General features: G+C 41.4%; 2 protein-coding genes and 1 long non-coding RNA gene across 5 annotated transcripts; 2 read left to right on the top strand and 1 right to left on the bottom strand.

Moving 5' to 3' along the window:
* Positions 1-5,184: 5,184 nt before the first annotated feature.
* On the bottom strand, positions 5,185-8,292 carry SAT1 (spermidine/spermine N1-acetyltransferase 1). Its single transcript, XM_019713799.3, has 6 exons — positions 7,983-8,292; positions 7,666-7,717; positions 7,487-7,570; positions 5,968-6,069; positions 5,835-5,875; positions 5,185-5,704 (listed from the first exon to the last, which is right to left on the bottom strand). The coding sequence occupies exons 1-6, from the start codon at positions 8,046-8,048 to the stop codon at positions 5,534-5,536; spliced, it is 516 nt and encodes a 171-aa protein (XP_019569358.1). The 5' UTR covers positions 8,049-8,292; the 3' UTR covers positions 5,185-5,533.
* Positions 6,112-6,463, top strand: LOC141569721 (uncharacterized). Its single transcript, XR_012493479.1, has 2 exons — positions 6,112-6,236; positions 6,271-6,463. It is a non-coding gene; the product is annotated as an uncharacterized LOC141569721 (long non-coding RNA).
* A 4,560-nt stretch (positions 8,293-12,852) lies between the features above and the next one.
* ACOT9 (acyl-CoA thioesterase 9) lies at positions 12,853-66,741 on the top strand. 3 transcript variants are annotated; one of them, XM_088794907.1, is made up of 17 exons: positions 12,853-17,217; positions 19,539-19,794; positions 32,412-33,234; positions 45,720-45,817; positions 47,875-47,920; positions 49,877-50,047; positions 50,307-50,344; positions 53,908-53,991; positions 54,373-54,476; positions 58,800-58,873; positions 61,949-62,016; positions 62,503-62,614; positions 62,776-62,866; positions 63,035-63,120; positions 63,821-63,908; positions 64,061-64,211; positions 64,648-66,741. In XM_088794907.1, the coding sequence occupies exons 6-17, from the start codon at positions 49,893-49,895 to the stop codon at positions 64,734-64,736; spliced, it is 1,140 nt and encodes a 379-aa protein (XP_088651033.1). In that variant the 5' UTR covers positions 12,853-17,217; positions 19,539-19,794; positions 32,412-33,234; positions 45,720-45,817; positions 47,875-47,920; positions 49,877-49,892; the 3' UTR covers positions 64,737-66,741. The 3 variants fall into 3 exon arrangements, with proteins under 3 accessions (XP_088651033.1, XP_088651034.1, XP_019569353.3); XM_088794908.1 differs by lacking the exon at positions 32,412-33,234; XM_019713794.3 differs by lacking the exons at positions 12,853-17,217; positions 19,539-19,794; positions 32,412-33,234 and adding an exon at positions 39,247-39,865.
* The last annotated feature ends 4,540 nt before the right edge of the window (positions 66,742-71,281 follow it).

The raw sequence follows: 71,281 nt of genomic DNA, 5'->3' as shown, positions 1-71,281 counted from the left end.
GGCCTTAGTAGTTTCCTCTTTTATGGTAATTTCAGTTTCTCCTAAAGTATTAGTAAGGGGAAATGCCCTCTCATAGTCCTTGGAGCAGCCCTATGCTTGCTTCTGTTTTTTTTTTTTTTTTTTTTTCCTAAATCTCATTTCAGTTTTCTACAATCCTTCTTAAGGTGACCTGACTTTTTACAATAAAAGCAGACTCCTCTGCAGGAGTTTCCCCTTAAACCTTGTTTAGTAATTCTGTTGCTTTGCTCTCTCTCAGAAACCAGTAGGTGCACTAATTGGAATAGGTCAGAATAGCCAAGATGATATGTTCTAACAGTTAATTCAAATTCCTTTGCTAACTCATTAGGGTCCTAGAGAGGGTCGGGGGAATCTTTAGTTAGATTCCTTAGTTCTGTTTGTATACAATTACTGGTTCCCCTCTGCTGGAGACCGGCTTTTCTCTAAAGGGAGCTGCCAGAATTTCTCGGTTTTTTTCCCCCCTAGTCTATCCTGGTCTGCTTTTCTATGAGTGTCTACTAGGTAAGTAGGGAGCTGCAGTAGAGATGTAAAAGAGAGAGAGAGAAGGAGGAGGAGGAAAGGAGAGTAAGTTCGGACAATAAAGTAAAGGGTACAGTGGGACAGTTGGAGAAGAAGGAAAAGTGGGGTGTTGGCATTGAGCAGCTTCAGAAACCTTCTTTAGTTCAGAGACGGTCTCTAAAATTTTCTCACTAACTTCCTGGAGAGAACATCTCCCTGGGCTCCGTTTCAGAAGCTTCTACTGGGTTTCCCCAAAAATAACCCCTAGCCAGACAATCAGCTCTCATGCGTCTTTTGGAGCAAAAATTAATATAAGACCCCCAAATTAATATATTTTACTATATAATTTTACTATTATATTATATGTTATATTATGTATGTCTTATAGTAAAATAAGACCGGGTCTTATATAATATAATATAAGACCGGGTGATATTTTAATTTTTGCTCCAAAAGATGCATTAGAGCTGATGGTCCGGCTAGGTCTTATTTTCGGGGAAACAGGGTATTTGCCAATTGAGGTAAGCCTCCCATTCATTCAGTCTGATTTTAGAGCTGGCTTTTTTGAACCGGGCACACAAAAAATATAGATGTCAAAAGAGCTCCATTTTGGCCATCTTTTTTTTTTCAAATTGGGGACTATTGGGGAACAGTGCGTTTTTCCAGGGCCCATCAGCTCCAAGTCATTGTCCTTCATTCTAGTTGTGGAGGGCGCAGCTCAGCTCCAAGTCCAGTCGCCGTTTTCATTCTTTCGTTGCAGGGGGCACAGCCCACCATCCCATAGAGGGAATTGAACCGGCAACCTTGTTGTTGAGAGCTCACGCTCTAACCAACTGAGCCATCTGGCTGCCCCCTCCATTTTGGCCATCTTAAGTTGCTACCACTTCTAGTTAAATCTTCCTATTTCTGTAAGTTCCTGCAAGTAAAGGCTCCCTAGGAACTGTACATCTGCAGGAGTATTAATGGGATTGGGGTCTGGGAGCTCGTTGGCTTTGGAGGCACGATTTCCCATGTTAATTTTAGTTTTCTTTTGAGATCTGCAGAGTCTTAATTTTCTAGTGATATTGTGTAGAGGGTTGAAGTGTGCTGTATATAAGAGCTCCAAGGGGCTCCCAAGTTGCTTCAACCTTCTCATGTGCCTCATTTTCTCTCCCCAGCTGTCTAGTACAAGTGTGAGGACTTGGAGCGCTAGGTAACCAGCCTTCATGTGCACGTCCCCAGACGAGTCAATTATTTAATTACAGTTGTATTGGAATTCCCTATGGGGCCACTGCACATTTTGAGATGTACCCTCAAACACCTCCACATAGATTCTTAGTCACTTAAGTACCCGAAATTCAAGCTGGAGGGAGTAAATGCCCCTTATCTTCAGAACTCAACAAGTTCAAACTCTCAACTATCTAGCAAAAGGTTTTGTTCAGAGTCGAACTAAGCAATTCCAATTGAAAAGCCAAAATTAAAAACCAGCCCCCATTTTTGTTTTCTCCTGTCTCTGAGTTATCTCAACTCTTGTTCTTAGCCTGAGTTATCTCAACCCTTAAGCTTTAATGCCACCTCAAGGATTTTTAAAAACAACTCAAATAAAGTCAGTGCCTCCTACCTTAAAACAGGGAGGTCCTGAATTCCAAGAAAAACTCACCCAAGTTCACCGGATGCGAAGCAGGGAGCCTGTGAGGCACAGTGGGCCCCTGCTGGTATTTAGCACTGAATCCGGGTCTATAGGGTGGGCTTCTTTGGAATCCCACCAACTATGCCAAATGAAAATGTCAACGTAAGAAATGTCCAGATCTGTAGAGAACTTTTAATGAGTTTGAGCGACACTGATGACAATTGCTGGGAAGCAAAATCTCAACAGATTATCTTCCAGAGAATGGCAGTTTTGCAGTTAATTTTATACATTAGAATCAAAGGAGGAGACATAAGGAGGGTTACATGAAATCCATCAGTGGTAGATTAAGGGGGAGGGAGAAAGCAAAGCAGGGAAATCTCTGAGATGGATAAAAAGTAAAATGGAGAGACACGTACTTCTTTTACATTGGCATTGGGGGTACAGGATAGTTAATTAATATTTACAGCACAGAGATGGTATTCAAGAAACAAGATAACAATGATGGGTTCTGTGATCTGTGCTCTGGTGCCCTGGGTTGAGCCCTGAGGTGTCTGGAAAAAGGGATTACTCTGACATTCCAAGGGCATCTTATCTTAGATGCAAAGACAATTGGCAGGCTCACTTAAGGTAAAGATTGACCTTTGTCAAGGAAGCTACAGACCTAGGATGTGACTACCAGCCATGACCCGCTTTTAGGAAGTTTTACGTTCACACCCTCTTATGTGGTTAATTTCGATCTCTGTGTTTGTAGGGCCTGCCATGCTGGCCTCCCCTGAGCTTGTCAGGTTTAGTATGTGGCCCCTTTTCCATCCACATTATAACTGACAAGTCCTTAGACCTGAAATACTGTTCTTCCCAAATGAATATGTCAGGCATAACAGTTTAGTAAAATCGTAATTTTAAAGTTATCTTTACAGAGGTGTTGCTTACATGGACTCCCCCCCCCCCTTCCAGGTTTATCGTTTATTATTTCCTTTCATGTAATTTTCCCAGAACATGCTTTCTTACTTTGTTGATGTCAAGCTTTATGGATGTTTTATAGTTGTTTTTAAAGGGCTGTCTTTGTGATTGAGATGAACATTAAGTGAGCTGATGTGTTGTGGTTTCAGCTTCTAAATTTTCAACTTAAGGGATTTCTTTAAAATGGACACAAAAACGTCATAAAAGCTTTCGTGTGACAACACTGGGCCTTTAGGGCTAAGCTCTAAGCAGAATGAGAGAACAAAGAGTTACATTGTAACTCGTTTGGTTAATCTAATTTATTCACATACTTAAGCAGTCAGAATGCAGTTGTTTTCCTCAGAGGCCCTCTTTCTAAAACACAATTTTCAAAATGTCTTCTTTCCCCAAAAGCCTCGTGTTTAGTTAACCCCTCTTGTTTGCCAGGGTCTCTCTTCCATGGTTACTTGCCATCCTAGGAAGATCTTGGTTGAGAATGGACTCTGTAAGCCTGTTTTCTTTGCATGCTGTCTGAGCCACCCATAAATCCTAAAGCTCTCCTTATTAAATACAAGATCACACTTGTTTATATGGCTGCCTTCTAATTTAAGAAGCCGTAACAGACACTGAAACAAGGGGATGCAAGGCAAAATCCCCTTTCAACCGAGGAGCCCAGTATTTATTTCCTGGAAAACAGAAAGAAAGGAGTATTGTTTTTCAGGTATCTGATGACTTCTTTTATAAAACATGAATCTTGGAAATCAGTACAGTAGTTCTTATCATCTACCATTTTCATTATCATGGTAATTAGTAGGTTTAGGAATTTAGAGCAACGTAATGAGCAATAAAAGTTCCCATTATCTAAAGCTATCTCTTCCTCATGCCCCTTCTGAGTTTTTTCAGTCCTGGAAAAAACTTTTTCTTTCCCACTGGAGGTTTTAAGTACTCCTCTTAGAAGCCCACTATGTTAATACCATGTTTCCCCGCAAATAAGACCTATCCAGACAATCAGCTCTAGTGTGTCTTTTGGAGCAAAAATTAATGTAAGACCTGGTATTACATAAGACCCGATCTTATAGTAAAATAAAACCGGGTCTTATATTAATTTTTGCTCCAAAAGATGCATTAGAACCAATTGTCTGGCTAGGTCTTATTTTAGGGGAAACGGTACAGTCCAACAAATGTGTTCTCCAAATGGGATGCTCATTTCCCTTATTGGTACCTGTGTCCAACTCCAACCTGTTTGCCAATTTCCTGTAAAAATATGGGATTTTCGTTCCTGCCTGATAGCAAAGTGATCCACTTTTCCTTCTGAATAGTGTTTTATATAGGGTGAAATTATTGTGGACAAGTTTTTCCCCCAATAATTTCCAATGTTTCAGAATCCCACCTCTGCCTCTTTTACTTGTGTAACAAATGGGCTTATTTATTGTGGGCCTTGGTTTCTAAGCTCTTAAAAATTCTGCAGGTGAAGTGTACAATGTCAATGTCAAGTCATCTTTTACATCTTGTTGCATATAAAACCTTAGAATTCAACTGGCTTCCTTCCATATTTGTTTAAATAATCACTGTTTCCCTGAAAATAAGACCTAGCCGGACAATCAGCTCTAATGGGTCTTTTGGAGCAAAAAATATAAGACCTGGTTTTATTTTACTATAAGATCGGGTCTTATGTAATATAATGTAATACCAGGTCTTTTATTAATTTTTGCTCCAAAAGACGCATTAGAGCTGATTGTCTGGCTAAAAGTTATTTTCAGGGAAACACAGTATAAAGTTTTATGTTGTTTTTGGCCATTTTTATTTTAAACTCAACAGCAAGAAAAATGTCTTAAGAAATAAAGGATTAGTAAAAAATGCTTACACCAGGCCAGCTTTTAGTGTAACAACTTAAATGTGAAATATATTTCCATGCTTTTAAATAATGGTTTTATTTACACTGTGAATTTTTTTTTTACACTGTGAATTTTGATTTTCAGTCAAAACAATGTATTTGCTGACATTGAGTGTCTTCAGTATTGTCCACTGACTCCTAAGAAATGTTTGCAAGGGTTGTACAAGGGTTTCATTGATAGTGATTAAAAATAGGTTTAAAATAAAAAAAAGCTTATACCAAAGGATGAAATCAAAGGGTAGTTTATTAAAAAAAGAATCAAAACAGAAACTCTAAGTACCAGTGTGTACATTGTACACATTTAAATGACTCACAAGAATGAAGTTTTTTTTCATATACATTAAGATCACACCACCCTGTTGTTAATCAAAAGATGTTCAAGGAGAAATCTGACTCCAAACTGCATCGCCATCATAAAGAGACCACATTTCAAACATGCAACAACGCCACTGGTAATAAAGCTTTGGAATGGGTGCTCGTCCTACTATTTCACTACAAACAGGATAGAAAGCAAGATAAGTTGAGAATGTTTTCTAAAACAGAATGCAAGCTGTCATCGTGTACTCCAGCACTCCTTACTCCTCTGCTGCCATTTTTAGCAAGTACTCTTTGTCAATCTTGAAGAGTCTCCATCCCTCCTCACTGGACAGATCAGAAGCACCTCTTCTTTTGTAGAAGTTGATAGATGATTCATTCCATTCTGCTACCAAGAAGTGCATGCTGCTGCAGCGGCATTTCATGGCAACCTGTTACACACAGGGGAGAGGAAAATGCAAACTCAGTGACATTTCATCTGCTTTCCAAGACCCAGTTCTTATCATTATTAAAATAATCCAGTAACCCTTACAGACTCAGAAACCCCAAACCAAAACGTACCTGGCTTAGATTCTTCAGAATTTCTGATCCAATCCCAAAGCCTAAAAGAAAGAGAAATACCATTTAAACAGTCATTTCAAGGACTTCAAGCCCTGCTTTCTCTTTAGAGTCACCCCCCTAAACTCAACCCTACCTCTATAATCACTCATCACGAAGAAATCCTCAAGATACAAGAGTTTGCCAATCCATGGGTCATAGGTAAAATAGTACATGGCGAAACCAACAATGCTGTGTCCTGTAATAAGAATATCATGTGAGCTATGGACAAAAACAATCCATTCAAGTTGTAGCTGCAAAATCAGAAGCCTATCACAGGTTTTAAAAAATATACATGCATGTATTATAGAAATAAAGTAGCCATGAACTGGACTGTCTCCTAACTTTTAGGCCAGTGCAGTCCAGGCCACTGATGGACTATTAGGCCAGTGCAGTCCAGGCCACTGATGGACTATCTCGCTGTTCTCAAAGTATGTATTTGCAAAAAAGCACACATTACAGAGCTGGCTGACACCAGGCTAAAACTGCGGACTGACCACTCTGCAGTCCTCTGCATCTCACACTTAGGAAGCGAGAATGCTTTCATTACTTGCCAGAGCAAAACTGCTATGGTCTTAAACTAAACACACACATTATTCACATCCTATCGATATACTGGTATGTTGACTTGGGAATAAGGTTTACACGGCAGTTCAGAATAGTAAATATTTTTCGTTTAGAAACTCTGCTTCCTTAAGGCCGGGACATTAGGCCAAAAGTACAATGTTTAATTTCAGAACTTGCCTTCCAATTAAAAGACTTTCAATTTGCTCTCCCCAGTTTTTAAGCCAGAAGCAGCAGAGGTATCCCAAACCAGGTATTATGTAACATCCATATACTTCTAAAAAATACCTCATCTCTTATGTTTTCTGCTCGTTTCTTCTAGCTTGGGGAACAGACTTAAGAAAAAAACTTAAGCACCCAGCCAAACAACTTCCCCTTTTAGCTCTGTCTTCTGACCAGTCAACAGGGACCAGCAAAAAAAAAAAAAAAAAAAAAGAAAAACTCCCTTTTATTGGGTGTTTAGAATTCCAAATGGAGGCAAAGGTTTCAAATTAAACTTTTTTGCCATTTTATAGTCCTTGGCAAACACAGGAAGCGAGTATTACAGTTTCTGATCTACCGTGTTTTAAGTGTGCGATAATAGGACCTTACCTCATTTTTATCATGATCATCTACTTTATTGTGTAAAGGATGTTTTAGTTACCTCCCCGCCCATCCATGTACACGGAAGGGCCATGTACATGGCGAAGCTAGAGACTGTAACCTGAAGATTGGGACAAATTAAAGAAAAAAATGTGATTTAACACAATTACAAAAAAGGTTACGTTAGGGTCAAACAAGAACCATTTATGAAACTGAATTACAACAAATTACATTATACCTAACTGTTCCGGTCTCCACCGCACTCCGATACTTACACTTAAACAGCTCTTTTAACCCGCCCTATTATTAAGCGCAGCACATCTATTTTTTTCCTCATTAGTTTGAACACTGGCTATTATTTCTGGCCAACTTCTAAGTAACCTTGCCCTTTGTGGTCAGTGGTTCTACACGGCAGACACTACGTTTACACAACACTAGGTCTCTGGCTTCTGGAACGGGAGGGTGGTTACCTTCTGGAGTGTGGTGCTCTTTGGGTACTTCTGCCACCAGGCAGTGGTAGAAAGGGTGCTCTCCGAAACCATCCTCTAGCAGATCTGCAAAGGGAAACAGGGAGGGGCAGACAGTGTTGGCCTCGGTGAAGGTGACAGGCACCCGCCGCTCGTCCTCCACCCCGCCACTGTTGCGTTACCTTTTTCAGTTAATATTACTTGTTCTTCCATGTATTCATATTTAGCCAGTTCCTGGGGCGATGCACATAGGAGAAAGGGAGAAAAGCATAACTAAGTGAGGCCCCGACCCGGCCAGCCCAGAGGGAACAGAGTGGGTGGGGGTGCGTGGTGATTAGTTCCCGGAGTCCCGCCCTGAGAGGCGCGGCGCAGCGCGGCCGGGGCTGGGGGAGGCGGGCGGAAGAGAAAACCTGCGGCGAGGCGCGAGGCCGGCTCGGCCGGAAACGGAGCCGCCTCCCACCCGCACCTCGCCCCAGGAGAAGCCTGGGCTTCCCGCTACCTTGATCAGCCGCAGGATGTCACTGCAGTCGGCAGCGGTAGCCGGGCGGATTACGAAGTTAGCCATTTTCGTCTTTTGCTTTTCTTCCCTTTGCGGACCAGGCCCCTGTATTTGAACAGCAGGAGAAGGTGGTTCTTCATTCGTCTCCCGGGAGCGTCCTGTCCTCAGTCAGGCTGGCACCATGACCCGGGGAACCTCGGTGAGCAACAGAAAAACTTCCGCGGACTGCAACTGGAACTGCGTGTTTGAGCCGCTGCGGAGCTCCGCTTTTTAGCACGAAGCGCCGCCCCGGGCCGTGAGGCGGTGGCACCTCGTCCAATGGGGCCGCGACCAGTTCCCCCCTCTTCCGGGCGCCGCCCTGTCTTCCAGAGCCTGTGAACCCGGGAGGTACGGGCGGGGTCGGCGAGACAAGCGCCAGTTTTGTAGCGGCGCCCTCTAGCGGCTTCTTGAGGAAGGAGCCTTTCCGGAAGCGTGACCTTGGAGCCTAGGCGTCCCTGGTCACTTTTGCAAAAGGAAGGTGGGTTGCCTTTGTGGCCCCCGACCGGTGACTGTGCTGTTTCCTTCTTGTCCAGTCGGGGAAAGAATCTCGGGAGACCTGGCGTTGGGCAATGGGGTTCTAAAAGTGTGGTCTGGGGGAACCTTTTGGGGTTCCAATATCCTTATAAGGAGTCTGTGTCAAAACTATAGTTTCGTAACGATAGTAAGATGTCATTTGCCTTTTTCAATCTCGTTGGAAGGAATTTTCCAGACGAGACCGGAAGTGTGATGACGTCATTGCTCAGATGACTAAGGGAATGGGTGTATATTTTTGTGTCTTCTAGAGTTTCTTAAGGTAAGCTATTAGATTTCTCAACAATTTTTTTCTCCTATGCAGTACTTGTAATTTTTAGAGTTAACAGAATGTTTTCCTTTATACTTTTTTTCGTTCTTACTCTTAGTTAAATCTCTGACTTCACTTGTGGAAGAAACACTCCTGCCTGAGGTACACTCTTCATAATTTCTTTTAGTGAAGCTCTGCCTTTGTAAAATTTTCTGTTTTGTTTGTCTAAATGTCTTTTTTAAAGTTTTAAAAAATTTGTTTTCAGTTAGTTGACATTAAATATTATTTTATATTAGTTTCAAGTGTACAGCATGTGGTTAGACATTTGTATAATTTTTTCAGTGATTCCCTCAATTAGTCTAATACCCGCCTGGCACTATATATAGTTGTTGCAGTATTATTGACTATATTCGCTGTGCTGTACTTCACATCCCTGTGACTATTTTGTAACTACCAAATTGTATTTCTTAATCCCTTCACCTTTTTTATCCTAAATATAGAGGGTGCCAAAAAATGTATACACATTTTAAAATGGAAAAAACTGTATTAAAATTGTAATACTCAATATATACCAATAACAAAAGATGAATACGTCATGTGTATACACTTTTTTGGCACCCCTGGTATGTCTAATTCATCTCAAAATTCTTTTTTTTTCTGTAGTGATTTGTTTTTTTTAAACTTTTTTAATTAGTTTCAGGTGTACAAAACAATTTAATAGACATTTATTATTTATATCCCTCAAACAGTGATAATCCCCTTTCCCCATCTACTACCCCTCTGACACATCTCAAAATTCTTGATTTGTTTCATTGCTTATTGAATTTGAGGTTGGAAGTTATTTTCTTTCAGCATATTGATGATATCTGACTATCTTCTGACTTCCATTGCTTTTAAAAGTTGTTGTAACCCCTACTTGCTCCATCTTCTGTGCTGTTTTTTTCCCTTTAGAAAATTTTTATTTTGAAGTAATTATAAGTTTACAGGATGCACGATGACATCGTTGCTCTGGTGACTAAAGGAATTTGTGCCTGTGTATTGTTTTCTAGAATTTTCTAAGGTTAAGTTTTTTTGGATTCTTCAGTAATTTTTAAATGTCCCGAGAGCAAAATGTTTGAGAATAGTTGGATTACAGTATAGCTATTCCTGGATTGTATCCACTGGCACAAGTATTCAAGCCTCTTACAGATAGAGGTTTTCTTCTACAACCCACCTTCCCAGACAGACCCTCCTCCGGAGGGGTCTGCTTTGGCTGCCCTGCCTGGGTTTCCCAGATGAGTCAAAGAGAAAGCATAAAAGGGGCCTGCAGTGTTCTCAGTCTGTAGAATGAGAGGTTGAACTATCACCACGTGACCCCCATTCCCAAATATTACAAGTGATTCTCTGCCTTTGCTAGGAACATCCTATATGTAGAAAAGAAAGCAAAAGTAGGTTTTCTGTTACTCTTCTCACCCTCTGGGGATGTCATGCATAGTGAGTCACCGTGGGAGTTTATGGAATGTCTTTCTCAAAGATCTTTAAAAAGAGTGTTGATTCTCAATTGTCTAAACTATTGCAGGTGGTGTCTTTCCTGACACCATGACACATGGATGACCAATCATAGGCCACTGCTTTGGTCTAATGCAGGAGGACTTAGGAGAGCTTGTTACAAATTGACTGACAACCACAAATTAAACTTCCATGACTAAGCTCTAATGATAGCTGCCTAGTTGAAGCAAGAACAAGGCCATTTTCAATTTGGGTTGCTTAGTGTTTTAGAGTAATGATTGTTTCTTTAAAATGCATGATATATTTTTTCTATTTATTCTGTTTTTCCAGTTTAAGTTTTATGCTCTTATGCTTTACTTTGCCCTCATGACAAGAAGAGCCTGTTCTGAAAAACAGATGGCCAAAGAAAAGCTCATTATGATCGTGTTTGTGCACGTGTAAAAGCTCGGAATCCTAAGAAATTTGAATTTTCTTCATGGCAGTGAAGCGCTAGGCTTTTCCATTGTCATAAACAGATACAAGGGATGACCAAAATTATCCTCTCGATACTAGAATATATATATTTAAAACTGCATAAAAAGGGGATTAACTGCCTAGCATTTGGAAAACTTACTTGGTTAATGAGTCAACAAATCAACAATTATTTATTGAATCTTGTGCTTAGGGGTTATAAAGGAAGGCTAAGTTTTGAAACCAGCTCTCAGGGTACACAGTTTACTTTTAGAGATTTATGTGTAGTTTTATACAACAGAATTTCATAAAGAATTCCAATAACTGAGGAGGTCTGAATAGGGGGAGAGTAGGAGGAAGGGAAATGCCAAGGCACTGCCCTGGGTGTTTTACATTCATTGTTTCTTTTCATCCTTAAAACTGTTATGAAATAGGTAATGTTAGCTCCATCTTTAGAACTGAGAAAACCAGAAGCTCAGAGGGGTCACAAAATTACCAAAGCTAGGAAGTGGTAGAGCTGGGGAAGAAGGAAGTCTGTTGATTTCCATGCCAAAGTAAAGATGCCCAACATGCCTATTATGGCAGTTGTCCTATTTATTTTTTGACTTATTAAAGTAATGCATACTGATGAAGAGAATTAGAAAAGTGCAGAAACATAATACAAATATGTGCAGGGCCTCCTTAAGGGTGAAAGAGCTGATGAAGAGAAGTGTCCCGCTGACAGCCAGCACCAACTGCCAGAGGCCGTTTTGGACCATCCAACCTCAGTTGAGCTGTCGGTGACTGCAGCCATCCAAGCGATCCAAGGCAAGACCAGCAGAAGAACCACCTACTAGCGGATCCCAGCCCACATTATCAACCCACAGAATCGTGAGCCCCCAAAACTTATTTTAAGCCACTAAATTTGGGGGTGGTCTCTTACACAGCAAAGGCTAACCGAAACCTGATGCCCATCTTGGTTGTTTACACTTGGCTTCTATTCTGATTGGTTGTAGTGTCCATTCTGTCTGGTCTTCTGCTTTGTTGTACCTGTTTTATTTTATTTTATTTATTTATTTTTATTTTATTAGTTTCAGGTGCACAAGACAAAGCAAAACTTAGACATTTCTCATTTATATCCCTCACACTGTGTGAACCCCTCTCCCCCCATCCACTATCCCTCTGTGTTGTACCTGTTTTTAAATATTTTAAAAATCACCTCTGCTGTGTGTAAGTGTAATAACCAATTGGTATGGTATATCTATAATTTGTATCCTGCAGAATAGTGTATGATTGGGTCAATTTACTTAACCTTGTTAGGTCATCATTTCTTCATCTGTAAAAAGTAATAATAATGTCCTTCATATGGTTAATTGTTGTGAGGATTAAATGAGGTAATACATATAAAGTGCTCAGTACAGCACCTAGAATAATTGTTAGTGTTATTACTATTAACATTACAGTGTATTTTCCCATATCATTAAATATATTTAACTTTAAAAAAATGTAATGGCTCCTTAGAGTTCCGTTGTGTGCAATTTATTTTATCATTCTATTGTTGAAGATTTAGGTTTTTTTCCAATGATAAATAATGCTTTGATGAACATCTTTCCACCCAAGTTTTGGCCCAGGTTTCTGATTGTTTCCTTAGGTAGATTCCCGGAAGTGAAATTACTAGGTGAGTGGAGATGTAATTTTGTTCATCTGCAGCCAGAGAAACACTCCAAATTCAGGTGTAGATTTGAATGACTCTTTGGATGTGCTCACTGTAGCTTGAATTGTCTAAATTTTGATAATATTTGTGTTCCATAGGTTGTAATACTTGGGGTAGTCTAGAAGTTGGATTTTTCTCAGAGGGTGGTTTTACTACATGTGGGTGACAGCCAGTGAGATTGGTCAATAAAACCAACCAGCCCTAAGAAAACACCAGGTTCGATCTTTCTCTCTCTCTCTCTCTCTCTCTCTCTCTCTCTCTCTCTCTCTCTCTCTCTCTCTCTCTTTCCCTTCCTTCCTTCCTTCCTTCCTTCCTTCCTTCCTTCCTTCCTTCCTTCCTTCCTTCTTCCCTCCCTCCCTCCCTCCCTCCCTCCCTTCCTCCCTTCCTTCCTTTTTTATTTTTTTATTTTTTTTATTTTTAGAAATTATACTTTAGGACATGAAAAGCTGTTTCATCTTTAGGGATGGATCATCAAAAGCATAAGGCTTTTTTGTAAATGTAAAGTATTACATTACTTTAGACTGCAATTAAAAGAGGCTGGTCAGTAACATGTAACGTATCAATCAGGCCTCATTTACAAGTGATGGTACGTACCCAACTCTTGCTTAGGCCGAAGGGGAATGACAGGAAGCAGGACTTTGTACAGGTACAATCTGAAGTACGTACTGAGTGAGAGAAAAGATGAGAGCTCATAAAGGACAGCCATTTGTTTCCTAGAAGAGCATTTTCTCCTTTTTTAAAAATCACTTTCCCCCACAGCCAACAGTATTCTCCTTGGTAGGGGGCTGCCAATCAGAGCATGCCCCCCACTTGGTCAGTATTGAGACTCAAGCCAGGCCAATCCGACTCTTTTCTCACTGGCACCAAGGAAGTCCCTTTTTGCTGGCACATCTGAGGCAATGTGCCGGTCTGGGACAATGGCTTTGACCTGGCAGGGAAGACTTAGCACATTTGAGTTTTGGGCTCTGTGTAGGCACCGCTGGCATGGCTTGCGTCCTCCCAGCCATGACTGCTTTGTACTTTTGACCATCTCAATCCCCTTCCCCTGCCCCCAAACACCACCTCTGCACACACTTGTAAGGAAAAAGGGAGACAAATGGTCAGAAAGTCTCATCTCACTCGCCACAGAAAGAAGTGGGGATAAGAAGCTCCGTGGCCAGAGATGGATGTTGGGGGTGGTAAATGCTATTTGGGAGCAGCAGAAATAGGGGTGATCATATTTGAATTCCCATGCATGTGCCCAGTGCTGCTCATTTCCAAAGAGCGAAAAAGTGATACAGATCAATAGACTGGGGCAGAGACATTCCCCTGTTGCGACAGTCATCCCAAGCCACCCCTGTCTATTTATAGGATGAAATCTATTTGCTATGCTAGCCTAAATCTATCCCAGGCTGTTACAATTTCACTCCACTGGGGCTCTTACTGAGGATCATAAAAAATTACGGTGTAGAGACCACAGAGACCCCTTTGGTTGAAGTTTAAGAGATGTGATTGTGTCTCTTTTCTTCCTGTCTAATGCTCTGTGGAAGGAGGTCCGCTCATTGGCAGTTGTACTGAATCTGCAGAGATTGCCCCCTGGAGGCCGTATGTAGAGAGGCTGAGTGGCTTTTAGGCAAAGACGGGGAATATTCCAAGGCTGTGAATGTTTATGACTTAAGATTGGTTTTGTTGGTCTTCACCTTGATCACTTTTTATTTCAAGGTTCCAAAATAGCAAGGCAGTTATTTGACAGCAAGTTGTCTTATACCACCCTCTTGTATTAATTATCTATTGCCACATAAATTACCAAATTTAGTGGCTTAATTTCTACACATCTATGACTACAGTTTCTGTCGGTCGGGAATCCGGGCGTGGCTTAGCTGGGTCCTCTGCTCAAGGCGTCAGCCGGGCTGCGTTTTCACGTGGGAGTGTGACCAAGGAAGAATCCACTTGCAAGCTCAAGTTGTTGGCGTTGGCAAAATTCATTTCTTTGACTGACTTCCTTGAATTCATTTCATTGCCTTGGCTTCTTGCTGTTGGTTAAGGCCACTCATCATTTCTAAGAAGCTGCCTGCAGTTCCTTGTCACCTGGGCTTATGCAATGTGGCTGTTTAGTTCATCAAGCCAGCATGGAGAGTAGTCTGCTAGCAAGACAGTCTTTTATTGTGAAAACCCCACATAACAAAATTTACCATCTTAACTATTTTTAAGTGTACAGTACAGTAGTGTTAACTATATGCATATTATTGTGTAATAGATCCCTAGAACTTTTTCATCTTGCAAAACTGAAACTATATACCGGGGGTGCCACAAAAAATGGTCAGCGTTGCTCAAGCAGTAGTTCGCCGTCATCAGAAGTGTTTGGACACTGGTGGTAACCACTTTGAGCACGTCTTGTAATTGCACAAGTCAAACGTGACTTGTAATCATCTTTTGTTATCGGTATATATTGAGTATTACAATTAATACAGTTTTTACCTTTCTTGAAATGTGTATACATTTTTTGGGCATCCTCTGTATATGCATTGAATAACTCCCCACTCTCCCCTCCCCCAGCCCCTAGTAACCACCATTGTACTTTCTGTCTCTATGTGTTTGACTTTGTACTTTAGATACCTCATATAAGTGGAATCAAGTATCTTTTTGTGACTGGCTTATTTCACTTAGCATAATGTCCTTAATATTTATCCATGTTATAGTCTATGACATGCATTTCCCTCTTCAAAGCTGAATAATATTCCTGTGTGTGTGTGTGTGTGTGTGTGTGTGTGTGTGTGTCTGTGTGTCTGTGTGTATGTATGTATGTACCACATTTCTTTATCCATTCATCCATGGATGGACATTTAGGTTGCTTCTACCTTTCGGCTATTACGAATAATGGTGTAATGAACATAGGAGTGCAAATATCTCTTCAAGATCCTGTTTTCAATTCTTTTGGATAAATACTCAGAAGTGGAATTGCTGACCATATGGTAGTTCTATTTTTCATTTTTTTCTGCCTCCCCACACTCCGGTTCAAGCTGCTGTTTCTCAGTCTAGTTGTGTAGGACACAGCTCCCTGGCCCTTGCTGGTATTATGAGCCTTGCGCCCCCCCCCCCCCCGCCAGTCGCCAGTCATCGGTCGGCCACTCACAGCAGCTCACGGCAGCTCTCGCTGGCTGCCGGCCGCTCATGGCAGCACACAGCGCCCACAGCAGCTCACGCCAACCTCCGGCTGCTCACGGCAGCCCAGCTCCAGGGAGAGCTGTTGTTCACAATCTTAGCTGTAGAGGGCGTAGCTCACTGGCCCATGTGGGAATCAAAATGGTGGCCTTTGGCGTTAGGAGCACGGCGCTCCAACCACCTGAGCCACTGGGCCGGACGTATTTTTAATTTTTTGAGGCACCTCCATACTGTTTTCCATAGTGGCTGCACCAATTTACATTCCTACCAGTAGTGCACGAGGGTTCTCTTTTCTCCACATCTGCACCACAACTTTTTATTTTCTGGTGTGTTTGTTGGTTTTGTTTTTGGATAGTGGTCATCCTAATATGTGTGAGGTGGTATCTCATTGTGGTTTTGATTTGCATTTCTCTGATGATGAGTGATGTGGAGCACTGTGTTGGCCATCTGTATGTCTTTGGAGAAATGTGTATTCAAGTCCTCTGCCCATTTTAAAACCAGGTTATGTTGTTGTTGAGATGTAGGAGTTCTTTCTATATTCTGGATATTAATCTCATCAGATATGTAATTTGCAAATATTTCTCCCATTCCATAGGTTGCCTTTTCACTCTGTTGATTGTTTCCTTTGATATGCAAAAGGTTTTAAATTTGATGTAGTCACATTTGTCTATTTTTTCCTTTTGTTGCCTGGTAAGAGAAAGTTTTGCATCATGTAAGATAATCATGGGAGTGACACTCTGCCACCTTCAGCCTATTCTGTTGGTTAAAAGCAAGTCACACACAGGTCCTGCCCACAATCGAGTGGAGAGGATCACACAAAGGCATAAACATCAGGAGGCAGGATTGTGGGGGCCACCTTGGAGTCTGCCTGCATTTAAAGGGCAGTAAAAACCTGCTGCTTATTCAACCTTTAACAAACCCTTATTAAGGTCTGTTTCCTGCCAAGAATTGTGCTTGGGGAATGCTGACATAAATATGGTGTTGTCCCTGCCCTCCTGGGACTTACTGTTCAACATTACAGGCCCTTGTGGTTCTTGTCATGATCGGAAGGGACCCAGCCTCCTGGAGAAAAAGGACAGGAAGAATCAGAACTGAGAGGTAGATACAGTTTGACCCATTCAATGTGACCTGCCTCCTCCAGGCAGCCCTCCCTCTCTCCCCTTCTGAAGTCATGTGCAAAGGGAAGACTCAGCTCATGGAACAAGGTTTAACTTCTCATAAATATGTAGGAAATCTGCAAAGCGCAATCAGCCATCCTTAGGCCTCTTAAAATATCAGCCCTTTGAATCTGAGTATGGTGGTTCCTCAATAAGAAGATCATAGGAAGTAATTGCCTGTTAGTGCACCAAGTATAGGACACCCCCTTTTTTCCCTGTGGCCTTTGGGTACGACAATATATTTTAAAGTTCAGAATCCAGCTTCTCATTCTTTGTACCATTCATAAATTGGCAATTAAATGTTAACAGTGAATCCAGGAAAATAGAGGATACTTCAAAGAAGGAATTGCAGGGGAGTGAACTCCCTCCAGCAGCCTCCGTGTGACCCGAGGAACAAGGAACAGTTCTGGCCCTGGTGGGAGCGGATGTTGGGTGTATTCTGCTGGAGACAACCTGAGAGCTCATTCTGGAGGTGGAGGATATGGGGTGAGTCATTCCTTTTGGGTCCATGATGGAGGTGGGAGAAGGGTACATGAAGATCACAGGACTGAGAGAACTGTAATAAATTTTAAGGTCTCCTTGAAAGATTACAGGAGAGGAGGAAGGGAGATGTGCAACTAGCATTTCTTAGTGCCTGCTACATGTGGCATGCCTTGCTTTTTTTTATATTTTGGCATTTTACAGATGTGATTTCATTTAGTCTTAATTACTATGTATTATTACTTATTTTTTTACATGTGTGCTGCTGTGTCATCTAGATTCTTTTAAATTGAAAAGATATTTGTTATAATACTACAGAGAGGGTTAATTATACGTTTCCATTCCAGAGCTACAGGGAAAATCGGGAATGAAGTCAGCCATTTAAATAAAACTGGCCTGGATGAATATAACCTGGAAGAATAAGTTTTTTTTTTCTTCAAAGCCCTCCAATCTCTATTGTTGAGGTCTCTGTCTTCTTAGAAGCATAGAATGTTAGTGTTTCTTTACTAGTCCAAATCCCTCATCTAATAGCTAAGAAAACTGAAGCCCAGAGAGGGTAATGTGGTTGTCCAAGGTCACACAGCTAGAGTTAGAAATACAACTGAGGTCTCCTGTCTCTTAGGCAAAAGATCTTTTATTACACCAGTGTGTAATTATCACCCTCATAGATCTTCTGGCAAAACCGGAAAAATTTAAATGTCATTGTATCAAATACTGTCCTAAGGCTGGAGCTTAGGCAAGCAAAATAAAAACTGTAAACATTCAATACATTTGGTCCCTTTCTCACAAATTAAGTTTTTCTAGAACATGCCTTGTTTTAGTTATAACAAAGAATGCTTGCTCTTGGCAGTTCCAGTCTACCCAATTTCTTCCTCTTCCTAAGCATTTCTTTTCTGCCTTGCACACTTGCCCCCATCCCAAGGATGGGACTTGGCAGTATGGATCAAGAATGCCTACAGCCTGAGACAAGTAAACAATCAACTTTCTAGGGGATCCCTGCCACCCTACGAGGCTGCAGGGAGCTTCCCCCATCCAGACTGCTTCACAGGAGAATTCCAGAGGCCATAGGCCTTTCTGCTCATGGAGGATTCTTTTCTGGACACCTAGTCATTGAACCTGGGACATCACGATACCATCCTTCTTTCTGAGATGAGTGCTATCCAAGTACTTTGAAAATGTTCCACAGCTCTTCATTTATGTTCTACCCTCAAGAGATAGCATACACACTCATCATCTGACAGGAAGAATGGGTTTTCCCATCCAAACAAATGACTTAGAGAATGCCAGTGTGTTAGCCTGAAGCCATAGGGTAGTTGACTCAGTAATTACTTTTTGGAAAGTGGAGCTGAGTGCACTTGTGTGGCAGCAAAAGCAGGGATTTTTTGAGGCCAGGCAAATCCCAGCACTGCCAGTTATCAGCTGTGTGATTTTGGCAAAGTTCTTAAATCTCAGTGTGCTTATCTGTAAAATGGAGTTAACAGTTTCCTCCTCTTAGGGTTATGAATATTAAATACTGTTGTAAAGCCCTTTGTAGAGTAGGTACCCTCTAAATGTTTATTCCTTTTTGTCTACCTGATAATATAAGGATTATAACAATTTTTGGATTAAGAAGAATAATTGTGAATAGTCCAATGGGAAGAGAGAAGGATTCCCCCTAAACCTATTTTTATCCTGCCCTACACAGGATCATTCTTTTATTCATTGACCTTTGTCATGAAGCTTTGACCTTTCTCAGGAATAATAAATGTGCAAAGATTGTGTTAATGTTTTCCAACCAATGAAACTTGCTTCAGTGGTCATAGAATCAGGAATCATCACATAGAGTCAGGCTGTGTAATCAGTATTGTGATGTTGCACGGTCTGCAGGCTAGACATCACGTGGACAAGGTCCAATCCAGAACACATGACTAGGACAAATTATTTACAACCCTGACTCACCTTAGAAGTGACCTGATTAACATTCAACTATAAAGCACACCTGGAGATTTTTTTTTTTTTAAAGAAGCAGGTGTAGTAAAAGGAGAAAGTGTTGAAAAGGCCGTTATACAGAACATATCAATTCACACAACTTTTCCCCCTTTTTTTGCAAGTATTTTATAGTTATACCACATAGAAGGGAAATAATACAGTTACAGTGCTTAGAATCTAGGCAGGACAGAAAATAGAGCAATTTCCCAAACTGTTTTTGCAGTACCTAGTCTCTGAAGCCATGGTTAAAAAGCTGTTCAAGAGTTGTGCATACTGGTTAAGAGCTCTTCATTTACCTTCAGCAATAAATAGCTATGAAACACAATTTTCAATTTTGTAATTGTCTTACTCACTTTCAGAATGTACCAAACTCATTGAAAACTATAAACCATAATATCCAAGAATCCCAGTGAACCCCAAGCAGCATAAACACACAGAAGACCACCAAGGCACTGCAGAATCAAATTTCTGAAAAGCAGTGATAAAGAGAAAACCTTATGAGACCAATTACTGGTTTCTCATCAGAAACAATGCAGGGTGAAGGAAAATGATACCAGATGGACACATGAGTTTATGCAAAAGAATGAAGAGTACCAGAAAGTGGTAAATATGTGGGTAAGTATAAAAGACGTTTTTCTTGTTTTTAATGTCTTTACAATATAATTAACTTTAAAGTGAGAATAATACCAGTATATTATGGGATTTATAAATTTGTTGAACTAGAGTGCATGAGCACAACAGCACAAAGAATGGGGGATATGGGATGGAAGTATATTGTTAGAAGATTCTTGCATTACTTGTTAAATGGTATAATGTTTCAAGGTACACTGTGGTAAGTTAAAGGTGCATATTGTAAAGCTTAGAGCAACCACTAAAAAAAGTCAAACAGGTATAGCTACTAATAAGTCAATAGAGGAGATGAAATGGACTCATAAAAAATAATCCAAGGAAAGACAGGAAAAGAGGAAAAAGGAACAAAACAAAGATGGGACAAACAGAATTGTAGGACTACTGTTGTTTCTGATGTATCTATCAGGAAAGGAATCACCAAGGGAAAAACCTAAAACATCTTGTATTTCCCCCCAAAATTGAAATGAGATAAAGAATAAGGAAACATGATATCCAGACTCCCCTCCCGCAAATGGAATTTAATATCTTTAGTTGATGATAATGTCACCTCCATTCTGATTCATTCAGCATTGATACCAGTTGTTTATCAAGAGAAAGGGATTATTTTGGTACAGAAATGCTCACAACCTGGCATGACTTGGAAGAATTGAAAAGAGGTAACAGATCAGGCAAAGGTGTGTTGGGAAAGGAGACCTGAGGAAGTGCTGTCACAATTAGGGTGGTTGCATGATTTGAGTAGTGCGATTAGAAATGAATGACGTTAGGATAGCCTCTGAAAGTGAAACTGAAAATCAAGCAGAGATATTCAAACTGTATACCGGACCAGTTAATATTTGAAAATACACTGACTGGATGCATTAACATATTTAAAGAGAGAAGGTATATCTTATAACAAATGTGATCATTGTATCTGTTAGGAATGCTTTTGACTACAGCTAACAGAATACCCTACTTCCAGTAGCTTAAGCCACAAAAATTACAAAACCTCAGTGGAAGCCTGGAGGTAGCCATTTGCAGGGCAGTTCAGCAATTATGTTATCAAGGACCTGGACTTTTCTTGCTTTTTTTTGTTAAGGACCTGGACTTGTAAAACCCTCCCACCCTGCCAGCCATCCTCCACTCATCTCACAAACATAGCAGGGCTGCGATAGCTCCAAGCATCATGTCTTCTCATCAGCATCCCAAGCAGGGAGGAAAGGTCAGGAGCAAAGTCTTTCTTTCCTAATGAGGCTCTGTCTTTTTATCTGGGAAGCAACGTCTTTCCCAGAATACTCCAGAAGTCTTCCCTTTATGTCTTGAGTCACACTAAAGTTGTCTCCTAGGATCAGTCCCGGAAGTATAGAAAAAGAAGAATCGCAGAGGCCAAAATTGGCACTGCTCAATCCGGCCCTGTACTGGAACAAGAATAGCCTGATACAAGAACTCCAGTAGCTGACTCTTGAAATGGGTCTTTGCATGTTGTGAAGATGGATACAACAGTCCCTCCTTATTTAACATTTATTTAAAATCTCATTTACTGAGTAGATTTTTATTGTTTCAGGTGTTGTAGTCTCTGCAGTAATTATGGCAGTGGAAAACCGGACAAAAATCTTTGTCCTTATGGTGCCCTCTAGTGACCGTATCTTACCTGAATGCAAGTGACTCTATGCTCATCAGTACATTTTCTGACAACAATGCGTTTCTCATGGCCCCCAAGCAGCCCCACATCTCATTCTGAGTTAAGAAGTTGATATTCTTATTTCATTTATCAGTGCCTTGGTTGATGTGAGTCCTGCTAGGGACACAGATTCACTTTTAGTGAAGTGACAGATAAGATTTCTTAGGGCACTGTGGGAGACACAGAGCCACACAGCATTCTCCAGGTAATACCCCAAGAGTGCATGTTTTCCTTCTTTGGAATGTTTAAACTTACTCATTTGTTGAAAGGGACACAAGAAGGAAATACAAAATTGTAAGCATTTAACTATCCGGAAAAAGGAGTACTGACCTTGAAACCCTGTGATTTGTGCAGTTATTATGAGTTAATTGGATTAAAGTTCATCCTCAGAGGATTCAAGGTTAAACAAATTTTCCTAGTATTGATGGACATTCAGATTGCTTCCTTTCCTTTTTCCTGCCATTTCAAATAATGCTGTTATGAACATTCCTGTATATGTCCTTGAGTACAGGAGCAGTAATTTATACGGTATTTGCCTACAACTGGAATGCTGGGTCAAAGGGTATTTGCATGTTCAACTTCATGAAATAGAGCCAAATGGCTCTCCAAAGTGATTATGCCAATTCACAACTCCGACGAGCAGTGAATGACAATTCTCAATGTTACCTGTCCCCAACAACAGTTGGTATTTTCAGACTTTTTGTTTTTTGCTTATCTCGTGGGTATGACATAGTATCTTATTGTGGTTTGAATTTGATTAATATGATGTTGACCTTTTTATATGTTTATTGGTCACGCATTTTTCTTTTTTAAAAAAATTTTTATTGGGAAATATTGGGGAACAGTGTGTTTTTCTAAGACCCATCAGCTCCAAGTCAAGTCGTTCTTTTCTTTTTTCTTTTTTTAATGTTTCTTTTTTTTAAAATTTATTGGGGTGACAATTGTTAGTAAAATTACATAGATTTCAGGTGTACAATTCTGTATTACATCATCTATAAATCCCATTGTGTGATCACCACCCAGAGTCAGTTCTCCTTCCATCACCATATATTTGATCCCCCTTACCCTCATCTCCCACTCCCCACCCCCCTTACCCTCTGGTAACCACTAAACTATTGTCTGTGTCTATGAGTTTTTGTTTCTCATTTGTTTGTCTTGTTCTTTTGTTGTTTTTGGTTTATATACCACATATCAGTGAAATCACATGGTTCTCTGCTTTTTCTGTCTGACTTATTTTACTTATCTTTATACTCTCAAGATCTATCCATGTTGTCACAAATGTTCCTATATCATCTTTTCTTACTGCCGAATAGTATCCCATTGTGTATATATAGCACAACTTCTTTATCCATTCATGTATCGAAGGACATTTTGGTGGTTTCCATGTCTTGGCCACCGTAAACAGAGCTACAATGAACATTGGAGCACACGTGTCTTTATGTATAAATGTTTTCAGATTTTTTTGGATAGATACCCAGGAGAGGGATTGCTGGGTCATATGGTAATTCTATTCGTAATTTTTTGAGGAACCTCCACATTGCTTTCCATAGAGGCTGCACCAGTCTGCATTCCCACCAACAGTGTACGAGAGTTCCTTTTTCTCCACAGCCTCTCCAACACTTGTTACTATTTGTCTTGTTGATGATAGCCGTTCTGACTGGGGTGAGGTGATATCTCATTGTGGTTTTTATTTGCATTTCTCTGATGATTAGTGATGTTGAGCATTTTTTCATATGTCTATTTGCCATTCGTATGTCCTCTTTGGAGAAATGTCTCTTCAAGTCCTCTGCCCATTTTTCAATTGGGTTGTTTGTTTTTTTGTTGTTGAGTTGCACGAGTTCCTTGTATATTCTGGATATTAGGCCCTTATCGGAGGCACTGTTTGCAAAAATCTTCTCCCATTCTGTTGGTTGCCTCTTTATTTTGTCGATGGTTTCTTTTGCTGTGCAGAAGCTTTTAAGTTTCATATAGTCCCATTCATTTATTTTAGCTTTTACTTCTATTGCCTATGGAGTCAAATCCATAAAATGCTCTTTGAACCCAAGGTCCACAAGTTTAGTACCTATGTTTTCTTCTATGCAGTTTATTGTGTCAGGTCTTATGCTTAAGTCTTTGATCCATTTTGAATTAATTTTGGTACATGGTGACAGATAGCAGTCCAGTTTCATTCTTTTGCACATGGCTATGCAATTCTCCCAGCACCATTTATTGAAGAGGCTGTCTTTCCTCCATTGTATGTTTTTAGCTTCCTTGTCAATAATTATCTGTCCATATTTATAAGGTTTTACTTCTGGGTTCTCAATTCTATTCCCTTGGTCTATGTGTCTGTTTTTCTGCCAATACCATGCTGTTTTGATTATTGTTGCCCTGTAGTACAAGCTAAAGTCAGGGGATGTGATACCTCTAGTATTGTTCTTTTTTGCTTTGGCTATTCGGGGTCTTTTGTGGTTCCAAACAAATCTGATGATTTTTTGTTCTATTTGTTTAAAAAATGCCATTGGGATTTTGATGGGGATCGCATTAAATCTGTATATTGCTTTGGGTAATATGGCCATTTTAACTGTGTTGATTCTTCCAATCCATGAGCACGGAATGTCTTTCCATTTCTTTGTGTCTTCAATTTCTTTCAAAAATGTTTTATAGTTTTCAGCATATAGGTCCTTCACATCCTTGGTTAAGTTTATTCCTAGGTATTTTATTCTTTTTGCTGCAGTTGCAAAAGGAATTGTTTTTTGTATTTCTTTTTCTGAGATTTCATTGTTGGTATATAGGAAGGCAATGGACTTTTTGTACATTGATTTTGTAGCCAGCAACTTTACTGTATTCATTGATTGTTTCTAATAGCTTTTTGGTGGAGTCTTTAGGGTTTTCTATATATAGCATCATGTCATCTGCAAAGAGTGATAATTTAACTTCTTCATTCCCAATTTGGATGCCTTTTATTTCTTTCTCTTGCCTGATTGCTCTGGCAAGGACTTCCAACACTATGTTGAAAAGCAGAGGTGATAGGGGACAGCCCTGTCATGTTCCTGAACGTAGAGCAAAGGGCTTCAGTTTTTCACCATTAATTATGAGATTGGCAGAGGGCTTGTCATATGTGGCCTTTATTATGTTAAGGTATTTTCCTTCTATACCTATTTTATTAAGTGTTTTAATCATAAATGGATGTTGTATCTTGTCAAATGCTTTTTCTGCATCAATTCATATAATCATATGATTTTTGTCTTTATTTTGTTTATGTGATGTATCACATTGATGGATTTGCGTATGTTGAACCATCCTTGTGCCCCGGGGATGAACCCCACTTGGTCGTGATGAATAATCTTTTTAATGCATTGTTGTATTCGATTTGCTAGAATTTTGTTTAGGATTTTTGCATCTGTATTCATCAGAAATATTGGTCTGTAGTTTTCTTTTTTTGTGTTGTCCTTACCAGGTTTTGGTATCAGGGTAATGTTGGCCTCATAAAATGAGTTAGGGAGTACTGTCTCTTCTTCAATTTTTTGGAAGAGCTTGAGCTTGATTTATTATTTCTCTTCCTAGACATCTACAGGAGTGGCTTCTGCAACAGGTTAATAGGAAGAGGTCTTTCTTTTGTTTTCCAGTACTTGTTGGTAGAATGTTTTATTTTCTCTCAGACCGCAGCCTTTTTTTTCTCTCTTACACGGTAGTGCTATGTTTTCTCTGCACTATTCCAGCTTCTCACACAATGGGGGGATTTCCTGGGAGACAGGCTTCTCCTCTGTTAACACGTTGCATACGGATCACGAGAATCTTCATGAGGGATTTAAACCCCGTCGTACGCAACGTGTTAATAGTTTGCCTGGGTCACAGGGCGCAGTGTCCGTGTGGGTATGCGGAGAGGTTTTGAAGTTCCAAAGCTCTTACTGCACCAGATTCAGAGCCCGTATGTTTCACCAGTTCTGTTTACTGCTGCAGGGATCCGCCCAGACAGGTGGGGCCAGGAGCGGGGTGAGTTGTGAGAGGTGGCCCAGAGCAATGGCGGCGACCACCACCACAGCCAGTCCTGCTTCCACAGCTCCCTTCCCTTTGCCGGAACTAGTTGGGCTGCGAATCTGTGTCTGCGGTCCACAGTTCTCAGAACAGCACATATTCTGTTCGTTTGATCTGACGCTGCTACTGTTCTGTTTCTAGCACCGGGCAGGTGGGGGCGGGGCGAGCTCTGGGAGGGTAGGGAGGGGGCAACTATTCTCAGTGCCTAAGGCTCCGTTCTCTGCTCGGCAGTGCGGGCTTAAACCACCGTTTTCAGCCTTCTTCCCTCAGTCTTTTCTCCGAGGTCTCTGCCGTGAGCGTTGGGTTCAGCCGTGTTATATGCTGCCCTCTCAGCCCTGTGGGCTATAAGCGGAGCCCTAGCAGTCCGAGTGCTTCCCTCTCCCGCAGCTGCAGCAGTTCCGGGAAGCAGCGAGCTCGGAGCACTGAGCTAGGTCTGCGTCCTGCGCCCGTGTGGCCCCGTCTCCGCACTTCTCCGTTCTCCCCGGCTCGCGCGATTCACTGACGTTTAGGTGAATTCAGTAGTGGTCTCTTCGTCTTGCCTGTCTGCTGTGCAGGGAGTCCTTTGTGGAGTTACTGTTGTTCGATTAGTTGTAAATCCCAGGGGAGCTTTACAGAGGCTCACCTCACGCCGCCATTTTGATGACGTCTACCCCAAGTCGTTCTTTTCAATCTAGTTGTGGAGGGTGCAACTCACTGGCCCATGTGGGAATTGAACCAGCGACCTTGGTGTTATGAGCACTGCGCTCTAACCAACTGAGCCAACTGGCCGCCCTCATGCGTTTTTCTTCTCTTTGAATTGCCAGTGGCTTTTGTCCATTTTTGATTGGCTTCTTTACCTTTTTCTTATTCATGTGTAGTAACCCTTTTGTATAATTTATTATTCTAATTCCCCAACCTTTTTTTTTTTGTTACTTTTGTTGCAGACATGTACTAAATCTGTGGCTAAGATATTTTTCTTTGTTAATAGTGTCTTTGGGGGGTGGACGGGTGGCTCAGTTGGTTACAGCACGAGCTCTGGGCAACGGGGCTGCCAGTTCGATTCCCACATGGGCCAGTGAGCTGTGCCCTCCGCAACTAGAATGAAGTCAATGAGCTGCCGCTCAGCTCCTGGGTGGCCAGTGGGTCGGTTGGAGCGCGGGCTCTCAACCACAAGTTTGCCGGTTCGACTCCTCAACTCCCGCAAGGGATGGTGGGCTGCGCCCCCTGCAACTAACAATGGCAACTGGACCTGGAGCTGAGCTGCGCCCTCCACAACTAAGATCGAAAGGACAACTTGAATTGGAAAAGTCCTGGAAGTACACACTGTTCCCCAATAAAGTCCTGTTACCCTTCCTCAATAAAAAAAAAAGTGTCTTTAGTCATATGGAAATTTTTCAGTTTAAAGTAGTCAAATTTATCAATCCATTTTGAACTAAGATTATGTTATTGGGTACAAGCAAGTTCAGAATTTTTATATTTTCATGGTGGATTTTTCCTGTTCTCATGTTTGTGTCTCTTTATAGTGGTTTTTAAAATTTAAAGTCCTTTTTAATGAAATAAACACGGCTAATACATTTTTATTTTTGTAAGTATTTACCTAATCTTTTTGTTAAGTACTTCTCCTAATCTTGACTTTTGACCTTACTGTATCGTTATGTTAGTGTTATACCAAGAACAAGCCAATAGGACTGGTCCACTCCAGTTGCAGAAAATAAGGGCTCTGTAGCCCTAATAGCAGCTTATATGCTTACGATTCTGGTTTTGAATTTCATGCTTGCTTCTGTCCCCCATCACTTACTGCCTCCATGGTGGACAGGACCAAGGGTTGGATAAGGATGATATGGGTAAAGATCTAGCCAATAAATGAGACAGACTCAGATCCACCTGTGAAAGGATCCATTGAAATAGTAATAAGTTCTAAAACTCAGTGGAAAGAAGTAGAAAATGAGTTTCCTTATTTACTGACTTGAGATAGAAAAGAGTCTTACATTAGGAAAATTAACATTCAGAGATAGGATTCTGAAATGACAGATTCCAAGACATTTTTGTTGCTATATTTTGGGGAGCCATTTGAGGATAAGCCATTAACTAAGGTGGAACCATGTGTTATTACTTTATAATTTACCAAAGTAAAAATGACTGTAGAATACATTTGTCCACATGGGAAACAAACCAGAAAGGGGGAAATATTGGCTAAAGGCCTGAAAAATGTTGAATATGTACACGAGAGGGGAACTTGAGCATTATGATTTGAAGCCCCGTGATCACTAAGTTTCTAGATGATATTTCATTTCCCAGTTTGGTTCCCCTTCCTCTGCAGAATCCCGATTCCAGCAGTGATTGCTCTTTTTTTTTTTCTTTACAATTTTAAATTTTATTTTATTAAATTTATTGGGGTGACAATTGTTAGTAAAATTACATAGATTTCAGGTGTACAATTCTGTATTACATCATCTATAAATCCCATTGTGTGTTCATCACCCAGCTTGCTCTTATACACGGCTGAGATCATGAGCCTACTTTCCCGGATCTACCCACATCGGCAGTTTTTCAGGGCAAGTCTGGGTTATAAGACTATGCCCTCTGGTGGAGAAGGGCACTCACTGCACGTTGGTAATTGCTATTTGGACGATGCTTGCTAGCCATCACTTTGCTAGCCAGTTTGATTTGGGGGAAAGTTACTGAATGTCTGTAAATCCTAACCTCCTTATCTATTAAATGGGAATTATGGGAATGTCAATCTCCTATGCTTGTTGTGAGGATTCAATAAAATAATTGAGCAATAAATGCTCAATAAATAATACTATTTGTAGTACTATTCCCGTGTGTGTTTAACAGATATTTATTTTCAACATGTTAGGCACTGAGATAAGTACTTGATACATGGTAGTTATTACACTGCTATTCAGTCATTTGGTCAATCCATATTATTATATAATTACAGTGTATCAGGCAGTGTACCAGGCATAGGAGCCACAGCAGTAAATAGGACAGAGCCTTCAAGACTCTGGATAAGCTTTTCTGGTTCTCCCAGTGGGAGTCTCTTCTCCCTTTTGAGTTCTTTGGATTTCTTCAATGATATCTTCTCTTCAGGGAAAAAGAGCACTGTCAGATGCCTTCCTACAACACACCAGGTTCTGGCTGACGAGGATGGAAGGTGGGGTATAAAAATGTGAAAAGCCTTTGCCTTTGGAGGTGGGAGATAAGATGCTCACGATGGGGGCTTTTCCTTCCCTTCCCCTTCCCCTTCCTCTTTCTCTTTCCCTTCCTCTTCCTCTTTTCCTTCCTTGCCAGAAGAACCTAGTGTACCAGGGGAAAAGTTCTGCTGAAGTACTAGGGAAAAATTCAGCTATCATAGGAAAAAAGAACATGGACACAAAGCAACACAGACCTAAACGTCACTCCAGCCTTCTCACGAGAGACCAGAAGAAGGTAGGGGACTGTTCTTTGGGAAAACCCAGCCCTTTGGACTTCTTCCTCTCCTAAGCCTACAGCGGGGTGTCAGTCATCCAGTATCTTTTGGATGAGACAGGCTAGGGGGTAAAAAAGGATTGAGGATTTCCTTGGGCTTGAATCCTGCAAGTAAGTGGAAGAGGGAAGAAAAGAAAGAGGTTCTTTTCGTCCTCCCTCAGAGAGGTAAAGCTGCAGAAAATCAGACGTTTCCCACTGCCAACACCAGTGTGCTCTCACGCATTATAATGCTACAAAGAGTTCCTCTTTCCCTACTAAATGCCCTCGTCTGGCAAGCTTTTGTAGGAGGCGCAGGAACAGGTGTGGGACGGGGAGGAAAGAACAACCTTTTATGGCAATAAGAAAAACAATTATGTTTTTAATTTAATAGCATCTCGAAGGGTTTAGATTAATGCATGGATAATAGACTGATTAAATTAAATTTAGGATGCTGTGGTGGGTAGCTTTTGAGGTTGACATTTATCACGAAATATGTTGTTCTCCCATATAATAAATCACCTTTTTTTCACTCTAATGGACCCAATCTTAATTGGTTGGACCATGAATATGATCTATAATGTAGATACTTTTGTTTTTATGTTCTGCTCTTATGGAAGGTTCTTTAAACCCAGTCCAGCTGGTTTTTGAAGGCTGGCTTGGGACCAAAGTAGCCTTTGCAGGTGGGAGTGTTGCTCACCATTCCTCTCCCTCCATTACCAGCCTGCTCAGGAGCTGGTTTCCATCACTCAGTCAATTAAATCATAACTACATATTGAGAATTAACTATGTTGCCCAGACTTAAAATTTAAAAGATGACTACTGCCTTCAGGAAGCTTATAATATCATTGGAGTACCATGATGGACACGTCAAATAAAGCAATAATACAAGGCAAAGTATAATTAAGTGGTAAATTGTCAGATACAGACTTAGTGAAATAGAAATTGAGAGAAAGTAAAAGTTAATGATTACAGGAGTCAGGAAATCCTTTTAGAAGAAGCAGGACTTCAGTTAGGCCCTGCAAGTGCATGACGGGAGCAAGGTACTCAGTGAAGGGAGTGCTACAGCACGAACAGATCAGAGGAAGAAACCTGAAAGTTCAGAGCCTCAGTTTCCTCATCCGGGAAATGAGTCAGGAAGCCAGATGTGAGCCCCTCTGAGGCAGGGACTGGTTTTTGGGGTGTGTGTGTGTGTGTGTGTGTGTGTATGTATGTGTGGTGAGTATGATTATTATCCCCATATTTTAAATTATTTTTTTCAGTTACAGTTGACATGCAATATTATTTTATATTAGTTTCAGGTGTGCAGCATAGTGGTTAGACATTTATACAATTTATGCAGTGATCCCCCATTTGGTCTAGTACCCACCTGGCACCATGCATAGTTGTTACAACATTATTGACTATATTCTCTGTGGTGTACTTTACAACCCCATGTAAAGTACCAATTTTGTAACTACCAATTTGTACTTCTTAATCCCTTCACCTTTCTTACCCAGTTTCCCAGACCCCTCCCCTCTGGCAACCTTCAGTTTGTTCTCTGTATCTCTGAGTCTGTTTCTGGTTTGTTTGTTTATTTTGTTGTTTACATTCCATATATAATGTGAGATCATATGGTATTTGTCTTTCTCTGTCTGACTTATTTCACTTAGCATAATATCCTCTAGATCCATCTACTCATATGTTGTCACAAATGGTAAGATTTTTTAAAACTTTTTTTGATTAAAATTTATTGGGGTGACAATGGTTAGTAAAATTACATAGGTCTCAAGTGTACAGTTCTGTATCACATCATCTATATATCACATTGTGTGTTCAAATGGTAAGATTTCATTCTTTTCTATGGTTGAGTAATATTCCATTGAATGTATGCACCACAATTTCTTTATCCAGTTGTCTGTTGATGGGCACTTGGGTTGCTTCCACATCTTGGCTATTGTAGATAGTGCTGCATTGAACATAGGAGTACACTTATCTTTTTTGAATTAGTGTTTTGGATTTCTTTGGATAAATACCCAGAAGTGGAATTGCTGGGTCGTAAGGTAGTTCTATTTTTAATTTTTTGACAATCCTCCAAACCATTTTCCGTAGTGGCTGCACCAATTTGCAATCCCACCAACAGTGGATGAGGGTTCCCTTTTCTTCACATCCTTGCCCACAGTTGTTATTTATTTATTTATTGAGGATAGCCATTCTGATAGGTGTGAGGTGATATCTCATTATGGTTTTTATTTGCATTTCTCTGATGATTTGTGACATGAACATATTTTCATATGTCTATTGGCCATGTGTATGTCCTCTTTGGAGAAATGTCTATTCAGGTCCTCTGCCCAGTTTTTAATTGGATTGTTTTTTTGTTTCTTTTTTTTTGTGTTGAGTCCTATGAATTTGTCACAAATTTCGGATATTAACCTCTTATCAGATGTATCATTGGGGAGTATCTTCTCCCATTCAGTAGGTTGTCTTTTCGTGTTGTTGATGGTTTTCTTTGCTGTGCAAAAACTTTTTAGTTTGATGTAGTCCTACATGTTTATTTTTCTTTTGTTTCTCTTGCCCAAGGAGATATATCAGAAAAAATACCACTAAGCGCAATGTCAGAGAGTTTACTGCCTATGTTTTCTTCTAGGATTTGTTTTCTGGCCTTATGTTTATGTCTTTAATTCATTTTGAGTTTATTCTTGTATATGGTGTAAGAAGGTGGTCCAGTTTCATTTTTTTCACATATCTGTCCAGTTTCCCCAAAATGTTTATTGAATAGGCTGTCTTTACGCCACTGTATGTCCTTCTGAGGCAGGGACTGTTGTTGTCAGTCTGTGGCACCAGCCCCAAGCAGACTTTCTCTCACAGACATGACACATGGAGGAGTTGGTTTGGAGATTTGTCTACCAGGGACAGACTTCATGTTAACAAACAGTGACTCTCCCTCAGCTACCTGGGGCTCAGCTGAGAACCAGCCTGAGAGAGGCACGTTACTTCTCCCAGGGTGTGGAACTGAGTCCTCCGAGAATGCAGCAAAAAGGGATGTGTTGCTTATCTCACTCACTTCTGCTGAGGATACATAGCCCTACCGTGTTTCCCCGAAAATCAGATCTAACAGGAAAATAAGCCCTAGCATGATTTTTCACGAGGACATCCCCTGAACATAAGCCCTAATGCGTGTTTTGGAGCACAGCTTAATATAAGACCCGGTCTTATTTTTGGGGAAACACGGTAGTTGCCTCCAGTATAAGATTGATCTGGGTGACACTGCTAGGTCTCTTAGGGAACTCTCCTTCCAGGAAATGAGCAACTGGGCCATTGGTACAGTGGTACCTGGCCAGCTTCCATGGGTGCCTTTAATTAAAACAACATATTTTAGTCAGGTATGTATGATAATGTGAGACGGAGGGGCAAATAAACATGTTCCCCTGTAATTTTTTTGAAAACTTCCTTAGCATCTTCTTAAAGTGTTTACTTATGAAAGTAGAAAATTCAATTTGGATAATTTAGTCTCTTTTTCTCAAAGGGTAGAACTCTCTGAAATGTCATCTCTTCTCTGTGGTTTTCTACGTCACTATCCTGTCTCCTCACCAAGACTCCTTTCATACTAAGGACTGAGGAATAGAGTGAAGAAATGAAATCGAGCCACTATAGCCAAGCTGCTAAATTACTAAAATCAAGTAGGTTGAGGCATGAAGAAACTATTCAGTTCTTGTTTGAACTGGCCTGGGAACTTAAACTTTTGAACTTTTCAGTCCTGCATCAAAGCCTGGATACACATCAAACCTCCAGATAACCCTCTGATTACTCCCTGAAGGACTCACGTATTCAGACCACCTGACATCCATTATCGAGAGCAGTGGACGTGACCAGAGCTCCTGGTTCCCATCCTCCAGCCCATCTGGCATCTATCATCTGACAGCTGACTGATAACCGTCTTGGACAAGTCCTAGGGCTAAGAATGCAAAACTGATTCTCAAGAATGCACTTTTTACTATAAGAACTCCTAACTTTTCTTTCTTCTTCGGAACACTTCTGGGTTTTTGCCTAGTTGTGTTTCCGGTCTGCAAGCCCTAAGACCTGAATAAATCTTTATCATTTATTTCTAGCCAAAGCCTCCAGACTCTATTTGAGTTCATTTGACGTGACCCACTGGGGGACTTTATGCTTCCTGAATCTGCAGCTTTGAGCTCTGCAGAGTTTGAGGTTCTGTTCCACAAAGGGTCATCCTCTTGCCAAGGGACATAGTGAGGGTCCCATACAAGTATGGCTGCTCCAGGGCTTTGGACTCCTGTGGCCAAGGAGTCACCATCTTGGCAGGGGTAATTGCCCTCAATCAGCAGGTGGAGGTAAGGCTGCTGCTACATAAGAGGCAGGGAGTGGTGTGCGTGTGTGTATTTATTTTTTATTGGGGAACAGTGTGTTTTTCCAGGACCCATCAGCTCCATGTCAAATGGTTGTTTTGAATCTAGTTGTGGGGGGCGCAGCTCAGCTCCAGGTCAAGTCATTGTTTTCATTCTAGTTGTGGAGGGCACAGCTCACTGGCCCATGTGGGAATCGAACCGGTGACCTTGGTGTTATGAGCACTGCACTCTAACCACTGAGTCAACCGGCCGCCCTGAGTGTGTATTTATATAATTATTATAGTTACAGATTGTTGTTTTTATATTTTATTTTTTGACTTTATTGGGGAACAGTGTGTACTTCCAGGACTTTTTTTTTTCCAAGTCAAGTTGTCCTTTCAATCTTAGATGTGGAGGGTGCCATTCAACTTCAAGTTGTTGTCCTTTCAGTCTTAGTTGTGGAGGGCGCAGCTCAGCTCCATCCCGTGCTGTTGCTAGTTGCAGGGGGCACAGCCCACCATCCCTTGTGGGAGTCGAACCGGCAACCTTGTGGTTGAGAGCCCGTGCTCCAACCAACTGAGCCATCTGGGAGCTCAGCAGCAGCTCAGCTCAAGGTGCCGTGTTCAATCTTAGTTGCAGGGGGCGGAGCCCACTATCCCTTGCGGGACTCGAGGAATTGAACTGGCAACCTTGTGGTTGAGAGCCCACTGGCCCATGTGGGAATCGAAACAGCAGCCTTCGGAGTTAGGAGCATGGAGCTGTAACCACCTGAGCCACTGGGCCGGCCCTAGTTACAGATTTTTTTGTGGTGGGTGTGATAAAGTCCTCTTAAAGATGTCCCCATCCTAATCGCAGGAACCTTAGGTTACATGGCAAAGGGCAATTAAGGTTTCAGGTGGAATTAAGGTTGCTAATCACCTGAGTTTACAATAGGGATATTATCCTAGTGGGCCCAGTGTAATCATATGAGTCATTAAAAGTGGAAGAGAGAGGGTCAGAGAGTCAGAAGAAGATGTGAAGAAAGGCACAGAGAGATGCAGCATTGATGAAGAGGGTGGAAGGGGGCCATGAGCCGAGGAGTGCAGGTGGCCTCTAGAAGCTGGAAAGAACAAGAAAATGGATTCCCCCACAGAGCCTTCGGGAAAGAACAGAGCCTTGCGGACACCTTGATTTTAGCCCAGTGAAACTCCTGTCAGACTTCTGACGTCCAGAACTGTAAGATAATACATTTGTTTTGTCTTAAGCCATTAAGTTTGTAGTCATTTGTTACAGCAGCAAGAGGAAACTAATATAGTGGAAAAAACTGAGGCAAAACTGTCCAGCAACGATTCACTCTTGCTGTATTAGGGGTATTTTGCATATTTCTCTATTATAATTAATGTCATTAAGTTATATTGATTTATTTCCACATTCCTTTTTCTCAGGCTGTTTGCTTCTCCTGGTCCAGGATTGTGCCTTTTCTCTGTATTCTTAGTCTTTCAAATGTCACTGAATATGTGTGTGTCTGTGGTGATAGAGGAAGTGGGGAGGCTTATGGGGTGACACCTAATGGTGGTAGTGTCAGCATTAGGGAGGGGAAGCCCAAGAACCAGTGGGGACTGAAGCTGGTTGACATAAGCTGTGTGCGGTGTGGGCTGGCTGGGATTGGAATGACAAGAATACGCAGGTGGGCTGCAGGCATGGAGAGGTAGCGTCACAAACAGCTTGGTCTTGGTGGGGCTCTTGGTCCAGGAATGAATAGACAAAATTCTGAGCCTCCTGGATATGCCCCATCAGCAGGGAACCCCTCTCTCATTCTCCGCCATGTGCTACCCAAAGTGTTTCTCAATCCTTATAGTTTCAGACTGAAAGACATAGACCGAGGAGCTCCAATTTCCAAAGTATTCAATTTGGGCTTCCTATGAGTGACAGCGATTCTCTATAGTTTCCCAACGCTGGACCTCAGTACCTTGCAGGGCCCTGAATGTACAATTTAATAGCAAACCCAAGCTCTGACAGGCTTGGCCTGAGACATTTATTCTAGTTCATTAGAGTGGATTGCTGTGTGTGTGTATTTCTATCTCATCTATCTGCTCAGGGAAGTTTTACAGGAATTGCAAAGGCCAGGGTGAGGGAGATGAATTTGCTGAGCAATCATGGGGGGGAGGGAGGAATTGTGGGTAATAATAGGAACTGAAGTCAAGGAAGGAATGGCCAATTTGAAGAGGCTTTTTAGGAGTAAAATAAGGATCTTTCCTCCCTCTGGGCTTGGTTTCTCCATCTCCACAGATGAGGCCAAACAGGAGCCATATGTGGTGTCCTGAGGAATGTGCTAATGAGTCACCTATGTAAACCAGAAAAAGCAGTCTAACAATCCCATACATATTATACATCAAGATAAACCAGCTAGAATAACATCAGTGTTTCTGAAAATAAACTAATACTAATGGCATCATCCTGTTTTTGTGTGGCCCCATCTCCAAACAGCACAAAATACAAACTTACACCCGAAAGCATGTTATGTAAATTCAAACAACCAGCACGATTTTAGCATCTATAAAATATACAAATCCTCACTGTAAAGTAAGTTTCCAAAGCTTGCATGCACTCTGAAGCATAAGCTTTTGCAGAGATAGGGAAGTATAGTTACAGTTTTGTTCCTGCCATGGTTATGCATCCTGGTACAGCTGTAATTGTATCGAGGTTTTTTTTGGTTTTCCTTGGGCTGAGCAATGGCAGGGTCAGTTCATGCATGCTGAACTGGCTGCCCTGGAGTCTGAACGGAGGCTCTGTTTCCCAGTTGGGATGGTAGCAGTTTGGGTGGTGTGAGAAAAATGATGCAAAGTGGGTGGACAAGAGAATAGAGAGGAATAGGATGCAGAGTGATGCATGAATGGAAGAGAACCGAATTTGTTGGAGAGAGTGGATTAAGTGGGAGGGAGGGGGGGCATGATAGGGTAAAGAACGATTGGAAGGTTAGGCACAGGTAGAGGAGATGCCCATTGAAATTCTACCATTTAAGCCTTATTTTATTGGAAGAGACATCTTCATTGAAGATGACACCCTGAAATGAAGATGTCCTATCCTAAAGAGGCCCTCTGTCTGATCCCATGTCACTAATAGTTTGACATGTTTTAAATATTTACCATTTTTAAGCAAGAGGAAATTGTTAGAGGAAAAAGAGCATTGCTAAAGATAAACCTTTTGGCACTTGGATTTTAGGAGCAGTTATAAAAGTGGAGCTGAGGAAAGGTAGGGAAAGTGATAAAAATCACTGCCATTCCAAAATCGCCTAGCCTGGGTTTTGCTTCTATTGGAGCAAGTGGGTAAAATACTAAAGACTCATGTAACAGCTCACTAGCCTTTACAGTTTTTTCTTTAAGATTTGGGGGGAAAAAACATATTTTCATTGTTTCCTCCTCCCCCTCCTAACTTTATTCTCTATCCTTTTGTATAATCTCAATAATCTGGGAAATAAGCTAATTTTTTAATAGTGGTTTCTCTATCTTAATGAAATTATAGCATGAATCAATTTGTTTGAAAGTTGATGACATAGTTTTCCAAGAACATTTTCTACCTGAATTAGATATCCAAAAGTATATATGGTTCCGCAGACCAAGGAAAGATAGTTACTTGATACTTTTCACTTGTAACACTAAACTGAACTGATAACATGTATTGTTAGGTTTTGTTATTTGATTTTATTTTCCTACTTGTAATAATGACATTGCTAATAGGTATCTGTCAAAGTATGATTAAGTGCCTTTTTAAAATTATTTTATTTTTAAAGTGCCTTTTATTTTAATAACACATTTGATGTCAGCTCTATTACTTTGAGACCATATCAGAATAGAACTAGTGAGCATAACAGGAAATTATAATAAAGGTGGGGTGGAGAATCTGTTACTTAAGGAAAGTGATTCTCACCACTGTACAACTGTTGTGTGTTTCCTGGTCTGACTTTGTGACCACTTTGCCTTCTATCCCTGCTATCCAAAATTTAGTATAGCATGTATGCTTTACAACACCAACAATGACACACAGAAATCAGGGGTTGCTCAGCTGCCAGTTAAGATAATCATACACATGTGGATGAATGCTGGGTTGGCTAGGTTCCCCCCCCCACTTTGTTCCGCCCCCCCAAACTCTGGTTCAAGCCGTTGTTTTCTCAGTCTAGTTGTGTAGGACACAGCTCCCTGGCCCATCTGGCCCATGTTGGTATTATGAGCCTTGCGCTGCCCCAGCCGGTCACCAGTTGTCGGTTGGCTGCTTGCAGCAGTTCAGGGCAGGCTGCCAGCTGCTCACACTGGCTGCCAGCTGCTCACACTGGCTGCCAGCTGCTCATGGCAGCACATGGTATTCCACAGCGGCACACAGTAGCCCATGGCAGCACAGCATCCTCTGGCTGCTCACGGCAGCCCAGCTCCAGGGAGAGCTGTTGTTCACAATCTTAGCTGTAGAGGGCGCAGCTCACTGACCCATGGTGGGAATGGAACCGGTGACCTTGGCATTAGGAGCATGGCGCTCCAACCACCTGAGCCACCCGGCCGGCTCTGGGTTGGCTAGGTTTTCGCTGGGGTTTCCTGAGGTAGCACTAAGGTATGTGAGCTAAGTGATGAGATCATCCCTCTTTAAAGAACATCTACAGCGGACATCTATAAGGTTGGTTGCTCAGTACTCCTTTTCTTAGAAGTGCTCCATATCCCCATCTGAGTGTAACTGATGGAAATAACCATGTTAAGTAGATTCTGACCTAGCTATAAGTCTGTGTGAGGGAGTGCGTGGTGAGTCAAATGGGCCAATCATATGACCTTGCCCTGCTGCACAGTCAACCATCCAGGGGTGTGTACCTGATCCCAATTGGGCCAATGAATCTCTTCTCAGGACTTTTGGGTCAGTCTCTATGCATGTGGCTGTGGTTGTAAGATGTGAAGTTTAGGAGCTTCTTTTGTCATGTGGAGAAAGCCATAATACAGAGAAAAAAGAGTGAAAACAGTGTGCAAAGGAAAGCAAAGATAAGCAATGGAGAAAAGGCATTTTCATGGCATTGAGTCCCTGGTTCTATATGTTCCAGTCCATATCGATAGTTTATACACTGATGAGAATGTGTCTGGGTGGAAAGTGACTTGACTACATGAAAATTATAAGCTTTCTCTACTCATTATTATATCATCTATGTAACCTGAAAAATTGTCTTGAACATAATTTTTCTCCCTGAGCCTCCCATTGCCTCAACCAAAAATTCAAGTAAAAACAAGAAAAACAAAGAGTATAATTCAATATAATATTTATTGCACTGTTAGGTGTGGTAGAGTATAAAGAAGTATAACTGATACAAAGCAAAACTATCACTGAAAAGGTACATGAACAAAAATAAAGGAGCGATCCCTGCAGGCCAAAAGGAGATTCTTCTGGATGTGGGACTGAGAAAGCAGGAAAATTAGGTAGAGAGGAAAGAGAAAGCCAAAGATCATGTTTCCTTTGTACTTTATGAAGTGATTATTTTAAAAAGCCAGTTTAATTAAAATGGGTAAAGTTTGACTAAGCATGGGGTATCAGAAAAAGCATACCATATGGATCCTGTCTTCTAGGAAATGACCATCTTCAGGGCCAAAGCAAGACTTGCATATATTCTGGAAAGATCCCCCTCATTACGTTGTTTTATTTCCTCTTTAGACTGCTTTACCACGTTTGAAATGTTATTTGCTAACTTGCTTGCTGACTTGTTTTCCTTCTCTGTAAGGTAGGCCCCCAAAGGGCAGGAATTTTTATGTATTTTGTTGCATCCCCAGCTTGTACAAAAGCTTCTGGCGCATTGCAAACAGCTTAATAATTCATTGAATGAAACGGAGAATGAGGTTGTAGGGTAAAATCATCTTAACTATGGCCTTGAATTTCTCTGGGGCGGCCAAGATCTTTCCAACTTTCCAACACTAGGGGGCAGGCTGAGATTTAGAAGAGGAACGGTTTTTTTCCCTTTGGTTTTCAGCCTTTGCTTACTTTAGCATCACCTGGGGCGTCTTTAGACGTCCTGAAGACCAGGCCGCATCCCCGACTAAATCAGAATCCCCAGAGAGTGAGGCCCAGGCATCAGTAATTTGGAAAGCTGCCCGGAAGATTGCAACACGCAGCTAAGGGCCAAACCCACAGACCGGGAGCCGATGCGTGGGGGTCAAAGTCGCGCGGCCTTTTCAGCGAAGGATAACCGAGACAAGCTGTGAGAACCTGACCGCACCTCGCCTACACGTCACACCCTGGCTTACTGCGTAGTGAAGTTAATTAACAATGGCGGGGACTGGCGGGTCCGCCAGCTAGTAACGTGCCCCACGCTGCTGATTAAGTGGAAGGCTCCACAGAGGCAGACTCCAGCTTCCCGCCAATGAGCTGGGCTGCAGGCGCAGCGTGGCCCTGCTCAGGCAGTGAGGCCCCGCCCCCAGGCAGCGCTGGTCTGGCGCGGGAGGGGGGGTACATCCCTGGTGCGGCCTAGCAGTCAGGGTGCGGTCCTACGAGCGAGTTCTGGTCTGGCGCTGGCGCGCGCTCGCTCTCTGTCTCTCGCACTTTCCATTGCCTCTGCTTCCCTCCACTAACCTGCGCGCAGAGCCGGGGTCTCTGGTGTTGTGCGTGGCTGCAGGAGCGCGATGAGGCGGGCGGCACTTAGGTAAGTAGCGGGACTGGGCGGAAGGAGCGGAGCCGCCGGCGGGATGGGGGCAAGACTAATGCCGTTGACATTTGGGCAGAAAGTGGGGCCGGGTGGGCAAAGGCGCCCCTCTAACCGCGATCCCGCCCGGACACGGGTCCGCCGGGCTAGGGTGGGGCACCGCGCTCCTCACCTTAGCGTCGTCTGGCATGGAGTGTGGCATTAAAAACGAAATGGCACTTTAAGGGAGGAAGTTGGGTGTTCCCTAAAATTCCTTTCTCTTTGCTCAACAGGGGTGTGATTTGGGGGTAGCCCCTTGTCAGAAAGGTAATATTTGGAGTTCCACGGGTTACTTTTCCAGCCCTTTGTCCTTTGGAGAGCATTTTTAGGGTTAAGTGCTTGACTCAACTTGGAGTCAGATTTAAGTGTGTTGCTATGTGGGCAGATTGCAGGGTACCTTCTGGACTCTCAGGACCTGTCAGGACTATGTGACTGAGGATCCCTGGTGCTGACTGAAAGTTTATCTTTAATGAGCAGCAAGGCCATGTAAGGCGAAGGTGGGGGGCTTTGATTGGGTCACTTAGGCGACGAGGATGCCACTTTGTATATGTCATCACCCTAGTTTGCCCAGTTAGGGCCTAAGGCCTTAGATTCCAGGGCATGCCTGGCTCTCTTCCAGCCCCGGTCACCCTACCACTCCACCTGTTCCTAGTTGTTTCTGCCTGGTTGGGTCCCAGGGGGCTCCTCCCTGTTCCAGCTTCTGGAATCATCCCGCTATAGATGATCCAGCCCCCTGGGTGTGGCCCACAGTGGTTCTGACATTGATCCCCATTAATTGTCTTGGGGGTCCTGGATCTCTCTTTCACTGTCCCTGTGGACCTTGCTATCAGTTGATAAAAGGTTGTGTGTGTGTCTCTCTTGAATGTAGCACTTAAAAAATACAAACTTTGTTACACTATTTGAAGACAAGTTGAAATTCATTCCAAGAAGGGCCACAGTTGGTGTTAGCTTGCATTGGACATGACATGAAAGGCCTTCTACAAGCTGCACAGCCTTGCCCATGTACCTTTTTCCAGGAAAACTCCCCCCCCCCCACTTCTGCTTCCCCCCCCACTCCAGGTCAAGCCAATATTTCTCAGTCTAGTTGTGCAGGACAGTTCCCTAGCCCATGCTGGTATTAGGAGCCTTGCGCTCCCCCCCCTTCCCCGCAGTCATTTGGCAGCTCACGGCAGCTCTCGCTGGCTGCCGGCCGCTCACGATTGCTGCCGGCCGTTCTCGTTGGCTGCCGGCCTCTCACGCTGGCTGCTTGCCACTCAGGGCGGCACACACTAGCCCACCACAGCCCAGCTCTAGGGAGAGCTGTTCACAATCTTAGCTGTAGAGGGCGCAGCTCACTGGCCCATGTGGGAATGGAACTGGCGATCTCGGCTTTTAGCTCCGACCAGCTGAGCCACCAGGCTGGCCCAGGAAACCTTTCTTGACTCTCCTCTCTGCCAATTTGGAAGTCCTTTTCTTTACACTGAACTCCCATTAACTTGCGTTCCTTTCTTGTGAGTCCTACTAAGCCTTAAGCAGGTACTCCATTAGTGTCTAATGAAAGAGTTCACTGTATTCAGACAGTGAATACAGACTGTCTGAGATGATTAGGTTATTTGACTGATGGGCAATCTTTTTTTTTTTTTTTTTTTAATTAAATTTATTGAGGTGACAATTGTTAGTAAAATTACATAGATTTCAGGTGTACAATTCTGTATTACATCATCTATAAATCCCGTTGTGTGTTCATCACCCAGAGTCAGTTCTCCTTCCATCACCATATATTCGATCCCCCTTACCCTCATCTCCCACCCCCCACCCCCCACCCCCCTTACCCTCTGACAACCACCAAACCATTGTCTGTGTCTATGAGTTTCTGTTTCTCATTTGTTTGTCTTGTTCTTTTGTTGTTTTGGTTTATATACCACATATCAGTGAAATCACATGGTTCTCTGCTTTTTCTGTCTGACTTATTTCGCTTAGCATCATACTCTCAAGATCCATCCATGTTGTCACAAATGTTCCTATATCATCTTTTCTTACCACCGAATAGTATTCCATTGTGTATATATACCACAACTTCTTCATCCATTCATCTATCGAAGGATATTTTGGTTGTTTCCATGTCTTGGCCACCGTAAACAAAGCTGCAATGAACATTGGAGCACACGTGTCTTTATCTCTAAATGTTTTCAGATTTTTTGGGTAGATACCCAGGAGAGGGATTGCTGGGTCATATGGCAATTCTATTCGTAATTTTTTGAGGAACCTCCACACCGCCTTCCATAACGGCTGCACCAGTCTGCATTCCCACCAACAGTGTATGAGTGTTCCTTTTTCTCCACATGATGGGCAATCTTTGTAGCTTCTTTTTTTCCCCGACTCACAAAAGAGTCACCTGAATTTGTGTAGTTTCTAAATTGAGGCATTACCTCAGAGTGGAGGGCATGAATGCCATTGCTTGTTATTGTACTGAAAACTCTTCCCAGACAGCCACCCTCGGCTTGGGACCCAGAACAGAGCTAAAGCACTTCTGTTCACACATTCAGGTGACTTCTATGACTCCCTAGGCACGCCATGGAGAGATTGGGCTCCTTTTAGTGGAAAGGTTCAGTCATGGAGTCCTAGGGCCCCAGTGTCCCAAAAGCCTCTTGACAGTTTCTTGTAAAGGCCTAGGGATTTTGCTGTAAAACTCCTGAGGGCTTATCAGGGAATAAGCCAGCCAGTCTGAGGTACTGAGGTGTTGGGTAGTGATTAAATCAATCATTCTGCTCTCTCCACCTCAATGCTGCATATATAAAGGGAAGTAGTGGAGATTGTGAAAAGAGCAGCAGTGTGTGTGTGTGTGTGTGTGTGTGTGTGTGTGTGTGTGTGTGTGTATGGGAGTGGGATCAAAAGAACTGGCACTGGGGAAAAGTCATATGATTTCTTTGGGCCTCAATTTCTTCAGGAGGTTGGTTTGAATCAGAAGTTTTTAAATATGGGGGCCCATGGGGGTGTCAAAAGGGAGTAGTCTATGAACCTTCTGGAATAATACATGCCATTTTGTGCATTAGTAAAATGAACCCCGCCCTCTTGTATGAGGGTCCACAGTTTTCATCAGATTATCAGTAGATAGGATACCAAGTTGTAATGAAGTTATCCTAAGCTGAATGTTCACAAGTTAATAGAAATTTATTATACCAATAGATATTAGTATAGTCAACAATTTTTTAAATGCATTCAAATTATGCCTTTGTTATGTTGCAAGGATATATTTCTCAATTTCTTAAGGCTGTATGCAAAGAACAAGGCTGCATGACCATAATTTTCCAAATAGTCAGGCCTCAGTGTTTCTCTATATTCATCAACTCTCTTCTTTACTATCTCCATTTGATTCTCTATTCAGAGATAGTCTAGCATAGTACCTAGCTTATTATGTTTTCTCAATTTCTGGTACTTACTTTTTGACTTTCAGGGGAGACTTTGAAAAAGCATGACTTTCTGGAATAGTAATACCTAATGTGTTTTGAGGACTTGTCAGTGAATTAGGCATGCCACTAAGGCTTTATTTAACATGTGTGAATGTCTTTCTCCTTATGACAATCGTATGAGATAGGTGCTATTATTATCCCCATTTTACAGATGCAGAAACTGAAGCTCAGAGGTTAGATAACTTGTCCAAGGTCACTCAGCTAGCAAAGAACATGGTCAGAATCTTAACCTCTGTACTATACTGCGTCTCACTCAGGCAGGATGGGATGGTTTTCATCACTCTTAAGAAAATGCTGTTTCTTAGGGTAACAAAACAGAAATGCTTGTATATATGTGTATTTACCCAAGTTATATAGCTCTTGTTAGTTTGTGATGAGTATTCAAAATATTTAGCAACTCAGAGTCAGGTCTCATTCCTTATATTGGGAGCATATACTGCAATTGCTAATTAATATATTGAGGGCATGATTGTTATTTTCTCTTTCAGCTAATAATAGCAATGGAAAACATTAACTTTTTCCAGTGTGCTTTTTAAAACCAGTATGTTCAGTTGTGGAATGCTAGTTTCTAAATGGCAGAATGAAGAACTACATACCCTATTTCCTTCAGTAAGGGATTTGAACCTCCAGAAAATATATAACATGACATAGTGAGGAAAAAAAAAAAAGAAAATTCAGATCCTGTTTTGAGAAAATGCAAATGAGAAGGTCAAGAACAAGAAGACTGAAATGTTAATATACATTTAAAAGTACAGAAATGGAAAATTTATAGTGAAAAAATAAATCCAAAATATGTAAGGTAGAGGCTTGTTAGCTTTGTGTTTGAAGAATAAACACAAAACCAAAACCCCGAAACTCCAAACACTCCAGCAAGCATTCTGGTCTTCGTGGACCAGCAGGGATAGTGTCACAGCCAGTGTGATGACTTAAAGGAGCTAAACTGGCCAGTGAGTATGTGCTCATATTTATGTGTTCTGTGCAGTTAGATTTGTTGATTTGGTGAAAGAAGAAGGATTTGTTCTAGCAGCATAAGTGTCAAGACTACATGTAGATGTTATCAAATATTTTGACTGAGAGACTTTCCCTAAAGGCTATAATTCAGAAGAGAAATCTATAGTAAAGTTGGGCTCTAAAGAAAATTAAAAATATACTTTGGGGGGGAGTAGTCATCACTTGTCCCTGTATTAGGTAGTAAGAATTTACTAGTAACTTGAGTTGGAATGCTCAACAGTATTTAGGGTTCGTGACCTCTTCAGTGCCTTGCCTTGTTGTTTTTTTTAATTTATTTTTTAAATTTATTGGGGTGACAATTGTTAGTAAAATTACATAGATTTGAAGTGTACAATTCTGTATTATATCATCTATAAATCCCATTGTGTGTTCACCACCCAGAGTCAGTTCTCCTTCCATCACCATATATTTGATCCCCCTTGCCCTCATCTCCCACCCCCCACCCCCCTTACCCTCTGGTGCCTTGCCTTTTTCAGTTGTGCTTTCAACAGGTCAGTTTGCCAGTCCCTGATATTATATGTGTGTTATCCTTGATATGATAGTGTATGGTTAGGAGTAAACACTTAAAGCAATAGTGAATGAAAAATCAACTGAAATAACTTATTTTGGAAAAATAGGTTAAGCACATTTGGATAAATAGCTTTTATTTCATTGGGGATTAGGAAATTTCTGCCTCAGTCCAATAAATACTCTCTTTGAGTCTGGAAAGGGTTAATTCTGTTTTCAAAGTTGATTGACTTATAATTGGGTTTAACTTGTTAATTGAGGAAATACGGTGTGATAATAAAGAACAAAATAAATATTCATAATTAATTTACTCAGCTGTTTACCAAATCGATTCTGGGCTTCTGAAGCTAATAAAATAGAAAGAGCAAGAATAAGTCCATTAAAGCTGGTTGCTATTTTTTATTTACTTTGTACTTAGTTACCTAATTGGTCTCTGCTCTTAAGAAATGTTTACTTTAGTTGGAGAGATAATTTATGATGTAGCCTCATATGCAAATACGCATACACTTGAGAAACACATACCAGACCCCTACAAGACAATGCACTACAGTACAGTCATGCGCCACTTGATGGGGATAATTCTGAGAAATGCATCGTTAGGTGCTCTGTCGATGGTGCGCACATTGTAGAGTGCACTTATCCCTCAATGGCCTACTGCACACCTAGGCTGTATGGTATACCACTGTCATATGTGCGGTCTGTCATGGACTGAAACGTCCCATGCGGGGCATGACTGCGTGCTAAAGATGTGGGACTGCCAAGTACTCTGGGAGGAGGCGCAGGTCTTTGGGGTTGCCACGGAAGAAGCCATGGAATGTACTCTAAGTGTGTTCTTTCTTGTTTTGTAGGCTCTGTACCTTGAGAAAGGGGCTGCTTACTCCTGTCCGAGGACTGATTCAAGGATCGCAGAATCCCAAGAAAGAGAGTGTCCTCCATGTTTATGAAGGCAAGCATGGATGTTTGCTTTTTAGGTCCATGTGGTGAAAACCCCTGTGTTATTTGCAAGGTGTATAAATAGATAGTTTAGGGAAAATGAGGCATACTAAAGGTAGATCTTTCATAAACTTGTCATTTATAAAATGACTCAGATGGCTGTGGGTAGAGATCACATTCAGAATTTGAGCTTTGGTTCCTGGGAATGTTGGGGACTGAGCTCTTTTAGTTAAATGATTTCCACTTCCTGTGTGCAGGTACTGAACGGGAAGGCATGGAAAAAAGAAATCTAATGCATAAGAGGCGCTTCAGTTGTACCAACTAAACACTCCTCGTCTACAATTTTGTTAGAGGGACCCTGTTTAATCCATGCTTAATTGAAGTGAATTTCAGTTACTAATCTGATATGCAAACTATGAATTTCTTTATCAATTTAGGAGTATTTATTATAATTATAATTAAAAGGGCCCAAATAACTATATATATATATATATATATATATATATATATATATATATATATATATATATATAAATATATAAATATAATTAGGAATTCTTCACTCTTAGCCCTCAGCACTGGCCTTTCTTCTTACACTGACTAAACCAATAATAATTATTTTGTGTCAGTGAGCATCAGCGGTCTGCGTACTGTTCTGGGTACTTTCTGTCCATTCTTTTAGTCAAGGAACTCAGGAGGAAAACAAAACAGAAATAAGACTAATTTACTAATGGCTGTTTTTGTAGTTATCTATGATTTAATTGCAGTTAGAGTTTGCACCAAATTTATGGTTTGATAGAAAAATCAACCTTTTTTTCCATGAAACTTAATGTACATATTAATCTAACCATATTTGGTTTTGATTGGTTATTGAATGACCAAGGATTGCTATAGTTAATATCCTATAACTGGAATATATATTTTAAAATGCTAGGAAAAAAACATATGAACTCAGCACATTATTTGAAGCCCTCTAGACTTATTTTTTAGTTTTGAATTACTACTGCTTATCTAATTTATTTTCCCTTTATCCAAATAGCACGTTCACCTATATACGTGAATCATGGTGCGTGGGGTAATTAGCATCAACTAAGTGTTTAATTTTTTTTTTTGCACTAAATTCTTCTGCTTCTGGGCAGTGGGCATTAACTAAAATTCCCTTCCCTTTACTTCTGCCTCCCCCCTCTCCAGTTCAAGCTGTTGCTTCTCAGTCTAGCGGTGTAGCTGTGTAGGACACAGCTCCCTGGCCCATGCTGGTATTATGAGCCTTGCGCTCCTTCCCGCTGAGGCAGTTGACCTCTCACAGCAGCTCACACCAGCTCTTGCCGCTGCCCATGGCGGCACACGGTAGCCCACAGCAGCCGGTGGTAGCCCACGGCAGCTCACGCCAACCTCCGGCTGCTCAGGGCAGCCCAGCTCCAGGGAGAGCTGTTGTTCACAATCTTAGCTGTAGAAGACGCAGCTCACTGGCCCATGTGGGAATCGAACTGGTGGCCTTCTGCGTTAGGAGCGTGGCGCTCCAACCACCTGAGCCACTGGGCCGGCCTGCATTAACTAAAATTAAATGGCATTTTTTGCTGTTCCTTGATTTATGTCTTTGCTTCATTTTTCTGGCTGAAGCTTTTCTAACAATTGGGATAATATAAATATATGATAAATCAATAGAATGATACTCAGATTTGGATATTATTGTTAGTCCCTGAACTAAGTAATTTGATCTGCCTATAAGAAGATAGGTGAGGATTCCAATCATAGTATCTCCATCATAGAAAGACTCCTACTGACACTGATACAGTCCCATCCCTTTTTTGTTTGTTTATATAAACCCTAGTGATTGGTTCAGGGTATTCCTTTCTGCATTGAGGAGACAAAAGTTGTTTCAGGTTTTCAGGAAGCAGAGGCCTGATCCCTTCCTTCATCTGAGCTGTTTTTGTGACATTAAATGGAAATTCATGGCTCTTGAAAGCTTTTGAGTGCATGAATCACTTTTCATAGTTCTTGAGCTTGTTGCCATATCCAGTTCTCATATTTCTTTGTTTTCACGGGATGACGTCTTTATTTTTGTTTCAGTTCGAGATAAGTTGCGGGAGATAGTAGGAGCATCCACAAACTGGAGGTAAGCACTCTTGTGTGTTCATTCATTCTTTCATCCCTAAAGTGGGATGCTTGGTTGTATTTAGGTTCCGTTGATGGTCCCATGGTAGGGATGGGAGGGCCCTGTGTTCGGAAATGGGTTGAGAGGTTTTTTTACTTGAGGGAGAAGATCAACATTCAAACATATTCATCAGTTGATATATCGTCTCATAAAATAATGTGATTTACACATGCTCTACATTTTTCAAAGTGCATTCAGGTATATTACTTCACTGATGCTCAACGAAACTTGTGACATGCTTTTGGCATATGTTCCTACCCCTTTTTTACATTTGCTGAAACTGAAACTCACATTGAACGATTAAGTATCAAGGTCTGGGACTTGAACCCAAGTTTCCTGGTTTTTCTGTTTCATGCAGCCTGACTCCTTTATTGCTTCTTGTCAGTTCACAATTAACCAGGTTCCCATACAGTCTTTCTCTTTCATTCAGTATTTCCCTGCTGTAAAATACGATAATATCCCTCTTGGTGCGTAGAATTTTGAGGCTAAAATGAGATAAAAAGAAAAAGCACAAATGATCACTAGACATACAATAATCTATTATTGGTATAGAAATGATCTAATGACTTATTCTTAACTCTTTATATGAAAATTTCAATTTACTGAAAAATAGAAAAAAAGAATACCTATGTCCCATCCTGACTGGATACTTATTAATACATACTTTCCCAGATTTGCCAATATACATATATTGGCTGAATTATTTCTAAGTAAATTATACGTAGGTATCATGACACTTTTGCATCTCCAATAAATAAGTACGTACATTCTTCTATGTAATAAAATCAGCAGTCATTTATCTCCAACAAACAAGACGTTGTCTTACATAATGAAATTGACAGTAATTCCCTAATAGTATATTACTCCTCCATAGTCAGAATTCCTCAACTGTTCCTCGAATGTCTTTTGTAGCTTTTTTGAAAACACCAGGATCCAATAAAGAATTGCATATTGCATTCGATGGTTACGATTCTTTAGCCTTCCCTAATCTAGGATAATAGACATTTATCCCTCCCTCCCTTTAAAAAAATTTTTAAATTTAATTAGTTAATTAATTAATTTTATCCCCATGAGCTTGACTTTAAAGAGGCCAAGCTTGTGGAATGGTCCACCTTCTTCATTTACCTGGTGCCATTTAACTTGTTTCTATCTCCCATATATTTTTTGTAGGCTAAACCTTTCTGGCAACAGTAAATACTTCATAAGTGAAGCTTAGAAAGACATCTTAATGATATTGTCAACAATTTAGTACTCTATCCCCTTGTTTGTCTCTTCTATTCACCTTAATCATCTCTTCCTTTTCTCTCTCCTTCTCATGTTTTCTTCCTCTTTACCTTTTGCTCTGCCTTCATACTTCTTTTAGACATACTCCATTTTTCCTCCTCTGTCTCTCCTGAAATTGAAGGCAGAGAGAGAGATAGAGCTGGGGCACAGTGAATACGAGAACTGTCAAGGTGAGAAATGGGAATATGGAGTTCAGTGGCCATGTCGCTGTTTAGCTCATTTTTATCATATATACACATTATGTATATATCATATCTAGCTACATATTGATCGATCGATATGCTACACACACACACTCACACACACACACACAGTTCTATTGCCAAATTTTTAATTTGACTTCAAATATTCTATTACTTCAGTACATTTATTGATGAGTGTGAATGTATTCTTCATTTGGGTATATCTATTCTACTTATAAGTATGTTGTTTTTATCTACTAGCCTAAGAAATTCTAACAGAAATTTTTAATTTCATCAAGTGGCAGGTGGGAAGGGAGGGAGGAAGAGGAGATGAGGTAGGTCCAGACCTTCTCTTTCCTCCTTTGATGGTGCCTGACTGGCCTGTATGTCACTGGAATGAAAGGAGAGCACTGCCCCCATGTTTCATGAAGCTTCCGTCCTTTCTTCTCAGAGACCATGTGAAAGCAATGGAAGAAAGAAAATTGCTTCACAGTTTTTTGGCTAAGTCACAGGAGGGACTGCCACCTAGGAGAATGAAAGACAGTTACATCGAAGTTCTCTTGCCTTTGGGTAGTCAGCCTGCATTACGAGAGAAGTATTTGACTTTTCAGAACACCATAAGGTAACACAGCACTATTTTTATTTGTGTTATTTGTTTTTATTTTACTTCTTTTTTTAGTGCAACTTTGAGATATAATTCATACACCACCATTCACCTATTTAAAGTGTACAATTCTGTGGTTTTTAGTATATTCAGAGAGTTGTGCAACCATCATCTCAGTTAATTTAAGAACATTTTCATCATCCCAAAGTGTGTTATTTCTTTTTAAAGGGCAATCATCATGGTTTTTCATTTAATCCCATTTTTCTTTATTTCACAGATTTGGCAGGATTCTTGAGGATCTTGACAGCTTAGGAGGTACTGGTATTATTTTAGTGTTTCTAAATAGACACTTAACAGCTATACATTGAGTCCCATGGCTAGAAAGGGCTCCTTTATTCTTTAACGGCACAGATGAGGGTATTTTGAAAGACCAGAAAAAGGAGTGTGTTCACTGCCTCTGAATTGTCATAATACTTTTTTCCCCAAAAATGTAGTTTCCTATTTAACAGAGTTATAATCTGATTAATTCTTCTTTTTAACAACTTTTTTAGAAGTCTTAAATTTACAGAAAAGTTGCAAATAAGCATAAGGAATTGTTCTTCCCTGAATCATGTGAGAGACTGTTGCTGATATGTACATCACCCCCAAATATTTTCATGTCTGTTGCCTACCAACAAGGACATTCTCCTGTATAACCACAATACAACCATCACAATCAGGAAATGAACACTGTCTAACCCTCAGACCCCATTCAACTTTGGCCAGTGGGCCTTTACAGCAGAAGGATCCAGTTCTGAATTATACATTGCATTTAGTTGTTGTATCAGGAATAGTTGCTCAGTCTTTCTCTGACTTTCATGTCCTTGACACGTTTGAAGACTATAGGCCAGTTCTTTTGTGGAATTTCTCTCAATTTGGATTTGTTTGATGCTCCCCCAATATTAGATTCGGGACATGCATCTTTAGCAGGAATGTCACAGAAGGAATGCTGTGTTCTTATTGCATCCTATCAAGTGGTGCATAATTCTAATGTGTCCCATTACTGTGATTCCTTGATGAAAGTGGTGTCTTTCAGGCTTCTTCACTGTAAAGTTACTTTTTCCCCCTTTGTAACTAATAAGTACCTTGTAAGGAGGTACTCTGAGACCTTGTAAATATCCCATTCCTCATCAGATTTTCAATTTATTCCCTTAAAATCTACAGGGACTCAAGGATTCCTATTTTATTGAATGGGTTATAATATGTTACTATCATCTATTTTGATGCCCAAATTGTGCCAGGACTGTCCCACTCCCTTCAAGCTGGCTTCTGTGTGTGTTTTTTTTTTCTGATGTGTCCTCATCATTCTTTGAGCACTTCCTCACTTTCTGGCACAGTTCTAGGCTCATTTGCACTTTCACTGCCCCAGTTCTGGAATCAGCCAAATCTTTAAGGGGCCCTGGTTCTTTTAAATGGAGAATGGTACTTAGAAACCAAGACCAGGTTGCTGGAAGTGGTCATTGCTGCTGGAGTATGACTGCTCCCATGCCTTTTCAGTGGACGAGCTGGGGGAATATATGCACATACACGTACATTTACCTCTGTGCTTATCTATCAGTCTGTTTGTGAAAACCATGGGTTCATACTGACAGTTCCCGTTCCGCACCGCAGGTTCATTCTTACCTACTCCCCTTTTCTGTTTACAATTCCCTTCTTCCGCTGGCTCCATTATCCTTCACACATTTACGTACCACCTCTAATACATCGCCACCCCTAGCCTCTCATGGACGCGCCCCTTGCCTCACTGGGGTTCGAGCCCATGCCAGGTCCCCTTCTGCAGGTCACCCCCCAAATTGTGCCCAGGCTGCACCATGCTGGGCTGTAGCTCTTCTTGCCTCTCTCCATTTCCTCCTGATCTCACTTGGACTTCAGTAGCCCACTCTGGGCCACCTTGCTTGCTCCTACCTAATGACTTCTGGCCTGAACTGTTGGGAAAGGGTTTAAAGAAAGGCTCCTAAAAACTTTAAAAATAGATGTAAGTCCATTGTTAGGCTTACAACTAGTAGCTACTTTTCTCTTCAGATTAAATAAACCTGGTTTAAAATTCTTATTGGCCTTTTGAAAAGAATTATACACACACACACAAATATTTGACTTTGGTTTATTTAGGTGTCCCTACCCCTTTTTTCCTGTTTACCTCCTGCTCATCGCCAATCCCTTCCACCTGTTTACTTAAGTCTATTCCTTCCATTTCTTCAAGGAACTTGCCTTATCACCTATGCTTTCTCACTCAGGCCTTTCCTAAACTTCGCTTTTCCTTCAACTTATAAATGTATTCAAGTCTCTTCCATTTAAAATGAAACAGGTCAGATCCCCTTCCCTTGTAACAACACTCTCCAACTGTCTTTCTCCCTCACTTCAGAGCTAATTTTCTGGAAAGAATTAGAAAAAACTATTTGCTCTCATTGCCTCTGTATCCTGACCTCCTGTTATTTCCCAGCCTGCCATGTTCTGGCTTCTACTCCTCGTGCCATTGAACTGCTGTTGCCAAGATCTCCATTGGCCTCATATAGTATGATCTACTGGGTGCTTTTCCAGGCGTACCCAGCCCCTTTGCAGCTCCTAGTATTGTCAGACTTACTCTTGGGCTTTGGTGCCATTTCCTCCCGCCTCGCTGGCTGTTCCTTCCTAGTCTCCTGTGTAGGCTTCTTGTTCTCTATTGATCCCTTAAATGTCAGTTATCCCTAGGGTTTTGTCTTCTGCCCTATTTTTGTTATCTGAATATTCTCTAGAAATAATCTAATGTACTCCCCGTGCTTTAGTTGCTATCAGTATGTGGAATATTTAGGAAGGTACATTTCCTGGCCTGCTTTTCTGAGTTCTAGACCAATTTGTCCTCCTGCCTACTGGACGTCTTCATTTGGGTGGGCCATAGGCTTCTCAAATTCAGCATGTTGAAAACAGGCCACTCCGCTCTGCCTGTATTCTCTTTTTCAGCGAATGGTATATCATCTTCACTCAGGCAAGCTGGAAACCTGAGATGAGTCAAATCTTGTCAAGTCTCCCTTCTTGTTCGCTCTTGGATCTTTTCATTTCTACTGTTAGTGCCATAGGTCAGATGCATATGGTTTCTTTTTGGGGTACCTCAAAGGCTTTTAAATGGAATTGCTTGCCTTTAGCCTTTCTTTTCCCTAGTACGTCCTTTAACAGGGCACAGATGGAAGGATTTATTGTCACTCAACAAATGTTTAGTGAGCACAGACCCGGTCCTGAGAGTTGACAATACCAATCTGAATGAATCATGGGGAGGCAGGGACGCCATTAAACACAGAAGTGTGATACCACTTTCAATGAGGTGACATTTGTGAGGTGCATTAGAACATGCTTGGCACCTACAAATTCCTGTGAAAATATGGAAAGTGTGCAGATGACCACAGGGTAGTGGAGCAGCCCAGGGTACTACGGGAAAGGGATACTCTGAGCAAAATAATTGCTTCATGATTAGGAATGATTCAGGAGGAAAACAGGTGGCTGTGAGTCACCTGTGATTTGTTTCTCTTTTCTGAAGGTGTTTGATGCTTCCAGACTCAGTGCTGGGATCTTTTTCTGATTTAGGCACTGTGTCTCTGTGGCGTGGTGACAAGCCACCTGCTGGGTCTGGACTTGGGGCTTCGGTTTCCTCACCAAATCCAAAATTGAGCGGGCAGTCGGCTGAGAGGATTCCCAGATGTCTTCAATGTATAGAAGTCTTGGGTCCTAGGATAAGACCACTAAAGGAACATGGGGGAGTGGGTCTTCAAAACAAGATAAGACTTTTTATGGGTTACAGGGAGTAAATTATCAATGTTGAGAAATAATTTTGCTTTTCCTTGATTTGGTTCTCTTCTCTTTTCCTACAGTTCTTATTTGCTACATGCACAACAAAATTCCTTCAGCTAATATGTCTCCTTTATCGGTAGTTACAGCCTTGGTGGACAAGATTGGTAAGCGATCCTGTTTTCTACGCACACTTAGAATTCTTAATAATTACAAGATATTATTGAGATTAGAGGAAATATTTTCCTTTTGTGAGGCAATGTTTATGTACATATGCATATGAAAATGTCTATAATGACATATACCAAGATATTTATTATAATTGTTTTTGGTTTTGCATGGTTCCAGTTTTATTTTTTATAGTCTGTGCCTTGTCTCCATTTTTCAAAAAGACACGAATTTCTTTTGTATGTCAAAAAAGTCATTTTTAGTTTTGAAGACAAAAAAGAAATGTTGTAGAATTTGCCACAATTTCAGCCAAATTGTCCATTTACAGTACAGAAAATTTTGGGTATGGTTTGGACTCAAATTGATTTTCTGTTTTGCAGATATGTGTAAGAGTTGCTTAAGCCCAGAACAGGATATCAAATTCAGTGGCCATGTTAGCTGGGTTGGGAAGACATCCATGGAAGTGAAGATGCAAATGTTCCAGGTATGTATGTGCCCATAGATTGCCCCCTTGTTCCAACATATCTCGCTGAAAGGAAAGCTTATTTACCTATCTGTCCACAGACAGGTTTATAGCTCACCCCTTCCAGAAAAAAATACAGATGGTGGGTTATTACTATCTTTTTCCTGGACAAAGACTGACACATTATTTGGTGTTTATGTTTAGTGCTTATTAATTTCAAATCACATACAGCTTCATGTTAAGGTCCTTGTTTCTGATCTTACCCCGGAGAATTTCACAAAAGTCTATGAGTGATGTTAGGCTTGAGTGGGTCACTGTGTTAGTTTCCTGGGGCTGCTGTAACAAAGTACCACAAAGCAGGTGGCTTCAAACAACAGAAATTAATAGTCTCAGTTTGGAGGTTAGAAGTCCAAAATCAAGGTCTCGGCAGGATCATGCTCCCTGTAAAACCTGTAGGGGAGAACTCTTCTTTGCTATCCTAGCTTCTGAGGGTTTGCTGCCAACCCTTGGCATTCCTTGCCTTGTAGCTGTAACACTTCAATTTCTGCCACCATTGTCACATGGCATTTTCCCCTTGTGTGTCTGTGTCTCTTCTTATAAGGGCATCGATAATATTGGATTGGAGCCCACCCTACTCCACTATGACCTCATCTTAACTGATTATATCTGCAACAATCCTATTTCCAAATAAAGTCACGTTGATAGGTACTTAAGGTTGGGACCCACATATCTTTTGGGGGGACACAGTTCAACCCAGAAGTCATTTAGTCTAGTACAGCAGTTAGGAACAGCCCCGCTAATGAGCAAAACACAGAATAGCTGTTATAAAGAAATGAAGAAATCTTGACAAGACACAGTACCTCAAAGAGGATAATAGCACAGAAATAATTCAGAGTATGTCCAAGATACCATTATGAAAACTTACTAGAATGACTTATTCATTTATGCCAGCATATTCAGTAGACCTATTCTTCAGATACACTTCTTCTGTCAAGGAATTATGAAGTGTTTCATCTTTTGGAAAAAGTCTGAAGCTTGCTCTGCAGTAATTAAAGTTATTTGTCAAAATAGTTAGGTAGTTTTTTATTTGGTGCTATATGTAAGCAGGTGGATTCTTTAGCTTCCATGTTGCTGTAACTGACAGTACCACTGTTTTTAAAACAAAACACAAAGTTGATGGGATGCTGCTATGATGTGTCCATATTCTTTTTTTATCTTCACGGTTGATTCCTAGCCTGCTCAGTGCCGTGCACAGCAGATTTCTGGCATAGGACCAGCTTTCTAGGGAATCTTGACAATTTGAATCTTGGACAAGTAGTCCTGTGAAAAAGAGTCACAGGACTTATTGGAAGGAAAGAGCCAGTGAGAATCAGCGTTAGGCATGTACAATCTTGGTTCTAAATTTGCATTTCTCATTAGCCATTTTACCTAATAACTCATACTCGACTGATCCTTTCTATTCCAGGGAGGGAGCTTGGTGATAGGTGTGCTGACTCTGGTTTGGGTGCACGTAGGTTCGAATCCCAGTCTTGCTGTTTAGTAGCCATGTGACTGTGGGTAAATCACCTTGTCTGAGCCTCTGTTTTCTGAAGTGCAACATGGAAACAGTAATAGTACCACCTTTGATGGTGTGGTAAGGGTGAAAGGAAAAGCAGCCCACCCATATGTGGTAGCTGGTACATTGCCCATCACACAGTAACCGCTAATCAAATGTTGGAATAATGTTCATTTATTATCGTTACTATGGAGATGGGCCCAAATCTCTATTTTGGGCTTGACCTTTGGACCTATCTTTCCGAGTACCTGTTATATTCCCCCATGTGTGCTCTTGCTACCTCTAGTCCAGTGTGTTTCAAACTGAGTTCATCAGCTTCCTTTCCAATCTCGATCTTCCTCCAGTTTCTCTTTGCCAGCCGCCTGGTTTCCCAGCTCCAAACCTTTGTGACAGCTGTAATTTTTCCCTTTCCTGTGCAGCCCTTGCCAAGTCAGGCAAAGTCACCACCCTCAGCAACTCGCCAGAGTTCTTTCTTCTTCCCCTTGGCCCTGTATTTCATTCAAGCCCTCACTGCCTCTTGAGTTCATACTGTCTTTTAATTAGTCTAGTCTGCCTGCCGCTAGCCTGTTCTCGCTGTTAATTTTACATGTTTTTGCCAAAGAGATCTTCCAAAGCCGATCTTAAATCACATCACTCTCCTTCTCAAAAATCTTCAGTGGCCGTTATCTGTGGGTGAAAATGTAAACTCCTTTGACTAGTTAGGATCCCAGGTGCTCCGTCAATTAGTTCCAACCGACCTTCCTCCCGACACATTTATATACCTTCTTAGAGTTCACTGCCGGACACTTTGAGCATCCCACGAGCAGGGAGGCATTCGCCTTTGCATTCCTGACCCTTGGCACTAGTAGGTGTTCACTATAAGAAACGATAATTTAAACAGGAAGGGAGTGGAGGCGTATCATTGCTTACACTTTCCCCTTTGCCTGCAACCCTTGTGTTCTGGCCCTGCTTGTCCAAGTGTTCCACCTGTGCTTCTGGATCACTCCCTGCTCGAATCCTTCCCCATCCTCCCTCCTCATAGTACTTGTTCCTTCCCGTGATGCCTTTCTCAGTATCCTTTCTCTGACCTGCTAAGCTCTGCTCCACAGGCATGTGAACATGTTTTCTCTTCTACTAGACTATGTGCTCCTCCCCAATGGGATCTGGATGAGATTCACCTAGCCCACTTCCTGAGTCCACTCATTTAACGTTCACCTAGCAATTTGGGCCAGGTATATAGCTGCGAGCAAAACACAGTTCCATCCTCCTGGAGTTTACATCCTAGTACTGCTCAATCAGACATCAGGCAGTCATTGGTTAGGTACCTGCTCTCTGCCAGTCTTTGTGCTAAGTGCTTGGGCTACAAATGGGAATGAAAATGGTCTTTGTCCTCAAGGAACTCATGGTGCAGTAGGGAGGCAGCCACATAAATAAGTGATTATGCTATGGTGTGTTAAGGACCGTGTTTCCTCGAAAATAAGACCGGGTTTTATATTAATTTTTGCTCCAAAAGATGCATTAGAGCTGATTGTCCGGCTAGGTCTTATTTTGGGGGTAACACAGTATTACACAGCATTTCTCAGCAGGGACAGTATTGGCACTGTATGTGGGAAAATTGCTTTGTAGGACTGTCCTCTGCATTGTGAGGTGTTAGCTCCTTGATTACCCCCACCCTGCTAGTCATGTCCCCCAAGTCATGTGACCACGCAAACCAGCCCTTCACATTTCCAAATGCCCCCTCCAGGGGTGGTATCCGCCTCTCTTGTGTTGAGAACTGCTGTCAGGAGATGGCTTTGTTTCCATTAGCTGGCAAAGAAAGGCGGGAAGGATGAGCTCTGCCTTGGGCGTTGGGCAGGGGCAGTGGCCAAGAGGAGTGTTTGGGTGAATGCAGCTAGAGGAAAGCATGAGGCAAAGAGATGGGGGGCAGGTGTTCGACAGTGGGGTCCATTCCGGGACCGCCATGTTGTTAGCATGGCTGGGGAGAAGGGTGCAGGCGGGAGTGTTTGTGCGCCTCTGGAGAGGAATATGGGCTGTGTGGTGAGGGCCTTATATACTAACCAACAGGCTTAGAGCAGATGCTGGAAGAAAGTCAAGGGCCAAGGTGATAGGACCTGCACAGGCAGTGGTGATGAGGACGGAAGTGAATGCACCCTCAGGTTGTGATACGACTTCACCATACGACCATGCTGGAAGTACAGACTTTAGGGGAGAAAGAAATACCTTCAAACCTCAAAGTCTTGTGTGTTATAAATATTTAGCTTACTCCACAGAATTATCACTGATCTTGCCCCTTCTTGGAGCCTCTGTGCTGGGCTAAGGAAACATCCATATGTGCTGGTAGTTGGTACCGTGAAGTTCCCTGAAAAGACTAATGTCTGTGAGAGCGGTGGGGGGTCCACCTGGGTCTGTGCCTTGTGAGGACAGGTAGGCCTGAAGAAAGCCGGAATTTGGCACGATGCAGGACAGTGAAGTGAGGACGGAGAAGGTCCCTCTGTGACCTTTGCCCTTGGGTCCCATTCATGCACTACTCCTGAGCCCATAGTTTGGGTCCCCCGTACTTTGCACTGGTCTCCGTTTGGGATTTGGGGTGTCTGTCTCCTGATAGACCCCAGGCTCCTTGGTCATGCTGCCATTCCCACCCAGAGCCTAGTTCTGTGCCTGGCGACTCAGCAGCTGGTGGTTAATGAACGCGCTTCTCTTTTTCTAATTTCGGCCTTTCTCAAAGCATGCATGGTATCTGTTAGAACTGTAGTAGGTCTTCCCAGGAAATGCGTTTTTTACATCTGCATTTTCTTTCCTTTGTTCCTTAGTCACATGGCAATGACTTTAGTCCTGTTTTGGATGCAACATTTGTAATGGTGGCTCGTGATTCTGAAAATAAAGGGTAATTGCTGTTTTTTCCTAATTCTTTATTTTGAAAAATTTCAAAGATACATAAAACTGGAGAGAAGACTATAATGAATGTCCATGTACCCATCACCTGAACTTAAGAGTTTTAACATTTTTGCCATATTTGCTTCATCTGTTTTTTTAAAGTGTACTATTTTCTTTATAATATTTTAAAACAAATCCCAGACATAATGACATTTTACCTCTAAATACTTTAATGTTGACATCTCTTTAAAAATGAAGGTATTTTCTTACATTACCATTAGCACACCTAACAAAAATACTAGTAAATCCTTAATATATTCTAATAGTTCATATTCAGTTTTCCCCAAATAGCTTTTTAATGATTTGTTCAAATTAGGATCCAAACAAGGTACACAGTGCATTTCATTTCTCTGTCTCTTAAGTCTGTTCTTTTTTTCTTTTTTTTGGTTAATAGCATTATTGAAATATAATTCACATATCATGCAGTTCACCCATTGAAAGTGTATCATTTAAAAGCTTTTGTGTATTCATAGAATTGTGTGGTCTCTTTTAAGGCTGTTTTCATCCAGAATAGTTGTATGTCTCTACTGCCCCCACATTGTTTCGTATCAACTTGTCACAAGGCCGAATCAGTTCTTCTATACAATGTTCAGCTTTCTGGATTTGTCTCATTGCTTCCTCATGGTATATTCTTTTTTTTTTTGGACTTGTTTCTCTACCCGTAGTATTTTCTGTAAACTTGAGTTCGATCTAAAGCCTTAATTAGATTCAGGGTCAACATATTTGGCTAGCGCACTTTGTAGGTGATGCTATTTATGTATCTCGTATGTCATAGTGCGTCATACCCAATGGTATGGATGTCCCAATCATAGTAATAGTAAGATTGATGTGTGAGTTCAAGTAGTGACAGACCGATCTTTCTCCTGTGAAGTGCAGTTTATCAGCTTATGATCAGTAATGCTCTGCAGCGCGGAGTGCAGTGCAGCAGGTTTCCAGACTACACTTTGTCATCCTGCGGAGCTAGCTCCCCATCAGCCTTTCTCCATGGCTCTCAGTGTCCGTGGTTTATGAGTGCTTTAATCATGTGGGGTTGTAGAGTGATTCTCAAATTCTGTCTTTCCTGGTGCGTTTATTAGCTGGAATTCTGTAAAGCAGAGATTTGCCCCTCATCACCTAGGGCAATTTGGTTTGTAAAGGAAAGTCAAGAGTAATGTTTATTCTTGCCCTTTCTTTACACATTTGCAGAATAATGAGTTGGTTCACCAGCTTTGATGACATGCTTTTTCTACTGTTTTGACTTTTTAAAAAAGTCCCATTGTGAATTTCTGGATTTTAATGTAGTAAATATATTTCAATAAATTGCAGCCATTGTTCTTGCTGCTTAGAGTCTTTGGTCAGTGGGAGCTTCTTCAAACTGGCTCCTGTGATATTTCCCCATTGGTCTTTCATACCTGCCTGCTGTCTGGCGCAATGAGATATTTTGGGCTCATTTTACACATTTCCTGCCTTAGGCATGGAGTCAGCCATTTCTTCAAGGAGTCCTGGGGTTCCTTTTAGTGGGAACCAGTATTTAGAGACCAAAATCTGGGCACCAGAACTGTATGTTGTTACTAGTTTGCCATGGTATCTAGGCCTTTTCAGTGGACAGAGCTTGGATGAATTTAGTCCTGTTTTGGATGTTGAAAAGCAAAAAGCAAACAACCTCATGAGTTTATACTGTCATTTCCAAGACAAGTTGAACCATACAGGTTGTAACTTATTTGGCTTTATACTTTATCTTTTTTCTCTTAAATTGAGTTCTTGGTTCCTAACAGCAGTTACCCCCAAGGCCTTTAATCTGAGAAAATCTAATTGTATGTGTGGGAGTAGGGGTGGAAGGGAGTGTTGCAGGATTGCCGTTTGTACAGGACAGAGTCCAGAGGCCGATGGGAAGTCTAATTTGTGTTAGGAACTCAAGTTAGGAGTCTGCAATGAGAAATCTTTTCTGCTGCATGGAAAACGGATGTGGAACACTGTATTAGACTGAAAAATACCTTGGTGCCTCCGATCTGAAGAATGCACCCAGCTCGTCTAACTCCTCCCACTAGCCCCAGCAGACCTGCTGCCCCTGGTGCCTGGCCTACGCCTCCTTTGCCAGCACTGGGGGGCATTATTTCAAGTTCCTCTCCCAGCTGATATATTTCAGTTTTCCAAGCTGCCATTTCAGATCTTTTGTTTCTATTGTTTCATCAAACTTTTGGATTCTACCATAGTGAAATACCATCATCCTTTTTGCTCAATGTATTTTAAAAAATTTGACACCTACAGAAAAGTAAAATCATGTAACAAACACCCATATACCCTTCAGTTAAATTCACCAACTAACATTTTACCACCAGCCTTATTTTCCTACCCCCTTTATAAATACATATATATATATATATATATATACACACACACAAACATATACACACATATACACATTTCCCCCCTGATTCATTTGAAAGTAAGTTTGATACTATTTTCCCCATAAATACTTCAGCGTGTATCTCTTAAGATTAAGGTAATTCTCTTACATAATCTCAATGCCTTTGTTAATATCCAAGAAATTTAACAGTGATGCAGTTATATTATCTAATACACGATCCATATTCGGACTTTGCCAGTTGTCCCTAAATTATCCTTCATAACTTCTTCCCCTGAGTCAGGATCTGATCAAGGGTCGTGTATTACAATTGTCTATCATGTTTCTTTGCAATAGTTCCCCTGCCATTTTCTGTCTTTTAAGACATTGACATTTTTGAACACTCCATGCAAGTTGTCTTATAGAATGTTCTACAACCTATTATGACTGTTATCTCATGATTAGGGTCCAGTGAAACATTTTGGCAAGTGGCTATGTCCTTTTTATAATGTGAAACTTCTAGTACAGATAAGTCTCTAACCAGAAACCTCCGCTAATTGTTCCAGAGTTCTTGTGTGAAGTAGTCAGTAAGCGTTACCCAAAACAAACAGCAAAGACTTTAAAACTAGTGGGTAATTGTTCATCTTCCATTTTTATTAGGTGATGGCACGTTTTAAACTTGTACTCTTTTCTTCACTTTAGGCCGGCATTTGTAAATCCACTCATCCCTGAAGGCCCTGAGGAAGAAGAGCTCTTTAGACAAGGAGAATGTATATTAATTTCTTTATAATAAGATAAACTTTAAAAAGCACATTGACCGTACTGTAGAGGGGAATATTCAAGAGTATGTATGGACTCCTTATACCAGTCAAATGTCTTACTCATGCCAAGAATGTATTGAAGTTAAAAATACCTTATTTTTTGTTCCACGGAGTCCATACTTTGAATGATTTTATCAGTCAGCCAATATTTATCAATTGAAGTAACTTGTTTTCTCATTTTTAATGAAATGGGACATGTATCTTAATGAAATAGCTGCTGGTCAGGGCTGTAGGTCAGGAGGATAATAAGTGGTTTCACGCTGAGCTAATGCAATTCCCACGTGAAAGTTTTATGTAGGATATATGTACAATTTCCAGTGCACTTTTTACAGTCTGGAAATACTGCCCTTGTAGAGTCCAAGGCAGCCCAGGTCAGGAACCCCAGTGCGTAGTGAGACCCTCCTGATTGTGGCTCTTTATTGTCCCTTGTTGCAGTGAACAAGGAGAGAAGGGTCGCCTTCAGCTCCATGTCATTACTGAAAATGGCTCCCAATGCTAAGGAGAGGACGACCATACATGAGATGTTTCTTAGCACGCTGGATCCAAAGTAAGTTAGGCTGCTGAGATTTCCTGTGGGAAAGCATTCAAACCTTGGCCTTCTCCAGAACTATGCTTGCCTGAACATACTGGGAATTGTTTGCAAATATTTTGCTTTTCAGCAGTGAAACCATGCCCTTAACAGGGTTTACTGAATCTCCATTTGCACAGGACTATAAGTTTTCGCAGTCGAGTTTTGCCCCCTAATGCAGTGTGGATGGAGGATTCAAAATTGAAGAGCTTGGAAGTTTGCCACCCTCAGGTACTGTGATTTAGTGAAGAATCTTCTAAATAGGTAACTAGTACTCGTGATACTCATCTAAGATTTGATACCTTTAAACTGGCCCCTGTTTTATGGCATTGTGAATTCCTTTGTTATATGAGGGTGGCCATGAGCTTGTATTTGCTAATATTTATTTATTTCGTGTAGGAGAGGAACATTTTCAATCGGATCTTTGGTGGTTTCCTTATGAGGAAAGCGTATGAACTTGGATGGGCTACTGCTTATAACTTTGGGTGAGTTCGATTTAAGGTAGTCTTCACTTCTAAGAAGCAATGTATACTGCCCAACTGAAATGAAACATTGTGGACCAGTGTGGATGTGTTGGGGAATATGTTTTGTTTTTAAATACATAGCGCACTGATACCAGTTGGGTTTGATCTTCATTTTAGAAATTGGTGCTCTGACTAGGTTAAGTTAGTACCATGTTCCCCCGAACGTAAGACCTAGCCGGACCATCAGCTCTAATGTGTCTTTTGGAGCAAAAATTAATATGGTCTTATTTTTGGGGAAACATGGTATGTTATGGACATAACTCATTTTATTGCGTTTCACTTCATTGCACTTGACAGATGTTGCCTTTTTTAATAAATTGAAGGCAAGGCCTTCCACCAGCAAAAAGATTACGACCTGCTTTATTTTGATGCTTACTTTATTGTCGCGGTGTCTGGAACTGAACCCGCAATATTTCCAAGGTATGCCAGTAAAGAGCTCCTGAGAAAAGGAGATGGTGCTATGTTGAAGGGAAAACATATAATGATTTTGGCACTTATCTCGTCATAGTGGCATCTCTTACCATTCCTCACTGGTACGATTATTTACCCTTTACTAGGTTTATTCTTTGATCATTTAAATTTAGCCTCAGCTGATTGCTAGGGGGAAAATAGAGATCATCTGAATTTTGCAGTTGACCCCTAATTCTGCCTTCCCCAACAGTGGCTCCCGACCGTTCGTAGTAGCAGTGGACGATATCATGTTTCAGAAACCTGTTGAGGTTGGATCGTTGCTGTTTCTTTCTTCCCAGGTAGGTGTGCGATGAGATAAAATACATTTTTTTTTTTATCACTAGGGCCTAGAAGAGAAGTTTTTATGTTCTAAAGCCACTGCTTCTCTTATGACTGCCTCGGTCTCCCTTCCCAATGCAATGGACTCACTCTCGTGTGTGTCATCTCTTAGGTTTGCTTTACCCAAGACAAATACATTCAAGTCCGAGTGCACAGCGAAGTGTCGTCTCTGCAGAGTAAAGAGCATACGACCACCAATGTCTTTCATTTCACGTTCATGTCGGAGAAAGACGTGCCCTTGGTTTTCCCCCGAACATATGGAGGTGAGCAGCAATGATGGCTGTCCCTAACAAAGAGAAGAACTTTTAAAGAAACTGTTCTCCTTTTCAGTTGTTGTAGGAAGAACACCGATGCTTGTTAGCTCGAGAGCATATCTTTAGGGGATTTTGCTTTGGAGGTTCTGCAGCCCTGATGGCCAGGATGCCTCACGGCTCGTAGGCAGCTGTGGCTGCTCTGCTCCCCTGGCTGTTGTCTGAAGGGCCAGTGCCAGCTGCAAGCAGCCACAGGTGGTCAAAGGAAAGGGGCAGGAGTCGAGGCCCGTCCCCAGGGACCTTGCACACCCCCTGGGCCAGTAGTGCTTGCCTGGCACTGGTTTTGCATTCTCATTGCTGTCCCAATGTTTCCGAGTAGTCTTGTGTTTGTATCATGCTTTTCTGAGGTGCTGCAAGTTTCTCCATGTTTCTCTCTCTTGTGTTTCAGAGTCCATGTTATATTTAGATGGGCAGCGGCACTTTAACTCCATGAGTGTACCGGTGGCCTTGAAAAAGGAATACCGTGTGGAGCCCTAGGGAACCCGCGCTTGTTGAAGACCAGCACCCTCAGTGACGAAGTGCCCGATGAGGGCCTGAGCACCTGTATTGGTTTTAATGGTCATTCTCATCCTCCATAGTGAAAAAGAATATAGTCAGCTTTTAGGATAATCAGAAAAGCAGCACAAGAGAGTGGCTGGGTGGGGCAGAGGGAGAGAGAGCTTTTAAATAATAAATACTTTCAAGACGGTTTATATTGTGTACCTACTATGTCGCCTCCTCTCCTGTCTGTTAAAAAATTAGGGCAGATGCCTTTTTACGCCGTTGGAACCATTCTTTGCTTATGCATATGGCAAACTATTGTTTGGAGGGCATTCTTTAAGCCTGACCTTTGCTGCAGTCCCCCTGCGTTGTCTAAATCCCATCAACCCTACATGATTCCTTTGTGTTTTGCCTGCCTCTACTTCCCAGCTTTTGTTGTTACATAGGGTAGCTGAAAAGTTGAGGTGAAGGGATTTGACGAAAGATGTGGCATTCAGAAAGATTTGTGGGAAACTAGGTCTAAAGCCATACCCAGCGGAGCTGTTCAGAGGTGTTCTAGGTGAGGGAACACAGGACTGTGTGTTCATTCTTTCACTCACCAGACAGCTCTTGACTACGCTCCGCTAAGGGCTGGGCAGGATGTATCATTAAAATACAAGAACACCAATAATAATAACAGCTGCTTGTGCTTATGGAGCATTTATCATGTGCAAGGTGGACACTGTCCTAAACATTTGACATGGATTAGCTCATTTATTTCCTTTGCCAACACGATGAGGTAGGTTCTGTCTCCCCCTCAAAGGGTTAGGTCACTCAGGAAACTGAAGCACAGAGATATTAAGTAACTTGCTCAAGGTCCCACCACTGGTAAGCGGTGGTGCTGGGATTCAGAACCAGGCCGTGTGACCAGCACGCTACTGCTTTCTGGGACTGTAGCAAGGGGCTATGTATCACAGTGTCACCTACGAATCCAAAGACAAGTATTCCATGAGTCTGCAGCCAAGACACAGCTTCTTCCCGGATGGGACGGGAAGTTGATCAAATTCAGAAAAGAAAGACCAGGCTGCATAGAAGAAAAGAGTCATCTCTGAAAAGGTGCCCCAGGAAGGATGCCGTCTTTAGTGTGGCTTCTACATCAGTGTCACAAACTTGGCTCCACCTCAGAATTAGCTGGAGTGCTTTTAAAGAAAATCCTATTCGTTTAGTATTTATCGAAATCACAGTTACTATGAACAAGCAGTTCTGGCATAGTCAGTCCGGGGCACAAACACCATTGCTGTGGAGGCGTGTGCTGTGACTCCCGGAATTCGGCCTGGGCAGCACTCTAAAGGCTTGCTAGCATCAGTCTGCATCTCCCCATGTCTTCATCTCCCTCGAGCTTACTACCAACTCGAGCTTCACTTGGCCCTTCAGCACACAATTTTGCACATCTACCTATAACCTGGTGGGGTCCCTAAGGTGCCCGACGGGAAGGGACGGGCCCTGGGAAGTTGTGTGAATATGTTAAGTGAAGTTCAGTTAAGAGACCTGCATCCTGTTGTGTAGATTATATATTATACATTTATCCATTTGTTGCTGTACACTGAAGCTTTTTCTCGAACTTTCCTTGCTATTACAGTGTCGCAGTAAATACCCTAAGTAGCTAAAACATTTAAGCCTCACATTATTTCCTTAGGAAAATTGTAGAGAAGTGACGTCTAGGACAAAATCGTACCTGTGTGTTGAAGGCTCTGAGTATGTATTTCACGTAACCCTCCAGAACAGCTGCACACATTCACTTACTCAACAGCAGTTTCCCTGAACTTTGCCAAATTTTATCCTATTCTTTTAAAAATCTTTGCCATTTCCATAGGTGAAAATTGACATTTATTGCCTCTCTTTGAATTCTACTGACATTGACCTTTAAGAAATTGCTGTCTTTTTAGTTAAATGACTTGTTTGAGTAATGTTGGATATCAGAATCTCAACCCCCATATTTGTTATCTATCAATAAAGTATTTTTTATAAGAACTAGAAGTTTTAATTTTTAATACAGGACTTTAGGAAGATGAGATAAAGCAAAACTATGAAGGATATACAGTAGGTTCTAGATACTTAGTGTTCTATACGTCTTTAAGGAAAAGCGAATTTTTAACCAGTCCCAGCATTGCTACATGTCTAGCGTGGAACTTCCTAACGTGGGTTGGATGTGGTTGGAATAGTCCGTGCCGAGATATCCCAATTTTACTTCAGGCATGTACTACCAAGTTCTCAGTTTTTGCTCAGGTATTTCTTCAATGGGCAATCTTCAAGGATGGCATCTTTAGCACTGGTTTCTTTGGAAGAGTTCACAATAGTATGCTTTGCACTGTGTTGTGCGTGCCCATGTGACCCTGTGGATCCATTTCTTGTGGTAATCCAAATCCCCTGTTACCCGAATACACCTTCCCTGTATTCTCTCTGGTATGATCCACTTTCTCTCGTCTCCTTGAATACAGCCAGGAGCTTGATTTCTGAATAACTCAAGTCCTAACTCCAGGGAGTTCAATGTTTTATTTTTCTTTCTGATGAGTTTGTGCAAGAGAAAGACCTTTTATCTTTCTAAAGACATATTTGATTCTGTGGGATGGCTGGGTTCACCTGGGAGGCTCTTCTGCCTTATCTGACATTGGCTGGGGTCACTCAGGCAGCTGTGTTCAGCTGGGAGCTCGTCCGGGGCAGGAACATCTGGCACATCAGCTGGGGTGTCTGGAATGGGTGGGGGCTGGCCAGGCCCCTCTCATAGCCTGGTTGGATTTCTTTAATGGCTCAAGGGTTCTAAGAGCAGCCAGATTCCCAGGTCCTAACTATGTCATCCTGCCTCGCAAAGCCATTTCTGTGAAGGGAATGATCAGCGGTGTCATGGAAGCCGATAAAGAGCCCTGGGAAAAGGCTACCAGTTGGATGATTGGAAGGTTCTGGTAAGAAAAAGACAGTTTCAAAAAGCGATGGTGTCTAAGGCTGGATGGCAAGGGGCTGAGTCATTGCCAGCATCCAGCTCTCTTTCCTGGGGGAATTCCTTGGACACTGGTGCTAGTGAGATGCTCTTCTATAAACATTTTATCGACGAGTAACATTGGAAAAATGCCTAGGCTAACCCTCCTCTTGATAGGTTTTAATGCATGTTAGCTTACAAAAGACTTTGAAAGGTAGGGACATAAGAACACCTGTTTAACTTTGTTTAATCAGGTTCTGTGACACTTGACCATGGACCTTTTTCTTTATGTTAAGACCTATGAATAAATTGAACACACTAGGAGTTTTTATAAATTTTACAAAGCTGGGATCATACTCTATATTCTGTTTTGTAACATGAAAAGGCAGTATAGTATATTGTCCAAGGAGTAAATTGTATGCCCTTTTTCGCTATGAAGAATCAAATACTAGTATTAGGTTTCTTAAAACCAAATTTTGGATAACATTTTAGATCATACATTTCTAGCTTTCAAGAGTTGGCAGTCTTGCTTTGGAGTATAATTGCTGTCACTGTTGATGTTTTATAAAGTGTTAACTTGTAAAATGCGTTTAACTGTACAACAGATTCTGAATAATATTTTAGCATTTCGCTCCTTTACAGATGAGAAGAGGCAGGTGAAAGGAAGTGCATCAGGAGGATGGTAAAGGTTAGTTTATAAGATATTTGCTTCCGTTTTAATATAGAGAATACAAGTTGGTGTTCCTGATTTCTATTTCTGGGCAAGAGCTTCAAGTTCAAAAATCAATGCTTTATGCTTTAACATGAAAGCATTTGGAAGTATTTATGGATTCTTTATTTGGTTATAGAACCCCATGGTAACGTGTGTTAGTGAGCTGTGGCAACAACATCAGGTATAAGATGTAATCATCACAAAATAAGAATTTTTATTTATACTGGATTCTTACTATGTGTCAGGCATTGTGCTAATGACATTAAAATGTATTTTCTCATTTAATTTTTACAGCTACCCTTTGAGGTCACTTTTGCAGATGATGGAAAGTGAGGCTTAGAGAGGGAAAGTAATTTCCCAAAACCCACCCTGTAACTGTTTATAGGTGGGGTGGGCACAAGCTCGATCTGGTACCTTGGTCCTTTGCCACATTTTGTACATATTTTCTCAGCTGCTAACAATAACGGGTTAACTAGTGATTCTATCAGAATACAATCAGGTGTCAACCATAATAGATGAGGTTGGCCGAAATATTTTTGGCATATTTAAAATCTCCCCCTTAGAATAAAACTTTTGCTACATTTGTGATTGACTCTCTAAATTGTCTTGTGAATGTTTCCTCCCCCTCCCTTGGCAACAAATAATGAACTACTATAAAATAAGTAACAGGAAATTAGAATTAAAAATAGGGATTTGGCAAGTTCAGAACGGATTTAAGGGACCTTGATAAATCACATTGCTTCTAGATGACACCGTTATATCATGAGATTATTTTGATCTAAGAGGCTCAATCTGAGGTGGATTTGGTGGTGCTTTAGTCTAGCAGGTGGGTTTCTGGCAGGCAGTGTGATGTGAGAGAAGCGGTGCTGGCCTGAATGCCCGCACCTGGGATACCTACGTCTGCAACCAGCCAGGTCAGGGGGTGGAGTGTGGGATTCAGCACTTCAGGTTCAATTTTTTCCTCCGTAAAAGCAGGGGTATTTTTCTCACTGCACAGTCCCCTGATTTAGGCCTATATTTCTTGACTTGATTGAGTTGTTCAGTTATTGAAATAGTTTAATGAATATAGTGCATATCATCTTAAAATCCTATTTAAGATGTGTCTGCTTAAACAAACAAACAAACAAACAAACAAACAAACAAACAAACAAACAAAACAGAGCCTCAGAATAAAACAGGCCCTTCTGAAAACCATTCAGTAATCTAGAGGCACTGAGAAATTAATACCCCACAGAAAGCATTATAATAACTGTGGGGACAGAACCAGGAGTGCAGTTTCCAGGCTCTCGGCCTCACGTGGAAAGGTGCTGGCTCAGGTGATTGGATGGCCATCAGCTGTGGCTAGGTGGCCGTCAGCTGTAACCAGTGAGCCACTGGCCACTAATATAACTGCTGTGGCTACGCTAGCAGCAAATGGGGGCTAGCAAGAAGATGGTGGCTGAGCTAGCAAGCCCGGATTGCAGCTAGCACGGTGGAGTGCCGCTAGCAAGTGGGGTCGGTTGGCAGAGAAGCAGACGGCAGGTTGCGGATAGTGTGGCTCCTGCTTCCTGTGTCTCCAACCCAGCCGCCAGCGAGAACATAGTGGTATGACTCCCCGTCCTATGGCTCCGTGGGTGTTCCTTTTTGGCCTCACCATGTCCTGCGTTCTTATGTGGGGAGCAGGACCAGAGACCCCGCATGACACCCTGCATGACAGTACCAAAGAAAGGGTAGAGATATTGTGGTTTTTATGTCACAGAAATTGTGCACGTTTAATAGAGGGAATAATATGGCTAAAATAAATGAAGAAAACTATAATGGAAGTAAAATGAAGATTACAGATGACAACGTATTGATATTTCAGGCACTTATTGTATCCTGATTTTATGTATGTTTATATATATTTATATCTTACATATTTGTAAGAAGTTATAAAGTTATAGGTCCTGACCCATTTAGTGGTTGTGACCGTTACTAAAAGATCAGAATGTATCATGCATAGTGATGGTAATGTTGTGTGAAATTTGTTCTGCATGTGCATGGTGCACAAACACATTTACCTGTGTACTACGTCACAATGTAAAATGTATTTCTAACTGGGCCAGGGTCATTGATGGAAGGAGTGTACTCAGTACAAATTAAGATGTCTACTTGAGCAGTACTTAGTTTTGAATTGGTCTAAATTTTTTAGTAATTCTTTTCTTCATTGTTTTTCTAAATTAGATTTGTAAAACAAACAAAAAATGAAAAAAAAAATGTTTCAGAGTTAGTTTTTGCTCTTTTAGTTTAGCTTGGAAGAGGGCCTCAGGACAAGGCCAATGGCGAAGGGATTTCGGGCGCCATCTCGTGGCCTTTGGGTTACAGTGCAGCATACTCCCTTTAATAGATTACTTGCAAATCCTGTTTCTGATGTCCTAAGCTGTACAAATGACCAGAGCTTGAAGTTCATGAAACCACACCTGCAGATTCAATTCTCCCGTCTAACCTTGGCCAGTGAACTCTAACGTGTGTGCTATCTCCCAGATTATCATGAGAGGAAAACCAGTCAGTGCTTTGACTCTTGAGATTGGGTCACAAGTACTCTTTTTATATAAGGACAGTGCACTCGTAGGTGATACAGCCTTCAGTGGAAGAATAGGAAATGGGCTTACACTCCCCTTCTCTGTGACACTTTCCCTCATCCCTGTCTTTCCTTGTAGTTGCTTATGCTTGCCTTGGAGCCACCACAGGTGTCAGTGTTTTTAGCATTTATTACACCGTATTTGCTGCTTTCATTTGGGGGACTGGGCTCCTTGAGGGAATAGATTGTGTAATATCTTTTTATCCGCATTGCCTAGCAAAGTACTTTGCACATGGTATAGGTAATAAATACTGTGTGTATGGACAAATGTATGATTT

Source organism: Rhinolophus sinicus, chromosome 18 (assembly GCF_057876585.1).
Source record: "Rhinolophus sinicus isolate RSI-liver-muscle chromosome 18, RSI-T2T, whole genome shotgun sequence".
Taxonomy (NCBI): Eukaryota; Metazoa; Chordata; class Mammalia; order Chiroptera; family Rhinolophidae; genus Rhinolophus; species Rhinolophus sinicus.
Note: the sequence above shows the minus strand (reverse complement) of the source record. Positions and strands in the feature narration are given on the sequence as shown.

Coding starts and splice junctions, on each gene's coding strand:
- SAT1 (XM_019713799.3), bottom strand. CDS start 8,048: ATGGCTAACTTCGTAATCCGCCCGGCTACCGCTGCCGACTGCAGTGAC. Junction 7,718..7,982: donor ACATCCTGCGGCTGATCAAG/GTAGCGGGAAGC, acceptor GCATCGCCCCAG/GAACTGGCTAAATATGAATA. Junction 7,571..7,665: donor AGTAATATTAACTGAAAAAG/GTAACGCAACAG, acceptor TTCCCTTTGCAG/ATCTGCTAGAGGATGGTTTC.
- ACOT9 (XM_019713794.3), top strand. CDS start 39,846: ATGAGGCGGGCGGCACTTAG. Junction 58,874..61,948: donor CGTGATTCTGAAAATAAAGG/GTAATTGCTGTT, acceptor TCTTCACTTTAG/GCCGGCATTTGTAAATCCAC. Junction 63,909..64,060: donor TGCTGTTTCTTTCTTCCCAG/GTAGGTGTGCGA, acceptor GTCATCTCTTAG/GTTTGCTTTACCCAAGACAA.